The following is a 60948-nucleotide window of genomic DNA, read 5'->3' as shown; positions in this document are numbered from 1 at the left end:
TAAAGATTGAAGTATATTTCATAAGTACTAGAAATGGACACTTTTCATCCCTCAATTCTGATTTTAGAGGGAATAGGTTTGACAATATTTGATAGAAGCTGTTTTTTTTCAATCCAGATTGACGATGTATGGTGTGCTTATGAATATCTTGTATTTGTATTTTGCTGAGAATTGTCTGTAGTTTCCGACACGCCTGAGGTTTGTACAAATTGTTTTTTTCTCATCTATTTATTTTCATTTAATGTATTTATGTATGTAAAGACGGTGTGTTGTTATTTAATAACATGAGTGAATTTCTTGAATGGCTAAGAAATGATATTAGTGAAATTATATCTGAATTGAAATATTTTGACCAAATTTGGAATAAACAACCGTATTTAGATGAATGGTTCGTGAATTAACTTAGAATGATCTAGTAGTGCTAGTCTCATGTGGAGTTGTCAAGATTTATTGATCAGAGTTCATAAAGTAAGTAAAAGTGAAAAGGGGGTAAACAAATAGTTCAATACATTTTAGTTTGCAAATTTATGCAAAGATCTAATGTGCTGCAGCAAATATTTTCAGCTCAAATTGTGGACAAAATTGCCACTCTTCACCCAGATGTAGGTAAATTGCATACATAATTCTGCAGTATTTTTGATGAAATGTAAAATCTACCTTGTTTCCCCAGGGAGTAGTGAGTGTGTACATTGCCCATTGCAGACATGTATCAAATGAGAAAAGGGGAGTACCATAGGCCTACTTTGTATGTGTAAGGTATACAGAGATTTCATCTAAAAATGAAAATATGACGGATCTTGCTGATAGGAATTTTTTCTGATGAATCATGGTTGTCGTTGAAGAGGGTTATCCTTTGTTCGCAGGGAGGGGGGGCATCTATTGTTGCATTCCCCACCCCAACACAAAAGATAACCCTCTGTTCTGGTGCCCATGGATTAATCTACTATCAGTAAAGATAAAATAATAATTTTATAGAATTCTACCACTGTCTGTTTGCATAATCTATCTATTGGATGAAAGTATTTGCTTGTGGTATGTGTAGTATCAGATTTTATTGGGAATAGACCTATCAATTTAAGATATTGAAAAATTTTAGAAGGAGAGTTAATGAAAAACACAACAAAAACAAAAAACCATAGAGTACATATTGGTGTTTTAGATGTGAAATAGTTTTCTTTATTTGATAAAGAAATATTGTTTACTCATCATGAATGTACATATTTTTTTCACCATGCCTTAGCTGTTAATACTTTTAAATTGCACTCTAGTTTTTCTTAGATCGTGCACCACTAATTTTATCTGTGACTTATCATGTGTGATTTGTTTATTTCATATTTCAAAGCAAGGATTTGAAGAACAAAGTTTGTTACTATACATGACTACTTACTGCGACTAACATGTATAAAACTGTGTATACATGTACATGTAGAGAAAAAAAATGTATTCTAGAATATCTATTTAAGATGAAAATATGACTTTGCAAAGAAATATAAAATCCAGATTTTTATAGAAAGTAGGCTTTCATACTACATGGAACTGCCATTGTACGTGTATTTATTAAGTCATTGAAGAATTCATAAAACAATTGAATGAACAAGGATTAGTTAATATTATACAATGGAGATATGGATCCTCATCAAGTGATTGGCTGGAATCTGTCACATGACCAGTCATTTATTTTAGCTAATATGCAAATTTCTAAATGACTGGTACTAACGACTAGTTCTATTGCCCTGTCATGGTTTTGAGGTAAAGATGTTTATCAAATAATGAGGATCCACATCACTATGTTATAAAACAAATAATGCACAGCATTAGAACAATAACCACACACACTTAATACCTTAGAAACATTACAAAATGCCTTGAGCTACACCTCGGGCATATTATAACTGTTCAAAAGGAACCTTGTGCATATAATTCATACTAATAACCTAGATGATGTGTAATATACAATGAATACATTAGCCCTTAAAGTGTAGTCTTATATGACAATCATATTCTGGTAGTAAAAGTGCAAAGGCTTTTGTTGTGTCCTGTAGAGCTTTATACATAACCATTGTGTACATACACAGGTGCTAAAGACTAAAGAAGGACAATGATACTATTTATTGTAAGAAACCACTTGCTGGCCAGAAACTTTATCTTTTGATAAAAAAATTGGCCATAATCAATTAAGTGAGTCATCTTGTTGGATGAATTTGCAGAAATGGGGGGCAAATCATAATTTTAATGAGGTTTTCACCCTACTTTATTTAAAGTGGTGGGAGAGAAATCAGGAAAAAACTGCAAGCCATTGCAAATATTAAGCTCTGTCAACCTTCCTGTTCAAACATCACCCCAAATTATATCCAGTCCACCCCTAATACATTCACACAGAGGTTGGACATCAACAGAGTAAATGGTATTCTCTTTGCTATGACATACTCTAAGCTTGTACAAAGGACTGAAAGTTTTTTACATCCTATTGTAAGGACAACAGTGCCTTGTTGGTGTTTTTTCTGAAGATTTTTTTTCATATATTAGGACAGTAATCTGTTCTACAGTTTGCAAGAAGGAAGCAAGCGATAAATAAAGATATTTTGAGTCATACATATCGGTATGATATTATGTGACCAGCCACCACAAAGCCAACAAAAAGTCACCAACAGTGATTAGGGAAGATTCTCAGTGAATAGTCATTTTGGTCTTCAAAAATGAAATGATAAGATTTAGCCACATGAAAGAATTCTTTTTCTTTTTACTGTCAAAATTTTGAGTTAAGTTAAAAAAAAGGAAAAAAAAAAGTTATTTGATACCTTTTTCAGATTCTTGAAATTTTGTTAATATTACACTGCTACACATCTCATGGTTGAATGAACCCTGAACTTAAGACATTTTTTCTCTCTTTATTCTTTGAAGCTCTCTGAATTTCGTTTGCATTCAGCCAAGTACTTGTGTGAATTATTGTTGATCAACTTCAACAATGTATATCAGTTCAAAGTTTAGGATGTGCTTTTTACAAACTCAATAAAAAGATCTTTATTGTGGGTGACTTGCTTGTGGTTTGGGGGTGGGAGGTCACATTCTTTTATGCTCTTTTGGTGTAATATAACCAAATAGAACACACATCCTGCTATGTCGGGCAATACATCATGCTACTTCATTCTCATCAGTATGTTGAGAACTAGTAAATTTTGCTTGGTGAAAGGAATTACCATTTTATCGCTTGCTTCCTCTCGTGACTGTACTCTCAAAATTTCATGGATTGAAAGTAAATCCAGATCAGCTGTGAAAAGTGACCAATTAATCTGTAGTAAATTGAGATTTAAATCATAACGATTTGAATTAAAATCAGTCAAGATTTCACACGAGACATTTAAGGCCTGGATCTTAATTTAGACATTTACTGGTCAAAAGTCCAATGACTTGGGTAATGATATTTTTGAAGCACCTGGAGCAGTTGTTCTGATATAAATTAAGTGCTCTATGAAAGCAGACTTTTTTTTACAGCTGATACGGCCTGTATGATGTAGCATAGCGATTGATCATGGAGCTTATTTCTACGATCAATTGCATTGATTGTTGTGTATTATCAATCAGAGAAGTCAACCCAACTATCAATTGCTACACTGTAAAAAACGGGGGTGTAAACACTGACACCAATTGGTGTTAATAGAGGACCACACCCTGAGGTGTTAAATAACACCCTAGAGATTGAACATAACACCAAAGAGTGTAAATGTAACAACCATAGGTGTTGTAATAACACCTATATGTGTAAAACTAACACCACCAATTTAACACCGGTGTAAATAACTGGTGTGGTCCTCTATGTACACAGTTTTTGCTGTGTAAGTTTTATGTCACAGGCTCCTGGATTTATTTTACATCCCTGACAGTGGGAGTATGGCAGCATTTACCTAATCACTGTGAATATGTAATGTAGTACTCGTAATTCAGTGACAATTCAATGCAGTTTTGTGCAATTATTTTCTTTGAATATAGATAATGAGATTATAATTAGTTGTGTATGATGTGTATGGACTAGTTTTCAAGATACCTGTCTTTGTTTGTATTGTGTATGTATTATAATGAAATGGTTGTATTTAATTCTACTCTCTCAAATTTGGAAAGATACAAATCATTATGACACTTATGTAATTTAATATTCTTTAACTTTTTTGACCCTATTTCATGCGTTCCCTTCCAGGAAATGAAATCTAATTCTAATGATTGAAAAACAGTTATGAAATCGATAAAAATCCATGAATTACAACTAACAGTATATAACTAGTTTGTATGTAATTTGACTTGCTTTTTCATATGAGCAAGGGAATCATTTTACCAATGATATTTCATTGTCATTTCAGGCTTAAGTTCCTTAGTAATGTAAGGGACGGAATTTATAGATTAAAATATCTTACAATACAATACAAGGAATGCAGATTGGAGTTTCTGGTAAAATAAAGAAATTCATAATAAGATCATGATTAAAGAGGTGTCTCAAAGCGATGATATTCAATTTTAGTAGTCTAAGTTGAGACAACAGTAGTATAAAGCAACACATGTTATTCAGAGAAGAATGTTCTTAACCTGGTAACATATCACCACACATTTTATGATATATAATTGAATTCATCCTTGGAAGTGTCATATTATGTTACACAGTTGATCAAATTTTACATATCCGGAAAAATAATAAAGTAACTTGTAGTAAATGTCACAATGCTTGGATTTAGATGTTTTTTTTTATTTTGTTGTCAAAATGGTAGGATTTTATCTTCTCTCTAAAATAATGCAAAAGAGCTAATCTATATCGTCCCTAATCACGTTTCTATTGGAGGGATGCTAGGGACCAATTCTTTACTTTCTATAAAAAAAATATTGGGTAAAAATGCTTCATGAGGGTAATTATGTATCCAACCAACATAGGGCATTTCTTTGGGGCATTTTTATTTATCCATTGTGATGACAGTTTTGCTCATTTTAAAATAATTGCTGCTTATTTGTTAACCGTATTGGACAATATGCTTCCCGCATTGGGTAAAATACTGCCCCAAATTGATTGGATACATAATTACCCTCGTGCTGGTTAAAATTGTGCCCAATATTTTTTTTACAGTGACTGCATGTGCCCTGGACTTTAAAAAGGATTTACAGTTCACTCCAAAAGGATTGGTCCCTAGTATCACTCCAAGGGGAGTGTGACGAGACACTAGATTAGCTCTCCAGAGGGATTTACTATCATCCATTACCGCCACCAATTTTTATTTCGCATTTCAGACTTATGCAATGAAAAGACACAGGAATATGAGGAGGGGATGCGGAACAATCGGAGAAGAAAAAAGAAGAAGAAGAAAACGAGGGGAGGAAGAGAAAAAAGAGGGGAGCACTAGGAGAAGGGGAAAATAAGAGGAAAAGAAGAACGAAGAGAGAGGAAAAAATGAGGATGAAAAAGAACATTGGAATGAAGATGGGGAAGAAGTAGTCGGGTAGAGGACGAGGCGGGAGAGGATGAGGGCGAAGGGGAAAGAGGAAGAGAAGGTGAAGAAGGGAAAAAAAGACGAGGGTGAGAAGCAGGATGCAGAAGAAGAGTGAGATGATGAAGAAAAGGAGGAGGAAGTAGTCCAGTCAATATAGGGTTTGACCCACCACTAATTGCAACACTGGATATTCCACTGCAATGCTTTCCACTAAGGTCCCATGAACAACATACTAAAAGTCCCCAAAAATCCAAGCAGTGTAAATTTATGAAATTTGCATATTATGCAAATTAGCCATAAAAAGTTAGAAAAATAAGGAAAATAGTCGAAAAATTACAAATCAAGTGTCCAAAACAATTTTATTTGAGCGAAAATTCATGATAAATAACTTTAATCAATGTTTTTATTCAAAAGTGCAAAAAACATCTACCTCATTTGCATAATATGCAAATAAGCATCCTTATATGGAAAAAATGTCAAGATATTGTGATTTTTCTCTCATTGACTGCTTGAAAATCTCAATAATGTTGAAATTAACATGCTGCTATCACTAAGGACGTTGAATACATTTATATTAAGCTTAGTGTCTGTAGTGTCATTTGCATATGCAAATAAGTATCTAACATGTAATAAATATTCAAGAAAACACACAGGTGAAAGTGTAAGTAGATTATCTATTGAAATTGGAATATGGCAATGCCTTACAGGAAGTTAACACCGTATTAAAAGTCATTAAATAGACAAGCATAGGAAAAATCACAAAATTTGCATTTTATGCAAATTAGCCATAATAATTTACATATAAGGAAAATAATCCAAAGTTTGGAAATCAAGTGCGGAAAACAATATAAATTGAACAGAAGCTCATGATAATCCTTACAAATTTAATAAGTCTTCAAATAAGAAAAAATGTAAATAAATCTACATCGTTTGCATATATAATTATAAACATCCTTTTATGAAAAAAACAACCCAGAAATTTTGATTTTTCTCACACAAACAGTTAAACCCCCATTCCACAGAGAGCAAGACCTCTGAAAGACTGCTGTAAGACCATAAAACTTGCTTAATCTTTCAAGGGTCTTTCAACGAACTTTCAAAGATCTCCGATGTCTTCCACGATTCCTGATAGATCTTTCAATGGTCTTTGTGGTCCTCGTGAGTCCCAAAACTTTTTGAAACGGTTCAAAACAGTCTTTCAGCGGTCTTACATGAAAATTGATGGTCTTTCAGTGGTCTTTCAATGACCTTTCAAAGTTCTTATTAGTTCTTTGAGGGGTCTTACTGAGCCATTCCACAGAGATGACAAATTTCAGTGATCTTGGAGACTGCTGTATAAGACCTTGCCAATTTTTGGTCTTTGAAAGGTCCTTCAAAGGTCTCCCCTCTGTGGATCTAGATCAATATGATATGATTACTAAGAATGCCTAGTACATTAATTATCAGCTTAATATCTGAAGTGGAATGTACATATTATGCAAATAAGCATCCGGCATGTTATAAATAATCAAGGAAACTTGTGATATTTTCCTCTAAAATTCCACGTAGATTATGTGTAACCATGATGACCATCCCTACACTTCTTGCTTGGTTGATATTGACTTTTTTCATGAGCAGTTACCACCGTGGCAGATACCCCACTCATATTGTGCAATGAAAAGTCAGTTCTACATAGGTCCCACTGTTTGAATGATTCATATTTCCATCCAAGTCTTGCTCTCTCTCCTTGACTTGGTAGAGTCTTTACGTTTCTTGCTAGTATAGTCCACGCTAGCATGCTCCTTGATTGTCAAGTGATCAGCACAAGATGTCACACCCAGTACAAATAAAAGTTCGTTAGCTTCGAATATTTGGTCCTTGTAGCACACCACTTGTCTTGGTGGTGAATATGAGTACTTGCTTGGATCACGAGATCTCTGGGCATGGTTTAAAAGAGTACCAATGAGCATTTGCCCATACGAGCGACATGAAAGCCATTCATAAAGTCATGATAAAGGCTTAGACATCTTTCCCAGATTAGACGTTCTTGCTGGATCCAGTGCTGCTTCAGGATGAAGCATCTATTTTCTGTTCTTTCCTCTTTGATGTATCTCCTAAGGGTGGCAACTATCTCCAAATATTGTAGCTATAGTTTCTAAGCAAATCGTATGCAAATGATATCAATTTCCTGATATTTATGGCAAATGGAAATTCCTCAGTGAGACAATGAACAACCAAGTAGACGTTAACAGATGAAGGACTAAGCCAGATTATTGCCTTTCCAACAAGAGGACACATCATAATGGAACACCCTTAACATCACCATCAAATACCATCCTTCATTGATGAAACAGTGTGTACCCATTCCAGGATTTGTTAGCCACTTTGTGTTACTCATTGGTATACTGTGAGGGTATACAGAGGAATAAACCTTTCAGAAATTATGGTACCACTAAGGATGTTCGTCTGGAGGAATGCTGACTTTCACAGTGTCATGCAGTTGTACTTTGGACAATCATACAACTCTGTACTGAAATCCGATAAGTCGAGCATAGAAGATTAAATGTCAATCAAGAGGACTTTGACAAGAATCAAACCATTACCCATGTCTTCTTCCGACACAAGTTGCCTCAATGAGACACTGGACATAAGTTGTGTCGGAAGAAAAGTTTTATAGGAAGGCTTGCGCATGTTGAGCTCCTAAAGCATCAGTAAGGTGAAGCTCAGAATTGCTACAATGCATTAAAGAGGACCATAGAATGGTTTGTAGACAAGCCTATAATACACAATTTGTTGACCGGATTGGCAATGATCCAGGCTGTAACAACTAACATGTTGGAAGCCCTTAATATCATGCGCTATGACTACATTGGAAGACAACAGATTTTTAGTGTTAGTATTTACCACTGATCATGATGATGATGACGCTGCTCTGCAATTCCTGGAACCCTGTTCTGACCCAGACATGGCCAGAAAACATATTTTTAGTCAAGCGGGTGTAGCCAAACTACTGAAGAAATTGTTAAAGAAAACAACCTGCATGAAGCTACTAGGCCAGATGGAATCTCTGCTACACTTCTTAATGAGACTACTCATCAGATCTCACCTGCCATAAGTTTGCTTTTCTTGGCCTCCCTTCTGTCGTTCCCATCCATATAAGAAAGGGTTGTCAGCTCTAACAAACTACTCACCAATTTCAAATACTGTGCTTTGTTCTTGCCAATCCCATCATCTTGTCAGACTAACAACATGGGTTTAGGACGTGAAGAACACATTTCCAGTATTTTCCCTTAAATACAAATTATATTAGGATAAAATTCAATATGCATGCTTAGTGATAGCAGCATATTGATTTGAACAACAGTCAATGTGAGAAAATCAAAATTTCTTGACATTTTCCATATATGGATACTTATTTGCATAATATGCAAATGAGGCAGATTTGCTAGCTTTTTAGAATAAAAACATTGTACTTATATATTCATCATGAAATTTTGTTCAAATAACTTGCTTTTGACATTTAATTTATAATCTTTGGCTTATTTTCTCTTTTTAATGGCTAATTTGCATAATATGCAAATTAATTTTCAGGCATTGGGATGAATTCTCATGCTTAGTGATAGTAGCTTATAAATGTCTACATAAATGTTTTCAAGCAGTCTATATGAGAACAATCACAATATCTTGACATTTTTTCAATGTAATGATGCTTATTTTCATAATATGCAAATTAGGTAGATTTATTGGCGCTTTTGAATAAAATCATTGAATACCGTTATTTGTCATTACTTTTCGCTCAAATTAAAATGTTTTGGACACTTAATTTGTAAACTTTGGACTATTTTCCTTATTTTTCTCACTTTTTATAGCTAATTTGCATAATATGCAAATTTCATAAATTTCCACTGCTTGGTTTTTTCGGGACTTTTAGTATGTTGTTAAGGGGACCTTCCTGGAAAGCATTTCAGTGGAAAATCAAGTGTTGCAATTAGTGGCGGGTCACCCCCCTATTCTGGCTAGATTGACTGGACTAAAGAGAAGATGGGTGAAGAAGAGGGGGATGAGTAGGGGGGGGGGGGGAGGAGGGCGAGGGAGGATGGGGTAGAGGAAGAGGATATAAAACAGAAAAGGAAAATAATAGGGAAGAAGAGAAAAGAAAGGGAAAACAAGAGAAAGATGGGGTGGGAGGGAAAGATAAAAAAGGATAACAAACAAGAGGATAAATAATATGAGAAATGGAAAGAGAAATAATTACAGGGGAAGAAGAAGAGGAGGAATACTGTTTGTTTAAACTATGATAATGACATTATTTGGGGCTAACCTCGATTAGCATCTTGCTATTATGTTACCTCCAATTACCAAATGTTTTGTTTATATGTGATATACTATTTCTTGTTATTGTACCTGACCGTGATATTTGGTAATAAATTCAATTCAATTTCAAAGAGAAGATGGGCGAAGAAGAGGGGGATGGGTAGGAGGGCAAGGGAGGATGGAGTAGAGGGAGGGGAATATAAAATTGAGAAGGAAAGTAAAAGGGAAAGAAGAGAAAAGAAAATGAAAACAAGAAGAGAAAGAGGGGGTGGAGAGGATAAAAAGGATGAAGAATATGAGGATGAAGAATATGAGGAAGGGAAAGAGAAAGAGGGTGAGGAAAGAAGAAGAGGAGGAAGAAGAGAAAAAGTAGGAGGATGGGAAGATAAAGAGAAATAGGATGAAAAGGAAAATAGAGACGAAGCGGAAGAAAGTTTCACGGGCCTAATCACTAGTGGCAGGCCATAGATATTCATTCGAGCCAACCCATTGTTATTTTTTTTATTTTGATATGGCTGATTGACAAAATGTATGCATATGATTGTCCATCTAACACTGATTCTATTTTTGGTAATTACTGAAATTCCTTTTCCCAAATTGGGAAGAAATATCACCAATTTTGGAGTATATTTTGACTGGCGGAAGGATTAGGATTATTTTGCCGTTCGAGGTGATGAATCTGCTCCCCCCCGACGATTTCTTCAAACACGCCAATTTATTTTTAAAATGAGCCGGTCGAGGGACCCTTTTCTGGTCAGATATGGATTGCCAGATATATATCCTATCCACTGATAGTAAACATTCGACCCCCGAATTTCATCCTTATTTCTTATCATTTTTTTAAAGTGCCAATTTAACACATGAGTCTGTGGGGAATGAATTAGGCCTGTGAGACCTGTAGAGATAGAAGGAGGAAGTCTAAAGAGGAGGAGGGGCATACCGATGGGGGCTTGGGAGAAAAAGAAACAAAGAGGAAGACAAATATGTTTTTCCATTGAACTAATCTATCTAATCCGGAATAGATATATATATATAGTAGGCCTATATCAAGTAGACAACTTGAAGTACGAGTTAACAATTTTTCTGTTACCTTTTTAATAATAATAAAAAAATCATTTTTGTTCTTATATTTTTTACATACTGTCAGATAAAGGTATATTTCTTTGCTGTTCCTTCTTTTTATTGCTTTTTCTCAATTTCGGTTTAGAATATTTTGGGATCCATGTTTTCAACCCACCCCCCCCCCATCTGTACGTCGGTGTCTCGCAATCCAGACATAGCACTTTAAAGATCACACACTCACTCTATGTGAACACAGTCCGAGCAAGGAGATATCACATATCTCCTTGGTCCGAGAACCTTCACCTTGTTTCCCCATCAAAAGTTTTGTTCATTACAAGCATAGGCCTTACTACCATAACGACAAATTTGTACAACTCATACAATATCATGTGTAATATATACTAGGATGGCAAAGAAATTACTTTCGAAAGAGCCGATAGAAGATCCCTGCACTTTCGTCTCTCAAGTGGCAATTCTTTCTGTATCGATCCTTTCTGTTCTTCTGGACTGCAAACAAAAGATTAATAAGTAATCGAAGATGTCTAGAAAGTAACAAGTACTTTATACTCGGGAGGAGAAATTGGGGGTCGGGGAGTGTGGCCGCTCCGTTAAAAAATCATTATTTTAAGAGCACTCGCCTGATCCTCGGGCGATAGACACGTCCATCTACTCTGCTTGGGCACCATTGCCGTGATTGATGAACTAGCAAGGATGAAAATCTGGGACACATTGTGAGAACCCTTTTTCGAAAAAGTGCCCCCGTTGTCACGTATCTTTCCTGCTTTACGGGGAAAATATCCATTGCAATCTTATAACAGAAAATCAAGTGGTCATGTATTTTGTAACACAGTGTGGATAATTATGACACAAGCTAATCTGCTTCCGCTTTTTGATTACGAAAAGGATTTTTACAAGCACAAATTCTCTTGAAAAGCATCTCCAAAGATTAAACGGAACTCCGGTGAGTATAAGAACATTATCTTCGTCTGTAATAACTATTTGCATTTTGTTATTGTTTCCAGTTACTTAAAGCATTGCGGTATATTAAATTTCATGTTAAAGTTTATGATTCACCAGTAACCTAGTGTTCCCTATGCAAAGCCTATTGGAAGAAAATAATTCCATATTCAACGGGTAAACGTATATATATATAACCCATCTAGGAAATTATTCCATTAAATTGTTGAACGTTTTAGTCATCCAACCTCTTAAGTCCAGATCATACTACATATATATGTATATATTGTTAAGAAATGGATGAAGAGAACAATAGTAGGGGTACAAACGAATCGAACCTGGGCCCCCAGCTTTGAAGGCCGGTGCCTTAACCACTAGACCACAGAGACGGGTTAGTGACTAGGGCGAACCCAATCCGATTGACCGTCAGATAGACAGATTTTCGACACTATACCAATTACAATTTCCTTTGTCGGGTGAAGGTGGGTTTAGAACAATGACAAGCCGCCATGCCTCAACTGGATCAAAGCTATTGCTTCGATACAGTACGCGTATGGGAGAAGAAATACAAACGTGTAAAGTTATACTGTACACCAGCTTTTTGGCAACTCTTTTTATTTAATATTGTAAAGATATTGATGAAGAGAACAATGGTAGGCGTAGCTTAAATCAAGGTTCCCCAGAGCTATCTACCCTTTGGAAAAATTGGTAATGCCGAAAAAATGTCTCTGCCGGGAATCGAACACGGGCCCCCAGCTTTGAACGCCGGTGCATTAACCACTAGACCACAGAGACGGGTAAGTGACTAGGGCGAACCCAATCCGATTGACCGTCAGAAAGACAGATTTGCCAAAATAAAGAGTTGCCAAAAGCTGTTATACATGTATAACTTTACACGTTTGTATTTCTTCTCCCATACGCGTACTGTATCGAAGCAATAGCTTTGATCCAGCTGAGGCATGGCGGCTTGTCATTGTTCTAAACCCACCTTCACCCGACAAAGGAAATTATAATTGGTAGAGTGTCGAAAATCTGTCTATCTGACGGTCAATCGGATTGGGTTCGCCCTAGTCACTAACCCGTCTCTGTGGTCTAGTGGTTAAGGCACCGGCGTTCAAAGCTGGGGGCCCGGGTTCGATTCCCGGCAGAGACATTTTTTCGGCATCACCAATTTTTCCAAAGGGTAGATAGCTCTGGGGAACCTTGATTTAAGCTACGCCTACCATTGTTCTCTTCATCCATTTTCTTACAATATTTAAATAAAAAGAGTTTTCAAAAGCTGTTGTACATGTCTAACTTTACACGTTTGTATTTCTTCTCCCATACGTGTACTGTATCGAAGCAATAGCTTTGATCCAGCTGAGGCATGGCGGCTTGTCATTGTTCTAAACCCCGGGGGGCCACTTACATTGACGAGTGGATACCATGCGCGACCAAAAAACACGTAAAAAGGATGTCTTTTTCACGATAGGGCACGTTACGTACGTAACGTGATAAGGGTGTCAAAAACACAAAAATAATGAAAAAAGGATATCTATTTCGCTAGGAAAATTACGTGTTTAGGGTCGAATTTGCGGGGATGATAAACAAAATTAAATGTTTTATAAAGGATGTCCTTTTTGCCCCAACACTACGTGTTTAGAGTCCGATTTGCGCGAGGTGTAGAAGATGGGGTCGTACTAAACCAAAAAAGGTAAAGCCGACGACCGAAGGACCCGTGACAATAAAACATTCCTGTACTTGTTTAGGGGTTCATTTCAGGGAATATTTGCCAAGAGTATCGTTTTGTTTCCAATACTTGTTAAGGGTAGGGTTTCACACGCCAATACTTGTTAAGGGGTGCATTTTCAGAATATGGAAATTACGTGTTTAGGGTGCTTTTCGAGACCCCATGGTCGCGCATGGTATCCACTCGTGAATGGAAGTGGCCCCCCCCCCCCGGGTTCTAAACCCACCTTCACCCGACAAAGGAACTTATAATTGCAGTGTCGAAAATCTGTCTATCTGACGGTCAATCGGATTGGGTTCGCCCTCGTCCCTAACCCGTCTCTGTGGTCTGGTGGTTGAATTTGTGACCCCCGATTTCTTTCACCTAATTTGAAGCTTTAATCAGCCCGGGTCAGCTGTGCGCACACACACAGAACCGACTAAGCGTACAATGTCCGCTCAGCTGCGCGGTTGAATCTGATTGGATCGGATTGGATCACGCTAGGTTCGCGACCGTTCTATTTAGAGCAAGGGTGACACGGAGGTGGGCATGGTGGGAGGGACACGTACGGCGATTTATTGAGACTGTTTATTTTCAGCAGGCATTGTTTCTTGTCATTTTCTTGTCAAGGAATGTGAGATGCAATTCATTAGCTGTCTCATCGCTCTCTGCCTACGTGATTATTTACTGAAGATTAGTACAAATGTCGCCTCTCTTCTTCATCTTTTTCTCATTCAATCTCATCGATACCCGGTGTCGGGTTTCTCTTCCCCTCCCTTGTGGAGAAATATTATGCGCAAAATGTAGCAAAGTTCCCCAAATCAGACGGAGGCTCCAATTTGTTCAATCTTTTGACGGTTTTTTTTCATCCAATCAGAATCATTTAAATATCAAATAGTTCAGAATGTGCTGAATCACTTAAATCTTTTTCCGGTGGTAAAAAATAGCCCACTCCCGGCAAGAAACCGCCAGATCTAGCCGGAAGCGTTCAGTCAAAAAGTTCAATACCACAGAAATTTTGACCAAATTGATGGAAAATAAACAAAAAATGACGGTGCGATGGCACAACAAAAAAATCGTGATTTTACATCACCATAACGAAGAAGAGTTAAATATTCTAATGCTTTTTCCTGTGATGAACTAGGCCAATCGGATCAAAATATATGGTTGAAAAGGGGGGGGGGGGGGAAATGGCACATTTTCGCGGCTTTTCACGGCGGCGCGCGGTGTGTTTGAAGAAGTTGACGCTTAAGTGTTTGGGTAAAATCCATATGCGTACAAAGCTGGGGGCCCGGGTTCGATTCCCGGCAGAGACATTTTTTCGACATCACCAATTTTTCCAAAGGGTAGATAGCTCCGGGGAACCTTGATTTAAGCTACGCCTACCATTGTTCTCTTCATCCATTTCTTTACTATATTTAAATAAAAAGAGTTGCCAAAAGCTGTTGTATATGTATAACTCTACACGTTTATATATATATATATATATATATATATGTATATGTTATGATTAAGAATTTATCTATTATCATTACCATCATTATCATTAACTTAATAATGAGAAAGTTCATCTTGAAGTTTATCATAATGATTTCGTCTTTTATTACTACTTTTGGTTTATTACCATATGCATTTATCTCGTATATAAATATGTATTACTTTTCTGTTGCCACGATAATTTGTTTACACCCTCACCCCCCCGCACGACTGGAATATTCCTTTTTTTATCAAATCAACTGCGCCTGCGCACAACCTGTATGACGTCAGCTCGAATTCCATGAAAAGTCAGTGACAGACGACATTTGTTTCTCCTGCAATTTTGTCGATTTTTGGCGATTGTTCTATTAATTGGTAAGTCGATATATTTGTGAAGATCGAGTATTATTATTGGTGATTACATTGTGTGGTAATTGTTTAATGATTGTAAATTGGAATGACATGTCTGACCAATTTTGTGAATTTCGAGGAGCAAGTTTTAGTGAATATTTTCTCTGTTCTAATAGTAATACTACGTCACGGTGGTATTCAGTGACGAAATGTCATTCTGAGCACTTTGAAATATTATGAGTATGTTCAATATTTTACTCTTGTATCTATTCATATCTATTGTCGTTTAGTGGAAATTCATATTATGAATGTACATCATTTTTGCTTTAAGATGATCTATTTCATATTCTTATCTTGTAAATACTCTGTATCGAAATTATTGAATATGTGTCAGTTAATTATCTCTTTTCATTTGATTTATTACCGTTACGGCTGGCTTGTTAACATAAACATTGCAGGTTGATACATTCGCGCAGCCATTGTTTTCTGTTCAAAGCGCACACAAGTTTTGCAGCGCGTATAATATAATTAAGCGTTTTTGTCTCACCTGCGAAGCAAAGTGAGACTATAGGCGACGCTTTTCCGACGGCGGCGACGGCGGCGGCGGCGTCAACATCAAATCTTAACCTGAGGTTAAGTTTTGGAAATGATGTCATAACTTAGAAAGTATATGGACTTAGTTAATAAAACTTGGCCATAAGGTTAATCAAGTATTACTAAACATCCTATTAGAGTTTCATGTCACATGACCAAGGTCAAAGGTCATTTAGGGTCAATGAACTTAGACCATGTTGGAGGATTCAACATCGAAATCTTAACCTGAGTTTAAGTTTTTGAAATGTCATCTTAACTTAAAAATATATGGACCTAGTTCATGAAACTTGGACATAAGATAAATCAAGTATCACTGAACATCCTGCCTGAGTTTCACGTTACATGACTAAGGTCAAAGGTCATTTAGGGTCAATGAACTTTGGCCGAATTGGGGATATCTGTTGAATTCCCATCTTAACTTTGAAAGTTTATGGATCTGATTCATGAAACTTGGACATAATAGTAATCAAGCATCACTGAACATTTTGTGCAAGTTTCAGGTCTCATGATTAAGGTCAAAGGTCATTTAGGGTCAATGAACTTTGGTCGAATCGGGGGTATCCGTTGAATTACCATCATAACTTTGAAAGTTTATTGGTCTAGTTCATTAAACTTGGACATTAGAGTAATCAAGTATCACTGAACATCCTGTGCGCGTTTCAGGTCACATGACCAAGGTCAAAGGTCAATGAACTTTGGCCGAATTGGGTGTATCTGTTGAATTACCATCATAACTTTAAAAGTTTATGGATCTGATTCATGAAACTTGTACATAAGAGTAATCAAGTATCACTGAACATCCTGTTCGAGTTTCAGGTCACATGATCAAGGTCAAAGGTCATGTAAGGTCAATGAACTTTGGCCATGTTGGGGTTTTTTGTTGAATAACCATCACATCTCTGTAATTTTATTGGTCTAGTTCATAAAAAGTGGACATAAGATTAACCATGTATCACTGAACATCTTGTGCGAGTTAGAGTAGGATTCAAAGTCAGCACTGCTGCTATATTGAACCGCGTGATGCAGGTGAGACGGCCAGAGGCATTCCACTTGTTTATGATTTAATGAAGGAAAACAATGAATGTATTATTACGTCATGACAATTGTTATCCTTATATGGTTACATTATCGTATATCTATTATGACGTCAGAGTATGATTGTTGCGTAATCATATATCTATTTTGACACTCATTTAAAGAATTACTTTGATGTCATTTCTCATTTTGTATTCAAGATGTCCACCTTTAATTGATTCTTAATTTGAGTCAGACGAGGAGGAGTTCAGCTTCAATTTAACAGATAGCGTCAGGTAATTAATTAGAAAAGTATTTTGTTTATGATGCTTATGTAAACACACAATTTTACGAATCATATTCTTGTACAAAATATTTATTATTTCATTTATCTTATATGAAGAAATCTGTTTAAGTATAATGTTACTGTTTCTTCGATTGTAAATGAAGTTACTGTATTCCATGGAGTGATTAATTTATTTCGTTCTTTGCATTTATTTATATTCAACAGGTAGATTCTGCATAGGCAGTGTTGTGTGATTTGTAATTCTAAATTTGTTATTTATTAAATGTTGAATCAAATCTGTAATAAAAAATCAGTTTTCTTCGGTCTTTATCATTTCTGGTTTTATCTTTCTCCCCCAGCTTTCCTTGATTGTATCCATAACCAGGCTAATTATTTGAATGCTCTTATGAATCAATAGTGTACGTAACATATATATATATATATATATATATATATATATATATAACTCAATTTCTTAATCTTTCTTTCTTTGATTGGTGATCTTTTTATGTTGATTTCTATGGACAAACATCGGGTACAGCTGAAATACTTTGTAAAAATAGAAAAGAAAAAAAAACTGTTGTTTTTGGTAAAAATATATTACACAAACTTTTCCCTATTTTCTTCTATCAAAACCTTTGCTACAAGTCTCCAACCGTTGCCGCTACTAGATAGATAGATAAATATTATTTTCACACGGTAATAAACCCAAACAGATACAGAGTCTGATTTGCATTGGGGCCGTGTCATGAATAAAGTGTACAAAGTAAAAGGCGCCCAATCTTAGTAGACACATTGCTATTGAGTGCGTTTTAGTCAGAAAAAAGGGTAATCCAAATCTAGGGAGCCGATATTCAAAGACCACTTTATTCTATAACATTGTGTTGGTTTGATATGAAAAACAAACACGTCAGCTTTCCATTGATATCATATTTGTACCAGTTGTGTCACACATGACCGAATTTCTACTACTACTACTACTACTACTACTACTACTACTACTACTACTACTACTACTACTACTACTACTACTACTACTACGACGACGACGACTACTACTACTACTACTACTACTACTACTACTACTACTACTACTACTACTACTACTACTACTACTACTACTACTGCGACTACTACCTCTACTACTACTACTACTACTACTACTACTACTACTACTACTACTTCGACGACGACTACTACTACTAATTTTACTCCTACTACTACTACTACTACTACGACTACTATTACTACAACTACAAATGTGTGATTGATTTATATACATTATTATCATCAAGCATGCCAAGAAGCATTTCTTACTTGGAAATTGTTCGTGTTTTCCACTGATTTCCTTTCCAGACTAAACGCAATGGCGATGTTCTTTCAGGCTTTCTTTCCTCGACATGCGCAGTCAGTGATCTTAATATTATGTGGTAAGAGTTAATTCTCTGTTCCTTCCTAGACATTGCCATTTCATTGTAACGATTGTAACCACCAATATGATAAAGACGTGAAATAAAAAGTAAAGCTAATCAAATGAATAGGCCTATGGAATTTATTCCTTATCCAGTAAATTTGTAAATATAAAATTGAACTCGCACGCAATAACACACCAAATCATTCATGAAACAAATCACGAACTGCAATTAATTGCAATCACATTACAAAGGGATCAGTATTCACCCTAACCCTACCTCCATGAAGTAAATGAGGTAATATACACACATATAAAACTTCGATAGGTGATTAGGCACATATATAGATATATCAACCATTAGTACATGAAGCCATGAAAGCAATCAGTAGTTGTAAATAGATAATGAGTTAAACAGTGATACGACCCAGATAGCTCATTGTATACTCTCCGTTCTTCCTTCCTTCCTTCCTTCTCTCTCTACTTTTCTCCTCTTTCTTTTCACACTACCTAATCATTTTTAGGTATGGATGGGGTAGGGGGCGGGGCGGTTGTTCCCTGCCCCCAGCCTCCCCGTGGTCCTACCCCAGCTCGACACTCTCATTAGTGTAATGACTTGATTTGGTTAAATAATATGCGTTAAAAAGGGTACAATCACAAACCCCTTGCTAGCAAATTTTGGTTATAAAAAAAAAATCATTCGTAAGTCGGGCAATTAATTGCAAATTGGGACGACACTGGGTGATTTCAAGTTCAGTGTCGACCTTTAGGTGTTGGTGTTAGGTCAATTCTTACACGATTGTAACATCAAACATAAATGAAGATGTCTCGAAAAGTCACTCACTAGTTGTTGAGATGTCAATAATGTGACCTGGATCAGTGTTACAAACTCTGCATAAGTTTTGGAGCTAAGGGGAGCAATCCAAATGTCAACACCAATACCAACACCAAGGCCAACACTCTACTTGAAATCCCCCACTGCTTGTCTGCTGTTTTAAAAATGCGTTAAAAATCCAGTTAAAAACAAATAAAAATCCAGTAAGAATCGACATATTAATAGTTGTTAATTTGCATCATAAATCTGCATTTTATCGTAAATACCTTTTTTTTTACAACACTCCTCTTAAGAAACCTATTTGGTGCTCTTGTTTGAAGGAATGACTGTGTATGCCTTTGCCATTGAAGTAGCGATAAAACAAACTGGACTGGCTATTCTTGGAAGGAACGCCATTTTAAGATGCCACTACCGAGAGACGTCTTCGTCCACCCAATCAGGGCTCGTCTACTGGAACTCGGACAACAGAAGAAATTTTATCAGTGGTACATCGAACTCTAGTATCACAAATAATTACCGCCCTCAACGGTATCAAATGTGGTTTGATGGAGCATCGAATGGCGTCTTAAAGATTTTGAATGTGGGTTTTGATGACGAGATGACGTATACATGTGGTGTAATCACAGAAAGCGGGAGCGGCGTAGCAGAAGATTTTGAGCTAATTGTTCTTGGTGAGATATAGAATGTACAATAAATGGAAGATGATCATGACGATGATTATGACATGGGGTCCGTAACACAAGGATTAGCGATCATCCGCTAAATCGATAGACCAATCAACATCTATGTTTCATGCGCATTTGGTTCAAAGTGCCGGAAATGAACCAATGTTTGCTATTCGTCGCCAAGCTTTGTGTTACGGGCCCATGATGCTATCGAAGATGGTCAAGATAACATGATGAAAACAGGAATGCTTTGTTGTCCGACATGACTTTTAAAAGATTCTTATTGGGAATGAAATATAGATGAGAGCTCTATAATGATGAATTGACATTCTTAGGGATAGTAGAGGAGGTTGTTGTCAAAGACCCGCGTCAAAGGACACATATCAATACGACAGGCCTAACGTTACTTGTAAAGTCATTCATGTCAATAACGCTAATCCCTCGAGTTGAATGAATTCTATTTTTCTGACTTAAAGGGGAAGTTCACCCTGACAAAAAGTTTATTGTAAAAATAGCAGAAAAAATAATAAAAAATATTGCCGAAGGTTTGAGAAAAATTCAAAAAATAATTAAAAAGTTATTAGAATTTCAATTATTTGATTTGTGACGTCATATGCGAGCAGCATTCCTACGTAGCGAATGGTAAAAAAATCAATGAAATGTCATTTTCTCAGAAAATTGAAAATGGTTTTCACTGTATTTTTTGTGTATCAAAAGACAAATCATTTCACACCCGATCATGAAAAGAAAACAAAATTAAGTCATCAGGAACCATACAAAATTTGAAATTCATACATTTTATATTATATAACACATGGGGCAGCTGCTCGTTTATGACGTCACAAATCCAAAATTTTGAACTCTAATAACTTTCTTACTCTTTAACGGATTTTCCTCAAACCTTCACCAATATTTTTTACTATTTTTTCTGCTATTTTTACAACAAAGATTTGTTCAGGGTGAACTTCCCCTTTAATGATATTAATTCTATAACTTGTTTCATAAGGAAGTATTCTTTGGAGGCATTGAATAGGCCTTTAAATTTTTATCAAAATTTATTTTTAATGATTCCCTTTTTCGATATACATATTGTGATATTGGTAAAATGGAGAAATAGAGGAGGGGTCCCAGTGGAAGAATCTATGGCTTCCCAATGGTGACATTTACATGTATGACTCACTTTAATTGCATAATCCTTTGTCAATGTCAATCATTAATTAAACAGCTCCACCGTCTCATGTAACCATTGAGAGCAACGGGCCCAGCAACAGTGAAGTGGTCGTCGTTAGTGGTCAATCCCATTCAATTACATGTGCTTCCGGGTCAAGCAAACCTAGTGCGAGTATCACGTGGTCTAAGGTAGATGCGAACTTTGACCTCCAACTTCATGAATTTGATCAGGTGAGTTTTGAGTAATTAAGTATTTTCCATAGGTTCGATAACCACTTTGCCGTGTAATGATAAACGCGAGATTTAAAGTAAAAAAGTCATCACTAGTGCTTGGTTTTTTTTTGTGTGTGTGTGTGGGGGGGGGGGGTGGTCGCAAACTTACCTGATAGAAAAGACAGTGTCTCACAGTGGCTCCCAGTGTGTGTCGCCTTTACACATTCAAAATGTTCATATTTTACAACGTTAGTGTCATAGTTAAAGAGTGTGCGTGGGTTCGTTGGTGTGACCTTTGGCTAGTGAGGGTGTTTGTTTATTAATTTATTTATTACTTATTTATTCATTTGTTTATTTCTTTATTCATTTTTTATTCATTTGTTATTTAGCATTTATTTATTTCAAAGAAGGGTAGCCCAATCAGCAACAAACTGGTTTTCGTTGGGGCCCTTCGTAAACAAACACAATTATCAAACATGGAGACATATTCAAAATCAAGTAATGAAATAATCAGAATTAACTATGGAAAATAACAAAATAAATGAAATATGATAGTGTACTAAAAGTACACCAAAATTATATATACACAATAAAAAATGAACGAGATTAGATATGTACAAAATGATGAGAAAGAATAGATTCCACCATCAGTCCCTACTACATATCAAATGTTTTTTCCCATTTTGCCATTTCCCGTTTAAACTGTTTAATGTATTTTATGAATCGGAGGTGTTCGGGTAATTCATTCTAATGAAATGGGCCTCTGGCAAAAAATGAATTTTGGTAGAAAGGTTGTTCGAGCATATGGCACCTCGATTATCATCTTATTTGTGCTTCCTACTGTTCGAAAGGATACTTCTTCAATAAAAATAAACTTATCACAAAGCACCTGAGGAGAAGCTTCGTTAAAAATTTATGAACCATATTAAGCAAGATGGTCTACAAAAGACATTGCGTATTTTTGGCCAGGATAATACTTTAAAAATTTGTTCAGATGGAGTTTCCAAGAGAAATTATACACCATGTATGCTATCCTCTTATGTAATCTCTCTAACTTACTGTGATTAATTTCAGATCTTCCCGACCAGACGGTACATCAGTACATTATATGATGCATTACAAAAGCCCAATACAGCTTATTCAATTGTGCTTTATCAAAATACTGTTTACAGCGACAAATAGTTCCTAGTTTTTGTTTCACAATTAAAACTATACTCTCAACATGTTTATGTTAAGTCGAGATTGTTATCTATTTTAACTCCTAAACATTTGTATGTTATTACACATTCCAATTGACATCCATTTAACACTATCGATAACGTATTGCTGTCTAGTGATCTTAACTTTTGTTTTGATCCTAGTAGCATCGTTTTGGTCTTGTCTCTATTCAAAATCAACTTGTTTTTGTTGAGCCAAGAGTCCAAATGCCTTAGAGCTTTTGACAGTTTGAGCTCCACCTCTTGCTTCGATTCCCCAAACAGAAATAGTAGAATCGTCAGGATGCACATCTACGGTGCCATTTGGTTTAGCGTTAGGGAGATCGTTAATGAATAAAGTGAAAAGTATCGGGGCTAAGATCGGACCCTGTGGCACACCCATTGTAATGTTTCTTAGGGTAGATTTTTCTTTTTCTAATGATAATGATAATAATAATAATGTAATATAGGATGTTAGGTGCTCAAGGCGCTCCTATATTACCCGGTTAAGCTAGGCGTTCATAGCGCACACAGCTTTTTAAGGAATTACTTCCTACCGGTACCCATTCACCCCACCTGGGTCGAGTGCAGCACAATGTGGATAAATTTCTTGCTGAAGGAAATTACGCCATGGCTGGGATTCGAACCCACGACCCTCTGTTTCAAAGTCAGAAGACTAATCCACTTGGCCACAACGCTCCACATGATACATATTGTTGGCGGTTTTTCAAGTATGAATCAAACCATTTGAAAACATTTGGTGAGAAACCATATTGATGTAATTTATCTAATAGTAGAGAGTGGTTAACCGTAGTAATTGCACTTCGTAATATCTTGGAGTGTTGATAGATACGGAACTTAAATGGAATGTTCATTTTGAACACATGTGTTCAAAAATTGGTAAAATGATTGGTTTCCTTGGCGGACTTAGGCGGTTTGTTAATGAATCTAGTTTAAAGTCAATATAGTCTTCGGTTATCCTTCCACACTTTGATTATGCTGATATTTTTTTGGCAATCTGCATCTAAAAAAATATTTGAATTTATTGCAAAAGCTACAAAATCGTGCAGAATGAATTATTCTAAAAATCGATCCATATTTGCATACTGTTACGATACTGCAATAAATAACAGTAAATATTGAGTGTTGAATTTTTAATTTCCTTTTCCTTTATTACAGGAAATTGATTATACATTAACAATCCTAAATAAAACATAAATAAATATTGATCATACGTCTCTTGGGATTGCGATAATAATCCAAATAAAAGTCCAAGTTGGCTGGCGAAAAGTAAAAATTGACAATGATGGCGATGGTGAAACTGATGTTGAAGCACGATGAATAACAAGAGTCACTGTAGCGAGTTGAAATGTAGGTGAAGACGATGTTGATGATGATTAACAGTCAGTTTCAGCAATCCATGGGTTAAAAAGCGTTCATTAAACAGGTTGATGATCTCGATGAGAACTGAGAATTCCTCACTCAAAATAACAGCAAACAGTTCATTGATGGCGGGTAAATAATTCCACAGAAGATAAATATTCCAGGTGGAAATAAACTCTGCTCTGACTTAAAGTCTGGGTCCTGTTCTGATATGATGAAGTGATCTGGTATGATATGATGATGTTCTTGAAGAAACTGTCACCTTATGTATACAAATTTCAACTATTATAGATACTTCTATTATTGCCTTTAAAAAGAACCTTCTCCTTTCTGGAGTAATCACATTCTGGAAGACTCTTGAATGTTCTCAGTGAAATTAACATGTCAACAAAATAGCTAAGCCTATTGTTTATTTCCACTACCAATACAAGTCTATTGTAAAGCAATCTCTATATATTGTTTAACAGTCTGTATTGTCTCTCTTGGGACAAACTAGAGATAACAAAGATTATTCAAAGATTATTCAAAGATTACTCATGTGTAACACAGCTATATATTTCAGTATTTTGACGGAGAGTTTGTCATATCCATTTGGGTTTTTGGTTTTTGCAACTATAAGATTTTATATCTTTGATGACGAAATCTACAAAAATAATAGAGAAATTAAACAAATCACTTTTTGCTGATGTGGTTTACGGTACACCATGTGGAGTGCTATAGAAACAGTGGATAGAAGAAGAGAAGTGGATAGGCGAAAAAGTGGAGATTTGCATGAGAGTAGAGTATTCTTTCTTGAAAATAGTCCTGAAAAGGACTGTAAACCAGAAAGAATGTTGAGTGAGAACAGCTTGAGTAGTAGAGCTGATGAGGAGATGCGGGCTTGAGTCGGCGAGTAGAGATGATGAGTAGTAGAGAGACTCGACGTTTCGGACAGGTTGACTGTCCGTCTTCCTGAAGACTATTACTCAAGCTGTTCTCACTCAACATTCCTTCTGGTTTACAGTCCTTTTCAGGACTACTTTCAGGAAAGAATACTCCACTCTCAAATCTCCACTTTCTCGCCTATCCACTTCTTCTCTTCTTCTATCCACTGTTTCTATAACACTCCACATGGTGTACCGTAAACCACATCAGCAATTGTACATGCCACCATGCAAACCTTCAAACAACATCCAAATCACTTTTTGTCTGCTTTTGTGTGTGTGTGGGAGGGGGAGAGGTGCACGTGCGTTTGAGATATATTGAATAGTATATCTCAAACAATGAAAAGACACCTAATTCAACGTTTAACAAAATTGCAAAGGGGACATTGGGCACCTCAGCATTTCATGAAGAGTCCAGTCAAGGCAGAGGCGATGGAACGTCAGGCTCAAACAATGAAAGTTAAGGGGCATCTATTGTTTGGAATACAAGAGATGCCCCTCCATTTTCTTTGTCCGAGCCTGATTTTCCGCCGCCTCTGAGTCAAGGGTTTGTTAGTGACCACTTAGTTGTGGGCCAATTTGGCCAAAAATGTCAAAATACGCTTGTACAAAAAAGGAAGATTATTTTGCGCATGGGATTTTTTTCTCTATTCCCCTTTTTTGCCACCTACCCATGTCACATGAGTTTCTTTGCAAATTTAAAACTAATAAAGGCCTGCTGGAAAAGAAAACAACGTACTACGTGCACATTCTTCTGTCTTTTTATGCAATATTTGATTGAATGCGATTTATAATTTCACTTACACTCACACTCATTAATTAGATCCGTCATAATGAAAATCTTTGTGTAATCTAATGTACTATGTATTGAATGATTGTTTTTTTTAATCATGTACTCTTTGTAAAATATCTTTGTATGTTCTCATATTTTGTAAACATGTATATTTCAGCAACTGGCTGCCAAGCATGTATATACTGCCAGTAAACCATGACTATACTTTACACATTCTACGATACATCATACTCTTTAAAGAAAATAATCTTTTAGAATTATCAATTTAGTCCACTACCCCTTCAGAATCGGATGATCGCATGGTGATTACCCAGCGCCTGGTGAGTTACATACCGATGCCACCCCACGACAAGAAGAAATTACGTTGTGCTGCTTCTCATCCTGCTCTTTCATCTCCAATATCATCTACAGTGACATTGCGAGTCATGGGTAAGTGGTGTTCTTCTACAGATCCGTCACTTTAATAAACCGGTTGGGTGTTTCATTAAGCTGTCGGAAGTTAAGAGCGACTTTAAGAGCAACTGGTGATCCTTTCTTGTGGTATATTCATTGGCGATGGTTTCGCGCGTAAGAAAGGTTCACAAGTCGTTCGTAAAGTCGCTCTTAACTAACGAACAGCTTTATGAAACACCTACCAGAATGTTCAAGTTATCACGCTATTTCTTATTAGACCCTATGCATTGACGTCATGCACTCCGCTACCTCAGAGGCTGAAGCCATCGACTTTAATATATACCTTCGTATATCTGCAACTGGCGCACATTTAACAACTCCGTTTATGCCTATTTCTTTATCCTTTGAGAGATGGCGCTATGAGATTATGACGTCATATGCAAGGTCTATTCAATGAAATTTCGAGATTATCATGTGTAAGGGTGCAATAATGGGGCTAGTTCTTGAGCCACGCTCCCAGTTGGCAATCTCGAGTTTCTTGACAGATGAACCGCACACAGGTTTTACTTCAAGAAAACTTGGTAATGTTTGCCCATTGCATTTGATAAACTGTACACAATGTGTGCATCCTCCATAAAAAGAAGGTTTCATATAGGCTTACTGACTCTTCTCCGACGTGTCGATTTCTGGGAACGCTGTATATACCTCTTGATCTATGCGATAACTTACGTAAAGTTATTCAATCTGTTCGTAGTTCTACCTCGTGATATGAGGCTGATCTTGAAAGAAACCAACCTAGAGACCACTTTAACCGGAAACCTTGATGTAGATGATGGTGATACCATCACCTTCCAATGCCTGGTCCTTCAAGCTTCTCCTGCAGCCACAATCTCCTGGAGGATTACCGAATCTCCAGGAGATACCATTGATGGGGTAACCAGGGTAACTGACAGAGGTGATGGTCTGATGGATACTGATTCTCACCTCCAACTGGTTCTTTCCAGCGAGCAACACCATAACCGTCTACTGACATGTGAAGCTACTCTGCGCATCAACTCGAAGACCCACACGATTTCAAGATCTGTTACTCTACGTGTTCATGGTAAAGAATCCTTTCCATGTTTTACGTATTGATAGTTAGGAGTTTTCGTTCCGCAACATATGGTGGATTCAAGAACGGAATAAATGTATTGTCAAATGCCTGCTGTGGGAGCAAAGACGTCTGTGGCGAAATTTAAAGGAGAATGAGACGATTGGAACAAGATAGATTGTGTGAAAACAGAAAAAATCAAAGAAACAGATCAACAAAAGTTTGAGGAAAATCAGACAAATAATGAGCATTTGAATATTGCGATCACTATTGCTATGGAGATAGCAAATTGGCAATGCGACAAAGATGTGTGATGTCACTTGTGAACAACTTTCCCAATTACTTTAGTATATATTTCACTTGAATTGCCTCTTTTATTACAACTATCCATAGATCATGTGTTCTTTCTACATGAGGGCATGTAATACATATTTTTTAAGAATACATCATGGATAAAGAGTTTGTATCATCATAAGAAAAAGCAAAAAGAGACATTTTGAGGGTATTTCATAGTCCACCAAAGGGAAAGTTGTTCATCAGTGACATCACACATCCTTGTCGCATTACCAATGGGAGGATCTCCATATCATTAGTGATTGCAATATTCAAATGCTCATAACGTTCTCATTATTTGTCCGATTTTTGTCAAACTTTATTCTTATTCTTTGATTTTTCTGTTTCTACACAAGCCTATTTTTTCCAAAGGTTTCATTCCCCTTTAATGAATACAAACAGCAGCTGATCAACGATACATTTGCAAATATGGCCAACAACTCTGGAACTACGACAAAATTGCTGTTCCGGTTAATCAAATTTCGACAATTACATTTATTCTGTTTATGAATCATGCGTACGATGCTGAGCAAAAACTCCCTGATATCTGTTCAAAAATGTTCCCACAAACAGCCACGTTGGAGGGCTGAGAATAAAAATCTGCGCATAGAACTGTGAAGAATCAGTTTCATTTGGTCCAATTGTGTCCTTAAGTTCTCCAATATGGCTCTTTATTGGAACTATCTACTGTACTTGTTTGGCTGAAGTTTGACAGCTACTTGAAAATCCTTCCCATTCTTGAGAAGACATCCAATTTAATTCATAGTCTATTAAACATTTGTGTATATGATTGATGGACAACACTGTAAAAACTTCGAAGATTCCCCAACATCCAAAAGTAGATCTAAACGGATATGTGAAGCTTATTTTTGGTTGGAAAAATTGAGCTTTTCATAGATTCCGGCAATAAACCTTCCGTAAGTGAAATATTTTCATGTGCTTTCTTGAAATATTTGAACAAATCGACATGAATAGTAATACATAAAAGTAAGACACTGTACCTGCGGTGTTATCATCAGTGATAAATTAAAATGGTTTTGCAGTATCAATGCTGATTTCTTGGGATCTATATAAATTCATGCTCATTGAGCAGAGGATATACATGTACGTATGACAAGGACAAACACATTTCTTGGAGTTAAAATATATAAACAATTCTATTGTGAGCAAATCTATTTACGCGGTCTATGGAATTGGGAATGTCAGCCAAAGTCTTCTTCTCCGATGCTGTAGGTAAACTGATCCACTCTCCTTACTGTGTTCAAAGGTCCTCCGAATACGGTAACACTTGAAGGAACAAATAACCTTCTTGAAGGTGCTCAGAGCTCCATAACCTGTTCAGTGCCCAACGCTTTCCCTGAGCCAAGGATCACCTGGGACATCGATGGTCGTGACGTCACGGGAATGACCACTAAAAGTGCAAGTGTAACAGATAGAGGGCGCTTTACCGTAAATAGTTCTCTTCCCTTTGACCCCCAGAGAAGCGACAATGGGAAAGTTGTGACATGCGGAGCAATTCATTCCAGTGTCAGTGGTGGGGAAGATCACGTGACGGATGCAGCAGCCACACTTGATGTTCACTGTAAGTACATGCATATACCATTCTGCTTAAACAGGACACATTTCCTACATACTAGGTGTGCGAGATACCAAAGACGCTCAGGCGAACTTGCAAAGACGGTAGGGGAAGGCGGGGTAAGTTGTGACAGTTTTTGCTTTTTGCATGTTAGAATTGATATGATTAATAATCTTGTCGAAATAAGTACCTTGCCTTGAAATTTAATTCTTCTGAAATATTTTCCACCTACATATAACTTTCTATTCCCACACTGAAAGTCATCGTGACCTTTGAAAAAAACGATGTCAAATGGCTCAACTTGCCCCATATGTGGGGTTAGTTTGAGCCACCTTCTGGGGTAAGTTGAGCCACAAAAACTATGTACAAAATGTATGAGGGGAGAACCAGCATGTCAATTTTTTGTTTAAAGTCTTTTCACTTGCTAATTCTCTATAAATACTAACATTCTTTAAAAGGAAAAGAGCAGCCATGTAAATTTACTCCTTTCAGCCAGCATTTCAATCGATTTTTATGGTTTGTTTGTTTTTTAAGATACATTACCATAGGAATTACCATGGCTCAACTTGCCCCATGCTGTTTGGCTCAACTTACCCCAGTCCGAACTTAGTGCGATAATTTTGTATCCACACATTTATTATGCATCCATCATATAAAAGACTATGACAAGAATGAAGATCCATACCTGGACTAATAATGTTGTTATCATGTCTTTATTATATTTAAAGACGTGTGTGTTTATAAAGCACTTATCTATTTCACACTCTTTTTTACTTTTTTGGCTGAAATTCATATTTTTCCCTCTAAAAAACTACTTTTTGTTTCAAAGTTAAAAACAATGTGGTGGGGTTAGGTGTTATGCTATGGGTCATCAATACATGACACCACCACAATGTCTGACTCATTCATTATTGGCCTGGGGCTGGTGGCTCAACTTGCCCCTATGCTCAACTTACCCCGCCTTCCCCTATATGTTTTTTGTAAGCCCAGTTACTTTCAAGGAATATGTTTTTGACGATAAATCTATATTCTTGCAGGGCAGGTCCCTTTACCATGTTTACCTCCCATATTTTACTTCTACTACAAAATAAAAAAAATAATTTGTTTTCTGGAAGGATGTCGTTAATCCATTGGCTATTCTCCCATATTGAGAGCCAATCAATTTTGCAGGAATCAAAATAAATGTATATGTGTATCTTTGAGAAATATCCTCTCACTCTTGATAGATTGCCCATCGAATATCACAGCAACATGTCCTGTGGTACGAGATGGCGACGAAGCCAGAGTTAGATGCAGCGAGGTGATTAGCAACCCGGCCACCGTCGTGAGGATGTTTGAACATGAGCAGACCATTCCCAAAACCTTGACGATTGTAAAATACAGAAATGTAACGTCACCGGTCCATGGGGTTAAAACAAAAGTCATTTACGAGAGGCAATTCACCAAGGACAGTGGTCCCAGGGAGTTCCGATGTTGCACAGAGTCTTCTACGATTTGTCCGAACATCTGTCATCGCTGTAGAGCTGACATTCAGTGTAAGTCTACTCTAATTTATGTATATGCCCTCTTCCCAAATTCAAAATTGTGCACCGGCCCATGCACAAACTCTAATGAATATCTTCCCTGTTTTCAGTCGAAAGAAGTAATGAATAGATTTGCTTGTTTTTATGGCCTCACCAGAGCGAAAAGAATGTCAGAGAAACATAGACTAAATGGTCCGGAAGATTATATCTATAAACAAACAATCATTAACATCTGCTATTGTCATGATTGTAGTATAATTCATCATAATCAATTTCGTATCATGAATGATATGCCTTTCTTTTGGCGTTGGTTTAAATACAGTTATCATATCTAAAGATTATTTCGTTCCGACACCTTTCACACTCCCAGATCCTCCTGAAGTTTATCGGCTTCCGGAAGGTCAAACACTCCAGGTCACAGAGGGGGATAGTGTCAATTTGACGTGTTGCGCAGACGCAAACCCCACCCCGGAAGGACTGATCACCTGGATTGCACAAGGTCGACATAATGTCTTCTGTTCACCCGAAGGCCATTCACATGTTATTGAAACAGTCAGGGGATCCACAGGTGACGCTTGCAGCACGTTGACCTTTGAACCAGTGACCACAGGGGATGCCGGGATACACGAATGCATGGCTGACAACGGATTCGCTACCTCGTACTCTGTCACCTTCGAGCTCCAAGTAAAATGTAAGATCTAGTCGGTGAAAAATATATTGCATTCGACAGAGTTACTGTTCAGGGTGGGTGTTTCATAAATATGATAAAGGTGTTTATAATATCTTGCACGACTTTACACACGACTGGAGGATACATGCTAAGCAAAGTTCGCTAAAAAAGATACATAATTTACCACAGTGTCACCACCTGGAAATTTACCCTGATTGGGCGCTCGAGCATCAAGGAATTCCTTCCTACCGGATACCCAATAGTGCTCGATGCTAAACTATGGTAAACTATAGGGTCTCCTACTGGGATAATTCTCACCACACGGTATCATTCAAGTTGGATATCAATTACATAAATATTACCTTTTAATTTTATTCACTGAGCTAATGTTCATTGATTCACTTTTACCTGCCAGTCCCGCCTTGCGCTACGGCAGACCAAAGCTCCATTTTATTAAACGATGGGAGTGACGCTACTCTACTGTGCGACGTTATTTCAAACCCACCATCCGAGGTCACGTGGTACTTTAACAACCAGCCAATCAACACGAGCAGTCCGCGGTATCAGGTGACTACTGGTGGCAGCGGTGGGATCAATCACATGCTCATAAGAAGTGAGATTGAAATACTTGGCATATCTGCTTCGATTGATGCAGGAAACTATTCCTGTATGGCTTACAACTCTCTGGGTAATGGCACGAGCCTCACTCATCTTCAAATTGCAAGTACGTTAACCTAATCGTTATATCTAACATTATCTTTTAAAATAATCTTTTCGTTTATTGTTTTTATTGAAAACTCCTTCATAATGATTCTTATTTGCATTTTGTTACTATATATTTCACGTTTCATATTATGAATGATAATCAATCTTCTCTTAGTTCTAAAATAGTTACCAGTTTATGAACCTCCTTGCCTTAATGGCACAAAAGGCTTCACTTCAAACCGGCACGGGCCCAGCCTTTTAAAACAAGGTACCTGGGTGTCACGTGGGAAGTGACTTTTTTTTATTATTTATCTACTGCTGCTTGAAACCAAATAAAGAATACGTAAAAACTGAGGATTATAGTTATGAAAGATTAAATCAAACCTTTTCAATATTTCTTTTGATTTCTTTGGCAATGATTGTACAAGAAAATATACATAGACGTGGATTATGGATAAAAAATATAACTTAACGGTAATCGTTGATGTGAGCCCCCATCATCCTATCTGGTCTGACATGCCCCACTCGGCCCTGGTGGTCGGTCTAGTTCCTCGCCTCCGCAGGTTGCGATGTCTCTTCCACTCGGCCTCGGCCTCCGCAGACTGTGTTACCCCTCGATGAGTAGCCCCCAGATAAGAGAGATGTGGCTTCAACGAATTAGTGGACGAGATCGAGCCCCCCAATGATGACATGAATTTTGACCAGTCATGTCGGTGGAGAACCGGCGGCAGCTGGGGTCGTTCCCGACCTTTCGTTTCAGGACGCGGACGCTTATTTACAACGGTAGTTGACTTTGGAAGGGACTTTTTGGGCCCGTCATCATGGTCGTAAAACTCAGTCCTGCAATGCAAATTGTGTGACATGAGATTTTTTTTTCGTTTCGCATCTGCGACGAAACATTCAATATGCGTTTCGTGTGCAAAATTCTGGTTGCTACTATGGTAACAGCGATTTATCCGATTGAGGACGACTTTCCAAAGCCACATTTGACTCCTCCTAGAGCTCGAGAGGCCGCCCGGGGGGCCCACTTCCATTGATTAGTGGATACCAGTAGCGACCACCCGTAAAAGGGGACAGAGTGGGCAGGTACGTTACGTATATAGGCCTATGTAACGTTATAAGGGTGTCAAAACGATGTTTAAAATGCTGAAATAAGGGATATATATTCAATACTTGTAGGGTTTCACAAGCCAAATACTTGTTAAGAGATGCATTTTCATAATCTGGAAAAGAATTGCTTCCCTTGTTTAGCATGTTTAGGGTACTTTTCGAAACCCCATGGTCGTGCCTGGTATCCACTCATCAATGGAAGTGGTCCCCCCGGAATTTGAATCTCGTTTGTGTATAAGGAGTAAACAAAAGAAACAAAGAAACAAAAGGAAACGAGTTCAAAGGTATCGCATATGATGTGTACATATCAACGCATGCGAAATGTTCGGCTGGAGAGGTTGATCTTATCCATGAAATCAATTGCCAGTGATCCACCAATAATCCACATTAAATGTAATATCGATTCGATGGACTGTAATGATCTATATTTAAGCCTTCATTCAGTAAGTTTTTCCTCACTCAATATGTTCTCGATTTGTTTGAAAAACCACTTTATTCTCCATGTCATAAATGTATTTTAGGTCCTGCATTTTGAATATCTCCAGCCATCAGTCGTAATATACATGCATGTATGCGGTACGGGTGTCGCGGAAAGGGATTTTGCACACGAAAAGCAGATTTGTAGGGCCTGTAACCCCCCTGTTACACAAAGCTTAGCATTGATCGTAGAGCAGTTTTCTACGTTTGATTCTATTGACTGTAATGCACAATCAATCTTAAAAATCAAGTGTATGATTAAGCGTTAACTTTTGTGTTAGGGGACCCTAATACTAGCGTCCGTGATGATTGCGAAAGGTCCCAAAGCTCGTCACCGACGTAGTCCCTCAGTTATAACTTAGACTGCCTACACGAACATCTGTAGTCTATTCTAGCTTAGGTGGTTCTCCCTGAAATACTAAAATTGACCTCCTAATATACCCTACCATTACTAGGAATAACTGTACAATTTCTATAAAGTAATCCAAAGAATTTTAATACTAGATGAGTGCATAAAGCAAGACATTCTTATTAATAAAGGCACTTCCTGTGTATCTGTACAACTACATTCATGAATGCTAGAGCACTGTATTGGCTATTTATGACGCCTGTATTAAAATGCTTCTACTCATAAAAAATATTTCTAACACCTGTATAAAATATGACATAAACCTGGTACACTTGTACTCTGAAGAGTGGGGGGGGGGCGGGGGGGGTATCAAACGTTTCCGACGCTTGCTTTTAAAACATTAAAACATATGTACATACAATCGTCTATTGGTCAACCCTCACTTGGACCAAGTTAATATTTCAAACACATGTTTGAACTGAATTAAAACATTCCAATTGTATTAAATTTCTTTCCTGACACCGGGACTGATCTACCTTTTGCTGAGAGGAGGAGGGGGTTGATCAGTTAGTTTGACCAAACGCCGATGAGTTGCGACGTACAAATGTACTGCGTCATTGTCTCCCTCCCGTAGAAGCCACTGTTATCGTCATCAGCAAAAAGTCTACATAATTTGCGTTTGATCCTTCTTTTTCAGGGAACCCAAGGATGGAGAAGGGGGGGCAACAGGGGGTGGGTGAACCCCTAAACCCCTCCTCTAGATTCGCCACTGTACCTTTTAAGTACTATTACTGACTCATTGAAACAAAAGCCCATCTTTGCCACCATGCGTGTCGTGAACTTCTACTCTACATTGGTAAATACTGTCTGGATTATACAGTATATCACTTGATGCGATCACTACTACAGTAATAAAATATTCCAGATTACAAGCCTTTTTTTCTTCTTTATATTTTGTAACATGTCTTTTTCTCGACTTTTCCCGATTTCCACCTCAGCTGTACCAGATCCCCCGACGGAACTTCAAGCTCCCATAAACTCAGTAAAAGAAACATCCTTATTGGTCGAATGGAAACCTGGCTACAATGGTGGCAAGGAACAGACATTTCGATTGGCCTATTGTTTGGTTGCCTCAATGACGTCATGTCTACAGATATCCAACCTTCGTAACAATACATCCTTCGAGTTTGCAGATACTCTTAAACCATACACCTTGTATGCCATTAGTGTCTGGAGTATAAATGAAGTAGGAGAAAGTACCGAAATTTCGATCAACGCCTCGACAAAACGTAAGAAATGCACACTGCCACTGTTATCCACTCGTATGATTCCAGACATGCCTTTAGAAACGCATAACGCTGATTGAAAAATATATATTCTGCAAACTATGTACTATTTCAAGTTTTGTATGCAGAAACGACGATGAAGTGTGGATATTTCCTATTTTCGACGGAGCCAAATTATGGAGCTATTTTGAATTCCTAATGGTGATGGCAAAATATTTCCCTTTTAAGTCACAGATGAAATACATAGAAAATGATATCCGCACTGTTCGCATTTACTACGGGGAACCTCCTACAACTCACCAAATCCTGTGTAAATGCCAGTCAAATCACAATGGAGAGCTGAGAAACTTTCGTCGAAAGTTGGTGGACCGGGACAGCATCGGAATCCCTTGACTCTGGACACCAACATATTTGCATTTGTTCGTCCATTGCAAATCTTAGGATGATCTGCTATCCCAGTCAAACAAGCTTCGACAAAAGCCTCTCAGCTTTCCATTTTTAGTTTAATGGAATTTTTAAAGAAAAAAAGAAAGCGTTGAAGATAATTTTTCCCCCAGTATATGCAAAAACTCTGTACTATTACCAGGGGGATGCGGTACATTTTGTATGACATACGTCATATTCGTTTTCTTAGCATTTTATTTCTAGGGGCAATATAGAGTCATACTGTAAAGACGAATCGTTATAATACTATTCTTCCTCTTTTCTTCCTTTGCCACATATTCCATTTTTTTCCTTCTCTTTCCCTGTTCTTTACTGCTTGCAAAATCACAGGGGAGGGGGCAGGGGTAGTCGTCTCCTGCTCAACCATAGTGCCGCCCCTGCTTTTTTATTCTGATTCTAACAAATAGTTTTTATTTTTTTCTTTTCATATTTTTCAGCTTTATCACCTTCGGACTTGGGTGAGTTTTATATTCAACAGTACTTTCTATTTTCAGTACGACCCATGCTACTAATTCAAATCCATATGACCTCACATGCAGTTAAAATAGGTTTGAGAATATTCTATCACATTGGAGATGGAGCTCGCTTATGAATGGGCAAGAGTCTATAATGGGTTAAGAAATTCCTAGCAATTTCGCTAAATAAGTTAACCGCAATATTCCAGAGTTTGACAGTTGTATAATTCTGAAGCACCTATCCAAATATCATTGAGGCAACAAATTTCACAACTTAGTAAGTTTGTGCTAGCGTGTTGTTACGGCTTTTAAGGAAGTTCTTATTATAACTTAAAGGGGAATGAAACCTTTGGAACAAGTAGGCTTATGTAGAAACATAAAAATCAAAGAATAAGAATAAAGAAAGTTTGAGAAAAATCGGAACAATAATGAGAAAGTTATGAGCATTTGAATATTTCAATCACTAATGCCATGGAGATCCTCCTATTGGCAATGTGACAAGGATCTATGATGTCACTGATGAACAACTTTCGCTTTGGTGGACTATAAAATGCCCTCAAAATGTCTCTATTTGCTTTTTCTTATGATGATACAAACTCTTTATCCATGATGTATTCTTAAAAAATATGTACTACATGCCCTCATGTAGAAAGAACACATGATCTATGGATAGATGTGATAAAAGAGGCAATTCAAGTGAAATATATACTAAAGTAATGCGGAGAGTTGTTCATCAGTGACATCACACATCTTTGTCGCATTGCCAATTTGCTATCTCCATAGCATTAGTGATCGCAATATTCAAATGCTCATAACTTTCTCATTATTTGTCCGATTTTTCTCAAACTTTCGTTGATCTGTTTCTTTGATTTTTCTGTTTTCACACAAGCTATCTTGTTCCAATGGTTTCATTCTCCTTTAAAGGGGGAGTGAACTGTGTGTATTCTCTCATTGACTGTGTGTTGTTAATACATAGCCTTAACATATACGTTTTTAGATATCTACTAATACTACAGAGAATACATTGACCTATAATTGTATTTGTAAAGAAAAACTAAAATGTTTTGAGAGGAAAAATAATTGTGCTACTTGGTAACATAATTATTGTGGTATAAATGTATTGAGTAGTTAATTAGCATGTTATCCTTCAAGTGGGTCTATAATTATAATAAGACTACAGTAGCATTATGGGTCAGGACACTGGTCAAGTATGAGTAGCTGAGGACTCGAGATGGCGCTATTGGTTCGTATCTGCTTTAAGAAAGTATACGTCTAACAGTGTAGTAAATAATAACATTTACAAGATCCACTAAGAACTGCCTCCATTTTGTGATGTATAGAATTCGAAATCACCTACAGCCCAAGCCAGGGCGTGGTCATCATGCAGTCTGCAGGCGGGTCAGCGATAGATGGCGCTATTCCCAATGACCTCTGCATCCGAATTGAGGTCAATCTAGGACAGGACTGGGTCCCAGGAGAAGGATGTCTTGAAGTGGGCGTGGTCAAGACTATACAACGTGATCTATTAGAAGGTCAGCTTCGAGGAGTAAGCTGTGGTCGAGAGTTATGTAGCATCCACAGTTCAGTGAAAGTTCAAAACAGCCAAGGTACCACTTTTTTCGTAACCCATGGCCACTAAAAAATGTAGTTCATTCGAATAAAAGTAGGAACGTATTAATCAAACTTATTGTTAAAAAATTAATCAAAATCGGATGTCAAGAAAGTTATGACATTTTAAGGTTTTCCTTATGTTCACAAATTTCATGAAAATCAGATGTCAAATGATAAAGTTATGATATTTCAATATTCACAAAACAGTTATACACACATCCAGATCCAAATGCAAATGAGGTTACTGATGACGTCATCCACTCATTTTTGTCTCACCTGCAGAGCAGAGTGAGACTATAGGAGCCGCTTTTCCGACGGCGGCGCACAGTGGGCCGGGACGAAACAAAAGTGCGCCAAAAGTCATTTTGGGCAATTTCAGATTTTTAATTTTTGTCATGCCCAGCTAAAAGACAATACTTTGAAGAATATTTCAGCAAAATATTTCATTCCGGAATTTGCATAAAGGTTGTTAATTTCCTACCTCAAATCGTAAAATGTGACATTTTGCGAAATGTCGCGTATATGACATCCTAGTTGAAAAACAGGCCATTTCACAGGAGGTTTTTCATGTAGGAATCTGAAATGGCTCCCACATAATCCTGATATATTCTTTTCTCGTGTGAAAGGGTTCAAAGTAGATAAAAGACACATTTTAAGAGGTTTATAGGATGATTTTTCCTCGAAATAGGCTGAAAAATCCATGTTTTTTGCATTTACAATAGAATAGTTTAGATTTCCGTGGATTTCCGTCTAAATTCTATAAACATCATTTTTCCCGATATCTAAGCTTTAAGTCGATACCAAATTTAGCTGCCCGTATTTGCCCGTTTTTATATTAGAACCGATTTAACTCGACACAACACCCCAAAAACCTGTTCAAAAACGGTCATTTTTATACCGCGCAGTCATCTTTAGCGCACCGCATGGGGGTACATTGCCGTTCGCTTTTGCACGGCGGGGACCATTCCCCTTCCATTCCATGAAAGTGACGTGAATTCCAGGCTTAATTTAAACAAAATAAATGTTGCTAAAACAAATAAGGGCTATACCCACAACTCTTCCAGGGAAAAAAATTACTTGTAGAATAATTTCATCTCAAAACCCTCGTAATAGTGATACATTCGTGGTGTTATTTACTCAACGTTTTACACAGGTCAACACAGCTTGATAAAGCACGGTTAATATTTTTCAGATTTTAAAGTTTTTTTGTTTATAAATGTAATCAATAATCATTTTGATGCAGTAAAAAATATTTTCGGCATCTCTTAAAACACTTTTAAGGCATAAACTAACATTCACTCTGCCCAACTTTAAAGTAGCACATAACACAAAGTTTATATACTACTCTATGTAATTTGTGTTTTCACAGATATTTCAAGTAGCCAATCAAAATTTGGTATGAAGAAGACGTCATATCGGTTTTAGATTATGTTCAGTCGATTCTACGCCCAAAATTACCCATAATCAACATGTTAAAGTAAAAATCTAACACGGAATATAATTTTGGCGCACTTTCAACCCATTCTGGCCCACTATGCGACGGCAGTGGCGTCAACATCAAATCTTAACATGAGGTTAAGTTTTTGAAATGACATCATAACTTAGAAAGTATATAGACCTAGTTCATGAAACTTGGCCATAGGGTTAATCAAATATCACTAAACATCCTATCAGAGTTTCATGTCACATGAACAAGGTCAAAGGTCATTTAGGGTCAATGAACTTAGACCATGTTGGGGGAATCAACATCAAAATCTTAACCTGAGGTTAAGTTTTTGAAATGTCATCATAACTTAGAAAATATATGGACCTAGTTCATTAAACTTAGACATTAGTTTAATCAAGTATCACCACACATCCTGCATGAGTTACACGTCACATGACCAAGGTCAAAGGTCATTTAGGGTCAATGAACTTTGGCCGATTTGGGGGTATCTGTTGAATTACAATCAAAACTTTAAAAGTTTTTTGATCTCATTCATGAAACTTGGACATAAGAGTAATCAAGTATCACTGAACATCCTGTGTGCATTTTAGGTCATATGACCAAGGTCAAAGGTCAATGAACTTTGGCCATAATGGGGGTATCTGTTGAATTACCATCATAACTTTGCAAGTTTATTGATCTGACGTTTGAAACTTGGACATAAGAGTAATCAAGTATCACTGAATATCCTGTGCAAGTTTCAGGTCACATGATCAAGGTCAAAGGTCATGTGAGGTCAATGAACTTTGGCCACATTGGGGGTATTTGTTAAATTACCATCCTCTGTAAGTGTATTGGTCTAGTTCATAAAACGTGGAAATAAGAGTAACACTGAATCACTGAACATCTTGTGCGAGTTATAGTAGTTTTCAAAGTCAGCACTGCTGCTATGTTGAATCGCGTGATGCAGGTGAGACGGCCAGAGGCATTCCACTTGTTCAAAATTTTATTTAAACAAAATATGAAACATAATTTTACACTCATGTACATGTGAAACAATGTTTGATTTCTCGCTGAACTTGTGGAAGTACCATTGTTGTAACCAACAGACTGTTATCATATACTGTTGTCAATATAATCAAATCTACCCCCCAAATAAAATACTTTATAATAAATAAAAAACATTCAATGTAAAAAATGAAAAATCCATATCCATATCACTGTGTTAAGAATATGTGGTGTTAGGGAAACGCAAGGGAAACTTTAAAACTTTCAAAGCTTTCTTAATTTACATCCGATTTACATAAAATTTTCTGTGGTATGCTAGTCTGGGTTTTCTCTTTTTATTCAATAGCTTTTTTGTTGTGATGTTCTCGACCTTTCAGCTAGATTTAAGTTTTCTTTATCTCGGGCATGTACAAATATATATACTAGTGCCAGTCTCTCTGATAACAATATTCAATTATTTAATAGTGCATATCACAGGAAAGCAATAACATCAAAATCTTAAACGCTTAGGTTGTAGGTAAAATCACTTCAAGTAGTTATATGGTTGGTTCATTCCACATGTCAAAAAAGAAAATAAAATAAATGTTGAGGGAGAGAGAGAGAGAGAGAGAGAGAAAGGGAGATAGATAAGTTTGTGTTGGCTAGCGTCCATCTTACAACCGGGAAGTCAGTAGTTGATGCCCCAGCCGCATCAGACCAAAAGGCGTTTAAGAGATTGGAGTTTCTGAATACCATGTTTATAAAGCTCGGTCGATCTGGCGCTGCACGGTGGCTGTCGGGCCCACGATCGATTGGGCAAAATCAATTGTATGAGTAATTCTATTTCAGATAAGATCTATTTTCTATTTCGAGCAATAAAATATGGATTATCAATTTTGGGGTTAAATACCATTTTTTCTCTTTAACCTCAGGTATCCCCTGGACGATAATCATAATCATATCTGGTTCCGTTAAAGGCATGATATTATTAATACTCATTGTAGTCTTTTGCTGGTGCATCTGCCGGAGGAGGAAGAATAACAAGGAGACAATTAGAGATCTCAAAAGTAAGTTACGATCCCTTTTTTGTGTTTTAAGATAGGATACAACATTACTAAGTCCCCCTCACACCTAACCGTATTGCCTGAAATATGCCTTGCGATAGCTGGCGAAAGGCATGTTTTAAGAAATCGCTTTCAATGGTAACGGATAGTAAATCATATTTACCCTTCGTGTTTGGGTTCGCACACCTTCTAAACTAACAGCTGCAATTATTCAAATTCGCGCAGAAATTTTGAACATGTATAAAATTTCCCGACGAATTGAGAAATCGTTGGTCATCTGTTTGAATTCGCATCTCTTATTTAGTCTGCGGTAATCGTTCGTTTATCGTTCGTGTTTTTTGGTCGCGCATAGTCCCTCAACGCACATTTGCCAAAGTGGCCCGATCTCGAAAGAACCCGTAACGAACCAACACGATGACGCAACGAACAAGATTTCCCGATCTAATCCCTCGCTTACTATTCGTTCGTCTTCTTGGGTTATATCAGCCCTTTGCTCGCCTTCAGCAGCAATTCTCTCATGTCAAATTTATCCTTCGCTTACTGTTCGTTGATAAATTTGACAATAGTTACTGATCGCATCATTTGACTGAAATTTTATTTGAATTCGTTGAATTCGCGTGCATTTCGTTCATTTTTTTCCATTCGTCACCCTTCGTCCTCCTACATTCGGTCAGGTGTGAGGGGGCTTTAAGGCCACTCGAATGAAGTGTTAGCCTATGCACATCCATGCCTTCAGACTATTAAATCTCACGTCGAGTCACGGTTCCCCGGCATCGCTGTTTTTTTTAAATCTTAACATGCTTGTCCCTTCCCCTCTCTCCTTTAGAAACAGCATCATCTGATCCTGTCCGGCAGAGTCCGAGTAGTTGGTACCAACCTTTGTCCTTCCGGAGGAATTCCCTACAACCTCCTGCTCTACCACCGGATAGACCGAGTGTCAAGTCCAAAACAGACCCCGAAGGTGAAGGTAAGTATCAGACTGACAGTCATAGGGACGCACCATTAGATATTCGGGGGGGGGGGGGGGCTGCAATTAAAACAAAATCTTGACTTGCTAAATGACACACCATCAGAGTAAAACAAAAGAATGGTACAGTGATAAGTCATCTGAGGGGGGGGGGACTTGTTTCAATGGAATTTTATCAATTGGATTTATTTTAGGACGGTTTGTTTTGTCCTATACAAACTATATTTTTTGATATCTTCGTATTTTATATTTTGTGAGTATTTCTCTCTCATTTATTTTTTTTCTCATTTGATTACATATGTCTGTATTTGTACTCTGTTAATGGTTTTGTTATCTATTTTTGAGGGGCCCACATTGTACAAGCATTGCTTTTTAGTGGGTCCCTCCATTTCCATCTTAATTTAATTTCTATTGAAAAATAGTATACTTATTTAAAACCTCCAATGTGTTGCCCAAAACGTGTAAGTTTTTTTTTCACAACATATGTATTATTATTTTTGTTTCTTTACAATGGATACAAATACTTATTTTTTATATATATGGTATACAATTTGTTTTTGTTTGATGGAAGTGAAATAAATAAAATTGAATTGAAAAATAAGGAAAAAAAACAAAACTTTACTCAAAGAAGAAAGGAAAAAAATTGCCTCAAACCAGAACTTCCAGCCCCCTTGGTATCTGATGGTGCGTCCCTTATCAAATATGAGTAAAATACTTCGTAGATACATGGATTGCTGACCTCTTAATGTCACAGATGACGATGGAGGACTTGGACCTCCACCCGGATGTCCCGCGGTGTCTCCGGGGACATTTGCTCCACGCTTGATTTCGTATAAGATTAACACGGATCATCCCGTATTGCCGATTCGGGGTCATCCATGCACAGTCAGGGATTACCGTGTATACACCGGATAATCATTCGGCGCCATCCTTGATGAACTGGAATATCCAGGAGAGAAATTGAACAAGTTCAATTTTTCATCCAGGAGTATACGAACGAATAATTATCCGTGCATTCTTCCTTGTAGCCGCCGTGTACGTCCCGAATGTATCATACAGGCTCCGTGTATGCCCGGGAGGTACTGGATAATACCGGCTATATCTGGGATCGAAAATTTCCATTATATGCGAACATAAACAATAGTCCGTTTTCTTCGCCATTTTTATATATAGGCGTTACAAAAATGAAGGATACTTAATCTTGGACACTGCTCTAGAAATATCCTAGTAGAGGCCTTAGCCACCGTGAAGGTCCGTGTAACGACCAAGTAACTGTAGTCACTCTGGCAGTGGCAGGAAAACATTAATTTGACACCCCGGATCACCACGACTGAGATCCGTGTTGCATTCTTGAAGATGTGAAGAATGGGTTTGTAGAAGTTTGTGATGCAGGGTATGCGGAGTGTGACATACATGAGTGCGTGTACATGGACATAAAAGGATACTCGTAGGGGTGTGTGTGCGCGTGCGACAGATGAGGGTTAATGTGTGTATGCGTTCCCCATTTCACTTAACAATGGTATTTTTGCAGCATAGTTAATTCAATAGACCAGTTCGTAATTACTTCATGGGCAATTTTGGTCAAATAACCTTTCATTTCTTTCATCATGATAGGCAGATTTCAAAGCAAGATATTACGTAAGCTTGCCTTACATAGCAGGATGAAGGAATTGAATAGACCAGGTGACCAGAATAGCCCACCAATGAACGCTTAATGAAGGTATTTGCATTCCTACTTTGAATGCATATCTTAGCATGTTGCACAATGTACTTGACAAACTGTGAAATACTAGTCGTTCGTGGAAGCATTGTTGTTTTTTGTGGATGTAAATGAAAACGACAATTCAAAAGAATATATGAATAATGAAGACATCAAAGTTGGTGCTTATCTCATTAGATTTTAAAGCACCATGTCACTTTAGTGCAAATGACCTTCTTCTGATCATGCGTAGAATCTTTTGATCATGCGCAGAAAGGAACTACGAACTGGCTTATTACAGTAAAGAACCATGTAAACGTTTTCTGCAGCGTTCCGAGCGTTCATATCACTCCTACCAGGGACGCCCTCTTACGTCCCTGGTCCTACAAATGAAGCTTAGGTTTTATGAGCCTAATTACAATAGGAAGGCTAAAGATATTCGTTCGACCCAAATTGTTTTCAATTTGATATTGCTGATTAACAAAAGTCTATGAATATAATTGCGAATCTAACACTGATTTTCGAAATCGTCTACTTCCTATGTCTAAATTGGGAAGATATGTCAATAGCTTTGGAACTATTCTTTTGACTTGCGGAAGAATTGGGGCTATTTTACTTTTTCAGTTGATAAATTTGATCCCATCATCGTTATCTTCATAAATGGCGATTTGTTTTTAAAATATTTCTCTGGTCAGATATGAAATGTCAGATGTATATCCTATCCAATGGTAGTAAACATTCGACAATCTAATGTCACCTTTATTTTTTTATGAACTTTTCAAAAGTCTATCGGGAATGTTTTACGCGCGTGACACCCCTAGTGCACAGTAAAATCAGTGACGCGAGAGGTATCCCCCTGATGTACCTTGTGAAATTAACCAACAACACAACATACAAACCCATGTAATTAGTAGATTGGATTTCCCATCATTCGTTTTTTACATTATTTGTTAACGTTGCAGATCCAGCTTATGAGATTCCGGATCAAACTCCAATTCGGGTGAGTATCGTTAATCAAAGTAATTCAAGCCAGGAGTGGGGTTCCGTGTCCGAGTGGAAAGTTCATCAGGTGTTCAGTGCACTGTAAAAACTGTGGTGTTAAAACTGACACCAATTGGTGTTAATAGAGGACCACACCCTGAGGTGTTAAAATAACACCCTAGAGATTGGACATAACACCAAATATTGTAAATGTAACAACCATAGGGGTTGTAATAACACCTATAGGTGTAAAAATAACACCACCAATTTAACACCGGTGTAAAATAACTGGTGTGGTCCTTTATGTACACCGGTTAACACCACAGCTTTTGCTGTGTGTGCTTCTATTTGTTTACAAAGGGCATTGTGCAAATTTCCGTTCAAATTATGACAGTGATGGATTTTCTCATGCATATTTTGAGGTTGATTGGAGCCCTGGGAATCTTTGACAAGGCAGACAGATAATGGAGTTCCATGGACAGATCAGTGTTCTGTCTTTCAAAGAGTTGCTATGAATCCGATCAACCTCAACTATATGGAAATCTGTAAAAGTCATAAATTTTCCTACAGAAGATAAAGAATGGCACACTCAGTCCTTCAGACAACGATGGACGAAAAATAACAATGATAATAATTATAATGAAAATGATAATACATAGGATTTATATAGCGTATTTTCCATTTTTATTACAACCTCAAGATGCTTAGAAAACATGAAAAACAAAATGTGGGTTAATGTATGAGTATACATAACATCTCGATAACTTGCAATTAGTTGTTGGCGTTGCTGGCTCTTCATAGTCGCGGTTCGGATCAATCGCAACTCTCTATAAGAAGGAGCCCTGAAATGTATTTTTTTATACAATTTTTCACTCTTACTTCCCATCAGACATTCATGTATGACGACACTTCACCGAGATCCCCTTCCGCCGCGAGAGAAGACCCGGATGTTGCTGATGACGGATATATTCCGATGATGACTAACACAATGACAACCTTCACGAAGCCGTCCATCAAACCTAAACCTCCAAAACCATTACCTAAACCCTCATCTACATATGACAACATCAGAGGAGGAGTTTATGAGAATCTCAGGATTTGAAAAGAAAGGGCTCCAGACATGCTAGATAAAATCAACTATAATTATCATCACCACTTCAGCCAGTGGCGGACCGTGAGACTATAGGCACCGCTTTTCCGACGGCGGCGGCGTCAACATCAAATATTAACCGAAGGTTAAGTTTTTGAAATTACAGCATAACCTAGAAAGTATATGGACCTTAGACATAATGGTGATCAAGTATTAATAAACATTCTGTCCGAGATTTAGGTCACATGACCAAGGTCAAAGGTCATTTAGGGTCAATGATCTTAGACCATGTTGGGGGAATCAACATCAAAATCTCAACCTAAGGTTAAGTTTTTGAAATTTCGTAATAACTTCAGTAGTATATAGACCTAGTTCATAAAACCTGGCCATAAAGATGAGCAACTCTTAATAAAGATCCTGCTTGAGTTTCAAGTCACATAATTAAGGTCAAAGGCTATTTAGGGTCAATGAACTTTGACCATGTTTGGGGTATTTGTTGAATTACCATCATAATCTTGAACGTTTATAGATCTGATTCATATTACTTTGACATAAGAGTACATGAATTTGGCGCTCTACCACTGATGACCGGTTATCTCTAAATGCAAAGCTAATCTGGTCCGGTATCAGAATTTTCTCAGAGTTGGACGAACTCGCTCATTTTCGAGTGAGATTTGCATCTTTCTAGAGTAATTTTACACTTTTTTGGACTAAAAGTGTTTAAAAGATGCAAAGTTCACTTCAGAAAGAGCTATAAGTCACTCTAGAAGGACGTGCAGTTCACTCCAAATGGATTGGTCCTTACTATCACTCTATTAAAGGAGGTGTTGCAAGAAAATGTTTGCAATCAATCGCAAATATTCCGTTGCAATTTTACGTTTGATTGATCACTTTTAACTATAGCAAATCGGGGCTAATATTTTGTGCTCAATCAGCTCTAACCCAGGGAGCGCGTAGCGAGCCGGCGCCCAGGAGCTCACCGTGTTTTTACACATACTCACGGGACAAGGGTAGATTATGGTCAAATTATCTAGCAAGATAAATAATGAAAAGAGAAATTATGCACTTACCACGATTATATGGATGGTCTAATTGAGTGGCAGTTTTCCTGACATCTGGGCACAGACTGGAACCTCTCTAAAAAACCCCGAAAAGTTCTCTCCTTCTACCCCCGTTTCGAACGGCCATTTTGTTACAATTCATAACAAAAATGTTTTCATAATTTATCTTGCTAGATATATTGACCATAATCTACCCTTGTCCCGTGAGTATGGTCAATTACACGGTAAGCTCCTGGGCTCCCGACCGCTACGCGGGCGGGAGTTCCCTGGGTTAAATTAGCTCGTAAAAAAATGTATAATCAATCTTGGCATCAGAGTAAATTGCAGTTAGACTGTAAAAAGGAATATTAGATGGAATGTAGTTGGATCAGAATTACGGTAATGTGATCAATTGATAGTTTATCAAGTGACTTTATCGACGATCTACAATGGTCAGAAACGATCTGAATTTGCTCGTAGACCAAGTAAATTCACAATCGTTACGTACAGCCACTTGATTCAACAAAAGAAGTCTTTCTGCTTTGTAGTTTTATCCACATCCGATTTAAAATGTTCAAGGTTTAAAGAAATTTTGTACAACGCTCTTTGAAACAAACTATTGGGACACCTGCAGTGGTTGTGCTACAGTTTAAAACATCCACGCTTAATTTGTTGAACATTACATATATTTATTCTTTATGATTTTAAACAGCTGTTTTATACTGTTAAACAGCTACTGTACATTATCTTCAACAGCGTTTGCACTGCATGTTCCGTGTATCATAATCATGTATATTTATTTGCGATGCTTTTGCCGAGTCAGTATGTCATCAGAACAGATAATTTCAGTTCGTAAAACAATTTTAATGATACCATCCTGGAATTGCTATTTATGCTGTTTTAGGCCTTACTTGTTTTGTGTGAAATTTTATTATTGTACACAATTTTCTGTTTATAACGTGGAGAAGGTTTACGGTTCACCATGTGTAATATGAAGTAGGGAATGGAAATACAAGCAACAAAATTGAAATGGAAAGAAGAGAAAGGATGAAAAAAAAGGAAATTAGAGGTATTCTTTTCTTGAAAGTGAGTGAAGTCCTGAAAAGGACTGTAAAGCAGATGAGATGAGCTGAATATGGCTTGAGTAGCGATGGTTTGAGTAGTAGCAGGATGAGTGAAGAGAGGTTACTCGACGTTTCGGGCAGGTTGACTGACTGTCCATCTTCAGAAGACGGACAGTTGAAATGGTGAACCGTCAACCTGCTCCATGTTATAAACTCCACCATGCAAACCTACAAATAACATTTGCTATGTTTACCTGTTTTTTTATTGATTCTATTGATGATTAGGTGCAATTGATAGTACAAATAATCTGTATATAATCGGTCGCCAAAGACTATTATGAATGCGATACGAACGATATATCAATATGATCTAAAATACACCGTAAATTGAAACTGTTTATATTGTATGCACGTTTATTAATCATTTGACTCCGACACACGATCCATCGAATTGAGCTGCGTTGGGTCTAGTTTGGACACTGATTCCCATGCTCGAATATGTAAAGCATACAAGTTAAATACAGGTAAATCTATATAACACGCTGATACCTTGATTTAATGCAGATTGTGTACCCTACCTCGTGTATGAACCATAAAGGAGATCTGTCGTCGTGTATATATATATATATATATATATATATATATATATATATATATATATATATATATATATATACAATGATATATTTATATATATATCGCATTCATTTACGAAGTTTCGTTCAAAAAAGTAAAATATTGTAACAATAAAATCAGTTTGTCCAATCATTCTGGACGTTCCCCTGGATAGGTAGTATAGAAAGTGCACTCTAAAAATGAAGTGCTAATTCAGCTCTTAAAGAGCGTGTATAATGACTGCACTTCGGAGTGCTGATTTGTCTAGTTCAAATTTGAACGAGAAAAATCAGCACTCCGAAGTGCAGTCACTATACACGCTCTTAAAGAGCTGAATTAGCACTTCGTTTTTTAGAGTGTAGGCTCCATTCCAATAAAATAATACATTAGTACTTTAAATGTTTTTATCTATTATTGATAATTTCATGAAAACTTGGCAACTTTTCTTAAATCACGTTTCATAAGTTTTTACACTGATTCCCGTGCTCGAATATGTAAAGCATACAACTTGAACACAAGTAGATTTTATATAACATGCTGATACCTTGATTTAATGCAGATTGTGTACATTACCTCGTGAATTAAAATTCAATAAAGTTATGCACCATAAAGGAGATCTGTCTTTGGGTATATATATACTGCATTTATTTTACGAAGTTTTGTTCAAAAAAGTAAAATATTGTGACAATATATAATCAGTTTGTCTAATTGTGCTTAGGTAAGGTGAATTTGTGCGTATATGAGAGAATCCACGATGATGTGTATTTCTATAGAAGTCACCCTTGTTTGAGGTCCAAGTCAAACAGACATGTATACATAGAACTACAAGGAAATATGGTAATATGGTAGGCTTACATTGGACCAATTGAACCCCCCAACAAAAAACAAGTCACGTTTATTAATGGTTTTAAAAACCATTCCTTTGTGCGGATAGAAACTGCACAGTTTTAAGTGCACCAAGGGCAGAACATTTTTTTACGATTTATTACATTGACTACAATGTACAATTAATCATAAAAAAGCGTACGATTAATCTCTAACCTTTGTGTTACGGGACCCCGGTCTGAAAAAATGTTTCTTATCTAATATCTAGATATCTTGACAATTATTATGCACAATATGTCTGTTAAATCTCAATTAACATGATTAACATGATTTATATCGTACTTTATACATACAGGGTGCTTCTAAAAAGAAACCGAAGTTCAAAGGTGAGCTATTTCAAGAATGCACTAGTTATTAATGTGATTTCTATTTTACATAACTAAGTAAAACATCAACTGTGATTTGACACCTTGCTTGCGTCTCAATTGGCACCGGTCATGATTCTTCAAAAACATTAAAACAAAGAACCTAAAAGTAAAAAAAAAGAGTAAAACTTGAAAAAAGTAGGTTGTGTATCCGAATGAAACACTTGGATGTTTTACGCTTTGAGCACTCTGCTGAGTGGATTTGGCGAATTATAAATCATGACTGTCATCATGATTATCAAATCATATCTCTATTTTCATAATTATCATATCTATTCCATACCAATGAGTGGTGCAATTCCTTTATACACATGCACACCGTTGCACATCTGGCATAGGTTGAAGGGTCTACTTAGCTTTACGCGATTACCGAGGTCTTTTGGTCAAATAAATTGTCCGAATGCTCTCTCTTCTCTGCAAGTTTCCATTGAAGTCTTGACCAAATAAAGGTACCCGGATGGTCGAACTAGTCTTCCTGGTCAAAATCTCTCTTAAGGCCTTCCTGAACTCTGGACAGTGGATGCTGTAAATTACTGGATTCACGCACGAGTTCAAGAAAGCAAGAGCGACCAGCGCTTCGTATGGAGGGCTGTAGATGAAGCTTGCATCCAACCACTGCATGCTAACGGCCAAGTACGCGAACGTATTCGGTGCCCAACAAATGATGTACATTACAACAATGATGAAAAGGAGTTTGACTGCGCGTTTTTTCGCGACAACGTTTCTGTAGGCAGGACTCGAACGATGATTCCGTACACTGCTGGCAAAGCGTCGAGTCTGCCGATGAAGAGTTGTCACGATCAGAACATGAACGGCCAACATTACAGATGATGGTAGCAAGAAGAATATTACGATTACAAATATGCCATAGATCTCCTGTATAATAGTAGATTGGTAGCGATATATGCAATTGTGTGAAAGTGGTTCAACAACATGAAACACGAATTCGGGAGCAACACACACACAAGAAGAGCACCAAATTATACCCACGACGATGGAAACCCGACGACGTGTTATTAATCGCTTAGCACGCAACGGAAACACTACGGCGATACAACGTTCAACTGCGATCGCAGTGAGTGTGAATATCGAAGCGGAGCAGGATACCCAAAGAAGAGCAGACGATTTGACTAGTTTACAGACGAAATTCCCAAGGAACGTTACTGGAACATTCTGTGGTGTCGGATGCGGAAACATGAACAGTGACGTCAAAAGATCTGCCGCAGCAAGAGCGCCGATGAGAGTATCTGCGGGCCGCCTCGTCGTTCGTCTTTGAAACAAAACTATCACGACCAGGGAATTTCCGACCACGCCTAACGACGCAATTGCGGTCTGGAGTATCTCCCACCATGACCACGTGACCGGGTTCCACAGCCAATCAGAGAAAGGCAATCCAGATATATTTGAAGTGGTTTCGATGCTGATTTCACCATGGGACTCTTGCGGAATCTTAGAGTCTGCGATCAGTTCTATCTCGGAAACTTGGTCGGATCCCATGTTGATCACTCTTGACGCTCCCCTGGATAGGTAATATATAAAGTAGGCTCCATTCAAACTAAATGATACATTGGTAATTCAAATGTTTTATAAACCTACCCCAGGAATCTATTTTCGATAATTTCAGGAAAACTTGGCAACTTTTCATATGCCATGTTTCATAAGTTGACTTGGCAAAATAATGTATTTCGCCATTTCTACAAGTCGACGACACCGTCAAGTTTCCGTAGATATCAGCGTTAACAATTTAAAAATATTAATGGCTCTGTTAAAATTCATAATTCAATTTTTTGAAGGGATAAAGCGAAAATATAAAAACAGGGCAGCGGAAAAAGAAGAGAAGTAAAAAGGAAGAAACGAGGAAAGCGAAGAACATGAAGCCGAAAAGAAAAAGTAGGATAAGAAGTAAAGGAAGAAGAAGAAAAAGCACGAGAAAAGGAAAATTATTTAGGAAGAAGTAAGTATGAGTAGACGTAAAATAAGGAGAAAATTGTAGAATTTCAATTCCTATGATAAAAACAAAACAAACAGAATTATATTTTGTCAATACACACCTACCTTTTCTCTACGCGGGACGTGCAGTCGATAGGCATAAATCATCCTGGGGAGCGTTTCATGAAAGGACTTGTCGGACGTTTCATCCGACAAGTCCCATTTTATCCGACAGTTACCATAGTAAGAGTACCTCTCAGCCAATGAACATCAGAGAAAGATGTCAGATCTGACAACTTGTCGGATGAAAATGTTGATGAAACACTCCCCAGATGTGAGACAACGTGAACGCTTAAAATCTCACGGAAAAGAAATGTAGAGAGTAAACTCTGTAAAAAACAGCATCGGAAAGTTTTGAAATGTCAACGGGCTGTCGCACTATTGAGGGTCTGTTTCATAATCGTCGCAACTATTGGAAATTCGTCATTATATCAACTCCTATGAGACAAGTTGATTTTGATTGGCTGCTGATCCGTGTTAGCATGGTAGTTGCCAGTGGCAAAGTTGATAGCATTCACTCTTTATGAAACACATTCCCTTATACGCCAATGTATCTATGGCAATATGGCATCTGGCATATTAACATACAATATTTCTTACTCTAATTAATTAATTTACCACCATTGAAACTCCGCAAAATGTTTTTTTTTCATGCTTTAGATGGGGATTGCAAAATAGATTTCAGGGGTTACAATGCCCATCATATTCCATTTGTTTCCACAAAGCATATTCTTAAATGATATTAGTTCACCTACTTTGAAATGAGAAAGGAAATGTCTGCTCCTTGCTTTAATCTCTCTAAGTATTGTTGGATACCCCTAATAGGAATTGCATTGCCTTTGGCTAGTCTAGACATATGCATATTTTACAGCACAAACGTCAAATAAACTTATGAAAACTGTATTCTGTTACATCGTCCTTAATGCACTTTAACAAATTAATTTGAAAAGAAATATAGTCAAGGAACGTTTATACTGCAGAAAAAAGTGAATGTTTGAAACTAAACGGCTAGATGTAGAAAAGTACCGTGTAGACTACAGAGAACTATGAAATATTAATTTAAAACCAAAATATAGGCAAAGAATTTAAACCACAGAGAATTATAAAATATTGCAGCATTTACAAATTGCAATGCTTGAATGTCCACTAAAATTTTCTTCCAAGCCTTATACTAAGGTGTTGTCGACGAATTTCTTTAGAAATATCTGACCAAAAAAATCTGACTAAAAAATATCTGACTAAAAAAACTGAAATAAATAAAATTGAGATTGACCATACATTCTGGAAGAAAGAACTCCAGGGGGTGTTTCACAAAGATTTAAGTATGACTTAGAGTCGCACTTAAATACTGAGTTGCGTACGATATGAAAGGATTGACTGCATTGGTCAGATTGTGTCATGGGGACGCGCACTACTGCGTATCTATCAATAAGATCACGCGTTGCATATCAAGTACGCGTCAGAATTTAAGTGCGACTTAAGTCATACTTAAATCTTTGTGAAACAACCCCCTGGCTTTTTTCTACCACTATGTAAATGCTCTAATAATTATGTTTACATATATATATGTTAATGGCTACCATTGATCTTCAACAAATCTTGGGCCCATTTCATAAAGAGTTACAAATGTTGTAACTTTGTCATTATGGCAACTACAATGGTAACCTTGAATCTGATTGGCTGCTGAGCCCTGTTGCCATGGTAGTTGTCATAATGGCAAAGTTACAACAGCTGTAACTCTGTGTGAAACGGACCCTCAGAGTTTGCAAGGTCCCTCCTGTTTCCCGTGTCGATAATAAGTTATGAAAATGATGTCCAGATATAATTGCACTAAAAAAACTTATTTTGTATTTACGAAAAGTGAAATAGGTATAACTTAAGTGACTGAAATTCGTCTAATTTTAATCTTTAAACTAGCACGTTTGGATTAATGTGCTTCAATGAAATTAAAATGATTTTTCTTTCACCGATATCTTGAAAGTTCTGCAAGAATACTATTATTTTTTCTTCCTTAGTGTATTTCATCCATATGAAAAAGCAATATATACAACATGAATCAAATGTCAGTATTAATAAAAAAATACTTTTCTAATGTTAGCCTAGTCCTTTAATCAATATGTTACTCTTCCAGAATCTTCCATTTACCTATTCCTACTGGTCTAGATATTACTTTGCCGTAAGAAGGTAAGATAGAACTCGAATGAGACCATCAATGAGCAGTCAATTCTTGTCAGCCTCCATTCTGCAGATGACAGTCTCAATGAAATTCGGCTAAATATTCATTTATTGGTACAGGAGAGAAGCCAAAAACGATCCATTAAAAAAGAACTATAGATTGGATTTATATGAATTACATTAAGTGGTTGTATTGTACGAGGAGCTGATGATTTGTTATTGTTCGTCACCTTCGATATAGCTTTTATCATACCAAGGAAACTATTGCCAATAGTCAGTAAATTGATGATCGATTATTAATGCAAAAGTCCTTGGGTGTTGTACGTTGCCCATAATGGTAGGCAGTATTTCTCCACTTTAATGGCTGTCTCGATTTTGTTTCCTTTCATACCTATTATATAATGTCTCCATTCACACAGTTTCTGTTGGTGTGATATGATTTTTTTTCTCTTAGATCATTGGCATTCTTCGGTGTTTAGCTATTATGCCCTAATAGAAAATTGATCATTTCCACTTAAAGGTTACCTGTCAAGGCAATCAGCATTTTTTTTCTTCTGTAGGTGGCATTTCACCCAGAAAAAAATTCTATTGGTTTTTGTGGGTCCTATTATAAATGCATTTATTTTTGGAGGTCCAATATTTGATTTTCCTTATGGAAACCATTAGCTACAGATACATGTAGCTTAAAAGGTTTCTGGGGCCTGTTGCATAAAACTTTTGCCATTAATAAAAACTCTGGCAAACAAAATTATGCCATTGGAAATTACACATTAAAAGAACTCTGGCAAAAAAAAATTGCCAGAGTTTTTTATTGCAGAAGTTTTATGCAACGGGCCCCTGATGATTCAATAGACGTAGAATCTCCACTAAGGTCTTTCGGTGTACGTACTAGTTTGGTGTTGTTGGTATTTCTTAAACAAAATTTTCCCGATTCCCCTGTTCATGCAGTCCGAACCGTGATCTTTTCGCGGTTTCTCCTCTCAAACGATTCTCAAGTCGATTGAATAAAAACGCCAAAATAAATTCTTACTCTGGTAATCTAATGTTAACAGTGGAAACAAAATCCTGATTATTATTCCGGAAAAGAAAATGTATGAAAATAGGCTGCCAAAGAAAAAGATTCTTACGATTTTACAAAAAAAAAATGATCATGATTATGGCTACTTTAAAGTTGTATTCCCCATGACTGCTATTCTCTCAAGCATTTTACCTGCCATACCTGGCTATATCTATCTATATATCTCAAGATGCAGTGCCAAAGTCATCGAATATATATATGTATATATCAGTGTTGTAGTCAAGGCTCAAACCTCCAAGGCCGAGGCCAAGGCCAAGGCTTTAATACCCAAGGCCAAGGCTTCAATAACCAAGGCTGAGGCCAAGGCATGGAAACCCAAGGCCAAGGCCAAGGCCTGAAAACCTCAAGGCTAAGGCCAAGGCCAAGGCATTTTCAAATTTTCAATATATGTAACAATGGGACAACAATTCTTAGGCGGCAGACATGACGCACAAGACAAAGTGTATAAAAGGTGTGAGCGAGTGAAAATTTTGACCCTTGTACATAAATGAAAATAATTTCATGATAGATTTAGACATATGTTACTAAAATAATGATATAGTTAACTTTGTTTATTCAATTATTTTTCGAGTTGATTTACATTGCATTGATTATTATTACCAAGGTGATCTGATCCTGCCATCCTGGCATGACCAATCTCAACATATGTCTTTCTCTAGAGACAGGAGAGGCAGAACATGTATTTGTTTGGGGGAGGGCTCAAAGCTAAAAAATAGCATTTAGTGCAAACAGATATTTTCAAATGAGATTAACAACTGCATGAAGAAGTTGTGTGTTTTGTAGAATTTCAGTTCAGCAAAGCCTTTTTAGGTGATTTCTAATTGATAGGACAGATATTTTGACTTAGGCTTTACTTTTCTGCAAGAAAGCATAGCGAGCAAGCAGTTTTGAAATAAACAAATCAATTCTGAAGTTGTAAAACTCGATTTTTGGTCAATTATTGCGATAATCACTGTTAAAAGCTAGGGCAGCCTAGCAAGATGTTGCCAGCACAAATCACAAGCTCAAACTTCTGGACATTTCGTGTAATAAGAAATGAAAATGAAATATTCTGAGCTGTTATTGTAATCATGAAAAAGTTGTGCATCTTACGAAAGAATTGGGCGTGAGCTTAAATTTTTAGTGACCAGAAAGGAAGCTGTTCTTGACTACATTCAGTGACTCATAAATAGGATACTTATTTCACCAATCAGATTATGCGAGCGCTAAGCGCGAGCTCCAAAATTACAAATTTGATAATTCCAACCTGAAAAATGGACATTCTTAGCGTTTTTTGTGTGTGAACAGGACAGAAAGAGAACCTTACTTTAAATAATTTATGTGTCCGAGCGCGATCCAAAAATTTGGTGATTTTGTAACCTAAAATGTATCGTGTTTTACTATAAAAAATGTATTTCTTTTTTAAAAAGGGCATATATAATTTTGGAAAAAAGGTATTTTTGATTTTGGAAAATAAGCATTTTTTTTCCTACAGAGAATTTTCCGGGGGGGGGGGGGCAAGAGAGCACAAAGCACAAGTTGAAATGTTCAAATGCTGACCTGAAAACGAGTCATTTTTAGGAATCTTGTCAGTTTTGTTTGTTTATTTCCGTGAAACTAGTGAAATGAAATTCACTGTCAAACCATATGATTAAAAATAAGTAGCTTTTCTTTATTATTTTGTTTTGTCAATCTGAGACACTAGACCCAAAACAAAATATAAACAATTCAATTAGATGTACTGTCAATCAACATATTAACCGATTTTGCAGTATTTTCTGCCAAACCCCCCCCTTCTCCTCTCTATCTCTCTTCCCATTCCTCTTTCTTGCCTGTTTAATAAATAACAGGACCCCCCCCCGAAAAAAAGAGCGAGACAAGAAGTTCCACCACCAAGAATAAACATATAAAAAGAAATTGATATCATTTTCTGAACATATTGTCACAATATATCACAAAATTAGCTTTTCTAATAGTATAAGGGTGAAAAATTGTGCTCGCTTCAATCGCTTTCAACTTTTTGGGGCAGAAATTTTGCTCTAGATGCCATGCTTAGCCTCTCAAAATTTTGGCTCATCATGCCATTGACATATCCTATTTGGAAATGACAAAATTAAAGATTGTGTTCAAGTTTACAAAATCTTTCAGATAATCATTAAGACTTAAAACATTCTTGTTGGTCAAAGAAAATAATACAAGGAAAATCCTAATGGAATAGAAATCAACCTTGTTATCATTCTTTAGAGTTAGCTATTTTTAAAGTCTGAAAATTGTCGAAATTGCAGTCGGATCTGTTACAATTATTCCTGTCATAAAATCACTATAATCTTTATCATAATCATTATCATTATTATTAATATTGTCATTATCATCATTGATATTACCAATAAATAATGTTATTTTCATCACTTCTCTTTGTTATATAATTATGTGATGATAATTCTTGATAATGGTGATAATCACAATTGATGGCCCTGCTAGTATATTACTACTACAGCTGCTACTACTGCTGACTGGTAGTATTGACCATTTGTGTCATTAGATATACAGAACAATTTAAACATTTATACTTACTTTTATAAAAGCAAATAAAAGTACAAAATACAAAATGCCTTGAAAAAGCCTTGAAAATGCCTTGAAATTTCAAGGCTCGAAATCCTCAAGGCCAAGGCCAAGGCCCTCTTAAGGCCAAGGCTTGAATGTTCAAGGCCAAGGCTTTGAAAAAGTAGGCCTTAAGGCCAAGGCCGAGCATCAAGGCACTACAACATATATATATATATATATATATATATATATATATGTTGTAACGAAATGGACGAAGAGAACAAAGGTAGGCGTAGCTTAAATCAAGGTTCCCCAGAGCTATCTACCCTTTGGAAAAATGCCGAAAAAATGCCTCTGCCGGGAAAGCTCTGGGGAACCTTGATATCTACCTTTGTTCTCTTCGTCCATTTCTTTACAATATTTAAATAAAAAGAGTTGCCAAAAGCTGTTGTACATGTATAACTTTACACATTTATATATATATATATATATATATATATATATATATATATATATATATACATAAACAATATATTAGAATATGCTCTTCTTCAAAGAAAATAGATAATGAACAAAGTAATCGAAGTAAAGTCAAAGACAATTTCACCTTAACTATTTTTTTTTTTTTTTGCCTCTATTAGAGGATTTATTAACATCAAAATCAGGGTTTACACAATAAGTCACATTCAAATCAAAGGTTACACAATCATAAATCATGAAAAATATAAGTATTATTATAATAATTACAAAGTCATATCTACGTTACATAGGTTTTCTTACATGAATCTTAACAAGCTCTTGGGCAGTTCATCTCTTTTTTTGGTCTTTTTACTAGCAATGTTGTACATTTCTATCCGTTTTTTAATTTCTTTTATAAATACATGTTTCAAAACAAAATTTCTTTTTTCGATTCCTGATTTGTTTCTATCCAAAATAACTTTATATATTGACCAAAATGCAATAGTTACAAAGGTATTTGTTTTACTATCACTTTCAACTTTAAGTAACTGCTTGATGTTTACTTCTACTTTTACATTGTAAACTTCTCGCAAAATAATTTTGATATATTTGAAAAAGGATTTATTTACTTCACAGTCAATAAAAGCATGTATAATATCTTCTTTAACCTTGCATGTTGGACACAAATCATCTGTTGCGAAATTCCATTTGAACAGGTTACTTCTTACTGGTAAGAGATTATATAATAACTTAAGATTGAACTCTCGTAATTTATTTTCTCTAACTTGAATAAGATTATTTTTAAATACATTTGCCCAATTTACATTAATATCAAGTTTGTTCTCCCAATGTAAACAGCATTTATTGGTGAAAGTATTTTTTGAGGGAAACAGGTTATATATAGTATTACTACTCAGATCACTGATGCATTTCAAACTTTTTCCAATCATTACCTGGGGAGCAATAAAACCATGAGGTCGGATAGTGATGCCACTATTATCGCTCAAATTTTTTATCCAAATTGCTGGTATTGCCTTTTTTAATTTTGTATAGTCGAAAATAACAGTATTTTTACTTCTTTTTATATCGATCTTTCTCTGAATGTTTTCCATTGGTATGTAACCATTTCTCCCAATAATATCTGTTAAGTAAACTATACCACTTCTATACCAGTCTTTATAAAATAAAGACTGGTTATCAAATATTATATGTTTATTATGTCACCTTAACTATAGTTTGGATTTATTTGTCAGAAAGTGAAGTATGATAAACAAACAAGTTCATACAAAATTGCGTTCTGGCGTCGTATACGCTAGCTCGATACATTGCTTGGTAACCATATCATTTTGTTAACATAATTACGTAATAATCAAAGGATATTTATTATCGTTCTGTCATTGTTATTTACATATTTAAACTCATGAAATAATGAAGAACCCATACTAAATTCAAAATTCGAAGATTAATACAATTTTCCGGTCTATCCATATACGGCTGAACTATGTTTATTTATATTGAGATTTTATTCACTTTCCGTTCACAATGCACAATAAAAACAAAGTAACAATACATAGTCATATTTAAAGTAATAATAATAATATATAAAAATAATAATACCAACATGCTTATATAGCGCATATCACTGCCAAATGCGTCCCTATGCGCTTCATTGGATATTATTACCCTGGCTTTAGCCCCGCAGCCTTTTACATGCAGCGCGGTGGCATTTCAAGGAATAAATTCATGCCAGCTCGTACAATATCAATCGGTATAATGCATAAGAATTAGAAAGTATAAACAATGAAAACTAATGCGAACAAAAGCAACCCCGACTAATAACTATATAAAATAGAACGGAGGGGCTTGCCAAGAAAAGTAAAGCTTGTATGGGAGGCAAGCCCCTGAAAGTCAGTTTCAATACGTAGAGACAACATTACAAAACAATAGTATAAAGAGAGACGGAAGACAGTTTTAAGGAGGCTATACAAAATATCGAAAGTAACAACGAAAGAGTGACACAAATTTCAGCCGAACCATATATTCATCACATTTTATATTTACTGAAATATGTTTATTTCAGTGTTTCTCTTTTAAAGTTGACTCAAAAGTATTTGATAATGATTATTTGCTTTCATCAAGCTTTTTCATGAGGCTTTAGGAATCAGCCCACGAAACATATATTTTCAGTCCATATATCTGCATGACTTCATCAGTCCTCCGACAAGCTAGTAAAGGAGTGACGTCACACAGATGACAGCAGTTGTGTCATTCACTTTGCACACATTGGCGCCTAATCTCAACCGGTTTCGGTATGATGGGGTGTCTATACTTCGCGGATATTTAAAAATGTTCATCAGGCTTAAATTCATTCACAAAATATTTACATTTATGCAAAACCATTTCAAATAACATCTAACAAATTGACGGCAAGACCGTAAACTAAAATATATCGTCGCGGAATCCACGAAATGGCACAACGTCCCAAAATCATGAAAATCAGGTGAAATGGCAATTTTGAGTTTCTTTCAGTTTTAGTATTCTCTAGCTATGGTCTATCATTTCACCGAAATTTAGAACCCAATTCTTTCTAATTAATGAGATAATTAATGTGAAAATGCAACACAAGCCTTAAAAACTTTTGTAAAAAATTCCACGAAGTGGCACACACACAAAACGACACTTGTGTTTGAATCAGTGCTACGTCAAATAAATTTGATGTTCATT

The 60948-nt window shown here is 36.7% G+C and overlaps 2 protein-coding genes across 2 annotated transcripts; one reads left to right on the top strand and one right to left on the bottom strand.

Annotated features, from left to right (window-relative positions):
• The first annotated feature begins 11459 nt into the window (after positions 1-11459).
• LOC121419833 (hemicentin-1-like) lies at positions 11460-46147 on the top strand. The gene is made up of 17 exons (XM_041614296.1): positions 11460-11781; positions 18563-18636; positions 19773-20123; positions 21343-21518; positions 26065-26224; positions 26943-27290; positions 28879-29193; positions 30414-30722; positions 31081-31401; positions 31796-32104; positions 35020-35310; positions 36189-36209; positions 37547-37813; positions 41163-41297; positions 42121-42261; positions 44923-44960; positions 45831-46147. Exons 2-17 carry the CDS (start codon positions 18573-18575, stop codon positions 46041-46043), a joined length of 3459 nt encoding a protein of 1152 aa, XP_041470230.1. The 5' UTR covers positions 11460-11781; positions 18563-18572; the 3' UTR covers positions 46044-46147.
• A 4219-nt stretch (positions 46148-50366) lies between these two features.
• LOC121420587 (QRFP-like peptide receptor) lies at positions 50367-51497 on the bottom strand. Its single transcript, XM_041615251.1, has one exon. It carries the CDS (start codon positions 51495-51497, stop codon positions 50367-50369), a length of 1131 nt encoding a protein of 376 aa, XP_041471185.1.
• Positions 51498-60948: the final 9451 nt, after the last annotated feature.

The sequence above is a fragment of the Lytechinus variegatus genome, chromosome 8 (assembly GCF_018143015.1).
Source record: "Lytechinus variegatus isolate NC3 chromosome 8, Lvar_3.0, whole genome shotgun sequence".
NCBI lineage: Eukaryota > Metazoa > Echinodermata > Echinoidea > Temnopleuroida > Toxopneustidae > Lytechinus > Lytechinus variegatus.
The sequence above is the reverse complement of the archived record's forward strand: the minus strand, read 5'-3'. Positions and strand labels throughout refer to the sequence as shown.

Bases quoted from the DNA above. Each gene is read 5' to 3' on its own strand.
- LOC121419833 (XM_041614296.1), top strand. From the start codon at position 18,573: ATGGCGATGTTCTTTCAGGCTTTCTTTCCTCGACATGCGCAGTCAGTG. The intron at 18,637-19,772 runs GTAAGAGTTAAT...TCTTGTTTGAAG, and splicing joins AGTGATCTTAATATTATGTG to GAATGACTGTGTATGCCTTT. The intron at 29,194-30,413 runs GTAAGTACATGC...CACTCTTGATAG, and splicing joins AGCCACACTTGATGTTCACT to ATTGCCCATCGAATATCACA.
- LOC121420587 (XM_041615251.1), bottom strand. From the start codon at position 51,497: ATGGGATCCGACCAAGTTTCCGAGATAGAACTGATCGCAGACTCTAAG.